Source organism: Suncus etruscus, chromosome 6 (genome assembly GCF_024139225.1).
Source record: "Suncus etruscus isolate mSunEtr1 chromosome 6, mSunEtr1.pri.cur, whole genome shotgun sequence".
Lineage (NCBI taxonomy): Eukaryota > Metazoa > Chordata > Mammalia > Eulipotyphla > Soricidae > Suncus > Suncus etruscus.
Window position 1 is genome coordinate 110,513,085 of NC_064853.1, and position 72,089 is coordinate 110,585,173.

Genomic DNA, 72,089 nt, shown 5'->3' on the forward strand with positions numbered 1-72,089 from the left:
CATTTTCCTTGCATGCACTAGCTTAGGATAGACTGCAATTCAATCCCCTGGTGTCCCATATAGTCCCCCAAGCCAGGAGCTGTTTCTGAGTGCATATCCAGGAGTAACTCCTGACCATCACCGGGAGTGGCCCAAAAAGAAAAAAAAAAGACAACATAAAATAACAGACAGATAAGATATATATAGTAATGAGAAGAAATAATCCAAATTCTATACAAACCTATAACTGCTTTTGATATACAAAATAATAGACTGGATATGGCAAAAAGTCACTGAACTTGAGAATATATGATTAGAAATCTCTCAGTTCACATTGCTGTCAAGCAGTTATAATTACACGCAAACCAGTAAAACTAAATTAAAATTCCATATATGTTCTAAAGTATTAATTTAATAAACTATGTTTAGAAAATAAAGAATTGAACAGCACAAACATAAAGGAGAAAGAAAGATGAAAGATAGAAAGGAAGAAAGAAAGAAAGAAAGAAAGAAAGAAAGAAAAGAAAGAAAGAAAGAAAGAAAGAAAGAAAAAGAAAGAAAGAAAGAAAGAAAGAAAGAAAGAAAGAAAGAAAAAGAAAGAAAGAAAGAAAGAAAGAATGAAAGAAAGGAAGGAAGGAAGGAAGGAAGGAAGGAAGGAAGGAGGAAGGGAAGGAAGGAAGGAGGAAGGAAGAAAAAGGAAGAAAGAAGAGAGAAAGAAAGAAAGAAAGAAAGAAAGAAAGAAAGAAAGAAAGAAAGAAAGAAAGAAAGAAAGAAAGAAAGAAAGAAAGAAAGAAAGAAAGAAAGAAAGAAAGAAAGAGAGAGAAGGAAGGAAGAAAGAAAGAAAGAAAGAAAGAGAGAGAAAGAAGGAAAGAAAGAAAGAAAGAAAGAAAGAAAGAAAGAAAGAAAGAAAGAAAGAAAGAAAGAAAGAAAGAAAGAAAGAAAGAAAGAAAGAAAGATAGAAAGAGAAAGGAAGGAAGGAAGGAAGGAAGAAATGAAGGAAGAAAAAGAAAAGGATGAAGAAACCCTAAATATGAAAAAAGGACAGAAACTGGTGGTTCTCTGCGTCAACACCTAAAGGTGAGCTGAAATGAAAAGACGCTCCTTGACATCCTGAATTTGACATAGGATCTGTGCAACAAACAAGAGCTCTAATTACAGAAGCCTGACTACAACAACCGTCATTGAAGAGAACTTTACTGGGATCATAAAGAATGTCTTTGGGATCAGACAACTTAGTATACCCGGAGCCTGTAGTTGGTTTTATAGCATGATGCTTCATGGATAGGGATGCCCTGTTTTTAGGCTAAAGTTTTTTCCTTTCTATTTTTCCCAACTCTTGCTGTATCTATGCAAAAAATTTTCACCTCTCATTTTTTTCTATCATTTTAATAGGGACTCCAACTCTTTCATAGAACTCTGGACATGGATTATTTTGTTTTGCCATCACTCCAGCTCCACACAAGCTTTAGACATAGAAAAGTTATAAGGCAAAACACTCTAGGACATTGAGACTACAGACATCTTCAAGGAGGAAACTGCACTCTCCAAGCAAGTGAAAGCAGAGATTAACAGATGGGAATATATTAAGCTGAGAAGCTTCTGCATCTCAAAGGAAATAGCGCCCAGGATACAAGAGCCACCCACTGAGTGGGAGAAACTATTCACCCAATACCCATCAGATATGGGGTTAATCTCCAAAATATAAAAGGCACTGACAGAAATTTACAAGGAAAAATAACATCTAATCCCATCAAAAAATGGGAAGAAAAAATGGACAGACTTTGACAAAGAAGAAATACAAATAGCCAAAAGACACATGAAAAAATGCTCCACATCACTAATCATCAGGGAGATGCAAATCAAAACAACTATGAGGTACCACCCCACACCACAGAGATTGGCACATATCACAAAGAATGAACAAGCAGTGTTGGCGGGGATGTGGAGAGAAAGGAACTCTTACCCACTGCTGGTGGGAATGCCGTCTAGTTCAACCTTTATGGAAAGCGATATGGAGATTCCTCCAAAAACTGGAAATCGAGTTCCCATATGATACCACTCCTAGGAATATACCTTAGGAACACAAAAATACAATACAAAATCCCTTCCTTACACCTATATTCATTGCAGCACTATTTGCCATAGCAAGACTCTGGAAACAACCAAGATACCCTTCAACAGATGAATGGCTAAAGAAACTGTGATACATATACATGATGGAATATTATGCAGCTGTCAGGAGAGATAAAGTCATGAAATTTTCCTATACACGGATGTACATGGAATCTAATATGCTGAGTGAAATAAGTCAGAGAGAGAAAGAGAGAGAGAAACACAGAATGGTCTCACTCATCTATGGATTTTAAGAAAAATGAAAGACATTCTTGTAAAAATAATTTTCAGACACAAAAGAGAGGAGGGCTTCACCTTATGAAGCTCACCACAAACAGGGATGATATTAGTTAGAGAAATAACTACATTGTGAAATATCCTAACAATGAGAATGTATGAGGGAAATAGAAAGCCTGTCTAGAGTACAGGCGGGGGTTGGGTGGGAAGGAGGGAGATGTGGGACATTAGTGATGGGAATGTTGCACTGGTGATGGGTGGTATTCTTTACATGACTGAAACCCAAACACAATCATGTATGTAATCAAGGTGTTTAAATAAAACATATAAAAAAGAAATATCAACAAAATGAACCAAAGAAAAGGCATATGGGGTAAGCAGCGGTGGCACAGTTGTGTGTTTGCCTAGCATGACCTAACACAGAATCCCAGCATCCCATATAGTCTACCAAGCCAGGAGCGATTTCTGAGCATGTAACCAGAAGTAACCCCTGAGCATCACTGGGTGTGGCCCCAAGACAAACAAACAAAAAAGGCAGATGGAGGAAATAATACAGTTTAGAGCAGATTAATGAATTGAAAATTAAAATACAATGTGAAAGATCAATAAAAATAAGAATTGCTTCTTTGAAGAAATAAACAAAGTTGATAAAACATTAGAAAATCTCACAAAATGAGAAACTTAATAAACCAAATTAGAAATTAAAAGGGGATGTTACTACAGACAATACAGAAATTCGAAAGAAAATCAAAGTGTAATTTGGGAAACTATACAACCCAGCAAGAGAATCTGGAAGAAAGGGACATATCCTTGAACTCCTATAACCTTCCAAGTTTCAACCAAGATTATCTGGAATATCTGAACAGAAGTATTATGAATTAGGAAGTTAAAATGATAATTAAAATTTATCATTTATAATTAAAAGTCTTCCCAGAAACAAAAAAACAGGTCATATAGATTCACTAGTGAATCATTGCTTACCTTTCAAGATGACATACTGCCAATCCTTTTCAGATTATTCCAGGATACAGAAACACTCCATAACAGATTTTTTCCAAAACTGTCATAGCCATGATATCAAAGCAGACTGAGATACCACAAAAAAGAAAACTACAGACTAATATCCCTAAACACAGATGAAAAGATCCTCAGTAAATTTCTAGCAAAATAGGATCCATGTCTCATAAGAATGTCAAAACATGACCAAGTAGAATTAATTCCAGAGATGCAAATATGCATTAACTTACACAATTCTATCAATGTAATACACCATATTAACAAAGGAAAGATATAATCCTATGATCATATCAATAGATACAGGGAAAATGCATTTGGGAAGGTCCAACACCCATTCATGATAAAAAAAAAAAACCTCAATAAGATGGGAATGGAACAAACTTCTTAATATAGTCAAGGCCATCTACCCCAAGCCAATGGCAAATATTATACTAAATGGGGAAAACCTGAGGAAAGCTTCCCTCTAAATCTGGCACAAGACAAGACGGCCCTCGCTTGTCACTTCTATTCAACATAGTGCTGGAAGTACTTACCATAGCAATCAGGCAAAAAAAAAAAAAAAAAATATATATATATATATATATATATATATATATATATATATATATCGAGTTTCCAAAGAGAAATGAAAGAAGGAAAAATTTCATTGCTTGCAGAAGACAATATTGTATATCTAGAAAATTTGAAAGATTCTACAAAATACCTACTAGAAATAATAGATTTTTATAATAAATTTTCAGGCTATAAAATTAAAGTGCAAAAATGTATGACTTTTATATATACAGATAAAGAAAAGAAAGAATTATTAAATAATATCACTTACAATTATGCGTCAAAGTCAATGTAACTAATAAGGTAAAAACCCTATACAATGACAATTACAAAACACTGTTCCAAGAAATTAAAGAGAACACAAGAAAATAAATTCATATACCTTGATCCTGGACCAGGATGATTAACATAATTAAAATTGCAATAATCTCCAAAACACTGTACTAGATTTGATGCAATCCTCTAAGAATACCCTTGACATTTTTGGATCAAACACTCCTGAAATTCACTTGGAACAATAAATGCTTACAAATAGCTGAAGCAATTCTTAGGAAAAAGAAGGTGAAAGTCATAACTTTCCTCAATTTTAAAATGTACTACAAAGAAATAGTCATTAAAACAATGTGGTATGGACAAAAGGCAGACCCACAGATTAACAAAATAGCCTTGAGTATTTAGAGAATGACCTCCAGACACACAATAAATTAATCTTTGAGAAGGAGGCAATAAACACAAAGTGGAACATAGATAGCTCTTCAACAATTGATGTTAGGATAACTGATCAGTCACATGCAAAAAAGAGAACTCAGACAGACCCCCTTTTAACACTATGCAAAAAAATCAAATAAAATGCATTAAAATATTAATAACAGACCTAAAACTATAATGTGTATAGAAAAAACCATAGATTAAAAACTCCATAATATTGAGGCTAAAGTCACCTTGAAGGAGGAAACTCCACTGCCCAAGCAAGTAGAAGCAAAGATAAACAAGTGGGAGTACATTAAATTGAGAAGTTTCAGAACTTCAGAGTAAACAGTGACTAGGATACAAAAGCTACCCATGGAATGGAAGAAACTATTTAATCAATATAATCTAATAAGGGGATAATATCTAAGATATACAAGGTACTGACCAAAATTATTAAAAATAATATAATGCCATTAAAAATGGAGAGAAAAATGAACAGATATTTACTCAAAGAAGAAATACAGATGGCCAAAAGTCACATGACCAATAATCAAGAAGATGCAAATCAAAACAACAGTGAGGTATAATCTCATATCACATCACAGAGACTGACACACATTACAAAGAACAAGAAGAACCAGTGCTGACATAGATGTGTGGAGAAAGAAATGAACTCATTCACTGCTGGTGGGAATGCCCTCTAGTCCAGCCTTTCTGGAAAACAATATGAATATTCCTTAAAAATTAGTAATTGAGCTCTCATATGATCCAGACACACCACTCCTAAAGATATATCCCTGAAATATAAAAACACAAGAATGCCCTCTATACTCTTATGTTCAGCACAACACTATTTACAAGAGCTAGAATCTGTAAATAACCCAGATGGCCAACAACAGATGAGTGACTAAAGAAAATGTGGTATATCTGCATAATGTAATATTTTGCAGCTGTTAGCAAAAATGAAGTCATGAAATTTGTCTATACTTGGATAGATATGGAGACTATTTGGCTGAGTGAAATAAGACAGAGGTAGAGAGATACCTAGACAGTTTCACTCATCTGTGGATACAAGAAAAATAAAAGACAGTATGGTAATAATATACAAAGACAATAGAAATTAGAGCCTGAAGAACCAGCCCACAATATAAAACTTGCCACAAAAAGTGGTGAATGCACTTACAACTACCATAATAATTATAGTGAAAGAGAGCGAGAGAGAGAAAAAAAAAAGAGAGAGAGGCTGAATGCTTGTCCCAGAGATAGGCAATAGATGTGGGTTGGGGAGGGAAATGGGGGATATTGGTGGAGAAAAATGTCATTAGTGAAGGGTAATGTACATTCTATGACTGAAACCCAACTACAACATTTTTATTATCATGGTGCTTAAATAAATAAATTATTCCTATTAAAGTAATGATTTATTTAAAAAAATCTCAAGAACACTTTCAAATGTCAAAACCTATACATAACCTTTACACTAGAATTAACATCAACTACTTTGGGATGACCTTAATAGCTTATATCTTTGGAAGTTTTTCAAAAATTATGAAATCAATGAAAAAGAAACAAATTTTACCAATAAAATAAGAATATATGTTAATAACTTTTGTCCACAACCATATCTGATTTTCTTTAAACTAGTGATCTAAGAAAACCCAACAGTGAGTGTCTGAGGCTTTCATCTTCATAATTAAGTTTTGCTACAAAAAGCATCGGGGTATTAATTTGTTTCTATCTTTATTGTACCATTCTGATATGTATGGAATTCTTATTTATTTTAGTTTTGCCTTCTCAAATTTACAAGAGTAAATTATCAAGAGTAAAGTAAGTTTCACACTGAATACCTTGTGTAAATCTTCCTTAAGCATCTTTGACCACTTTAATGACACAACCAGACATTTCAGAAGGAAACAAGTATAATAGCCATTATAAATGGCTACTAGATATTAAATAACTAGCCACTATATATTATATAAACTTATTCTGCATTTAAGTCCCCAGTCTAGACTCAAAATACAATGTTTTGAAGGTTTTCTAATACCTTAGTACAATTAAAATAATGTTTTCCTGTTTGTGAGGCCGCTTTAGTGGTGCTCATGGTTCATTCATGGTACAGAGCTCATGCATAACTTCTAGTCGTGCTCAAGGGACCAAATGAGATGCTAGAGATTAAATCTGGGTCAGACACTGCAAGGCAAATGCCTTACCCACTATCCAATTAGTCAGGATCATTAAAATGATGTTTTAAGAATTGTTGAAAGTGGCTTTTGGGGTGCCAAGACTGGTGCAAAAACAAGAAAATAGTGAAATACTTCACACAAAAGTGGCAGAGTTCCTTGAGAAAATAAGAGAAAGAGTAGGTTAATGTCTTAGCATAACATGTATGTTTAAGGTAAAGAAAACAAGCAATTTCTGTGTCTTATGCAAATCGAACATGTTCTCTATGAGGACACATTAAGAAGAACAATTCAAAAAGCTTTAGTGAGTACTTTTTGAATTTTAAAATACGATGAAATTAAGTTTATGGACTACTTTATATTTTAAAAAGTTGAGAACCAATTTGTAAAAGAGAAATGAAGCGAGTCAGGAGCTAAATAATGAAAGCCTCCTCTCTCTCTCTCTCCCCTTTAGTCTCCTCCCTCCCCAAGGCAATGAGTTCTTAGGACTTAATGAAACCAAGAGATAGGACTTGAAGAACTAGCTCAATGACTGTCAGGATCAACCTTGTGGATACAGGAACTAAGATTAGGACTTTCAACTGGAACCAGAGCAGACCCAGAAAAGGCTGAATCCACTTGAGAGAAATTCCAGCATGAGCAAATGCTAGAAATGGAATATCAAAGATCATCAGATGTTTGTTCCCAATTCTTCCCCTTGGCAAAAACCCTAGCAATTCATTCTTACCTAGGTAGAAATACTCACATGAGGCATGTTGTAAAAACCTCATAAAAGCCAACTTGAAACAAAGTAAACATGCACATGTATTGACAACACATATATGTAATCTCAGTACTTATGTGTTGTCCATATATTTTTTCTTGAAAGCTACATTTTCTTATTTAATATTGAGATATGTATTGGGACTCTTCATCTTTGCAGAGGCCTGGTTCTCTTTTGAGCATGTTACACACTGTCTCTTTCTCTCTCTCTCTCTCTCTCTCCCTCTACTTTCTTGAAATTTCTAAATAAAACCTGTTTTTACTTTGCTGCTCATCTCCTCTTGAAATTCTTTTCTGTGAGGAAAAAGTGACACCTGAAAGACCTGGGTAAGATCTAGGGTTGACTTTCCTGTTCTGCAAAAAGAAATTCCTAGGTCCTGACTCAGTACATGGTTCCCCCAAGAAATTAAGTTGAAGGGGTCAACCTTCAGACTGAACAGAATATGTGATTGTCCGATACAGATTAATGGCTGCTTAATGAGGTTGGGGGGATGTGATGTTCATACTGTACAGAGGCTCACTGCAAATTTCATCAGATTATCCCAAATTTCCCCAATTATTGAAAAGGTAGATGGAGAGAAAGTGGCAGATTCCTTTCTAGAGACTGCAACCACTCTCCTACCACTTCATTTAAATCAACTGGGAACCCTCACTATTAGAAGATATGCATGTTATGAAAAATTAAACAAATCAAAAATAATCATACATTATGATACATATAAAAGTATCCAGTAGTTATTCTTTTTTAATAAATATTTATTTAAGCACCATGATTACAAGCATGTTTGTTGTTGGGTTTCAGTCATAAGCAGAATACCTTCCCTCACCAGTACAACATTCCCACCACCAATGCCCCCACATGCCCCACCCTTGCCTGTATTTGAAACAGGCACTCTACTTCTGTCATTATTTAACATTGTCATGCTAGTTGTTAGTATAGTTATTTTCCTAACACCATATACCACTCTTTATGGTGAGTTTTAAATTGTGAGCCGGTCCTTCCGACCCTTCCAGCCCTTAACTCTACTGTCTCTGGGCCTTAACCCATACATGAGTGATACTATTCTGAGTCTATCTCTCTCCCTCTGACTTATTTCACTGAGCATAATAGATTCTATGTAAATCCATGTATAGGAATATTTCATGACTTCATCTCTCCTGACAGCTGCATAATTTTCCATTGTGTATATTCTTTTTTTTTCTTTTTTTTTTCTTTTGCTTTTTGGGTCACACCCAGCAGCACTCAGGGGTTACTCCTGGCCTTATTCTCAGAAATCACTCTTGGCAGTCTAGGGGGACCATATGGGATGCTGAAATTCTAACCACCCTTCCTCTGCATGCAAGGCAAATGCCCTACCTCCATGCCATCTCTCTGGCCCTGTGTATATTCTTGAAGGACACCAACAACAATGTGAAGGATTAATGGGAAGAGGAGCATTTGAAAATGGAGATTTTAAAAAGATCCCTTTGCAGTATTTTAGTTATGAAATGAACATATCATAACTAGATAGTCAATGGGAAAAGAGTAAATACTACATATTGATCATAGGCTCATAAAATAGTTCTCTACTTCAGTTTTTATTTACAATTGAAGATTAATAATCTATTTAATATAGCTATTAGATACTAAAAGCAGAAATGTTAAATAATATATATGAATAGTCAGAAACTAAACCTTTCAGGTAAAAAACTAACCTCACTATTTTCTAGCTGAGTATCCCTGTGCTTATTACTAAATGTCTTTTTTACATATTGAAAAATTTATTTAAAGAACATATATCACATAGTTGATCATAATTCATTTGTTTTCAGATAAATGAAAGCAATTATTAAAAACAAAAGAAAGAAATAAAAATTTTAAAAAAAGAAGAAAGTTATAAAAAGGAAAATAAAAGTACAGTTGCAAGCTCATTTGTCAAAATTATTGTATCTCCAATGAAGTTTTAGTACAATGGCTGAAGATTTAGTAATCTCTTATGGTTTGTTGTCCATTCTGTTAAATCAATGTTTTCCTACAGGGATGACAGCATCAAACAAATGAGGTTGTCCAGAAATTCAAAGCACAATTACTGATACTGCAAATTTTAGAGGGATGTAGTCAGCTACCAGGGCTTCTGGACAAAAGAAGATATGGGGATAGGATGCTTGTACTCGACCCAAAAAGCATTGGTGATATCAACCCCCAAACTCGCGTAACTGAAGTTTGGTCAGATTGGTGTCCCTGAAGGGAGCCATAGAAGGTTGATGATGTAGGGTCATTGAGAAAATGATGATTCTTGGAGATTGAGGTTGGTTCAAGTTGGCCTGGTTCAAATAAAAAGACTACTTTTGTGAGCAATGTTATGGTTGCCAGGCTGCCAGGAAGAAGGAAGATATGCGAGGAGGGTGCCCAGGCTTACTCCAAAAAAGCTTTGGTGTTGTCCCAAAACTGGCATACCTGAAGTTTGGACAGATTGGTGTCCCTAAAAGAAGTCATAGAGAAGTGATGAAGTCAGCCCATCAGGGAAATTGTGATTCTTGGTGATGGAGCCAGCAGGCAGGCTTTGGCCGGGCAGGGTTTGCCCTGCTCTCACTTCTCAAGATGGCCAGCTTTCAATTGTCTGGCCTGGTGTACCTTTGATCATTCATGGCTTAGTTTACATCCCATTTGAGAAAAAAAGTGAGTCTATGGAACTCTCTTGGATCAAACATGTCTATTACATTTGTAGGTGTTGTTATAGCCACTAGGCTTCCCAGATAAAGCTAAATGTCATGTATTAGTTTTTCTCATCTGTAAAATAAAATTTTAAACAATGCTTACTTCATAGATTTATGAAATGTATATATAATGAACCCTTTGGTGCATAATAAATATTTAACAAGTTCCGGTTTTAATTAAATCTTTAGAGTTCCTTGCTTGGTATTTAACACAATGCACAATAAATAAAGAGGTATATCTTTTAAAGATGTAATAATTGAGGGGCTTGAGATAATATAGGAATAAAGGCATTTGACCTCCACATGGCTGACACTGGTTCATCTTTTGTACTCTATATGATCTTTTGAGCACTCCCAGGAGATATCCGTAGGCACAAAACCAGGATTAAGTCCTGAATGCTACTAAGTCTTCCTTACCTCAAAACAAAAATAAAATAATAGAACAACAACAAAAATTATGTTTCATAGGTAAGTACATAAGGACCATTTAACTCAATTTTTTCCTACAACTCAGCATCTAAGGTTTCATCTGCAAGATCCTTGTCCTATACACATCAGCTTCTACTTGAACAAATGTCTCAAAAAGACATTTGATAGAATGTACCAAGACTTCAGATAACATTTGTTCTTTGCCTCAGTCTTTCTGGTTTCTGGAGAATAACTGTGTTGTTACTAAGATTTATTTTTATAGTAAGGATCATAAAACCAAAAAATGCAGCAAACGAGATCTCTGCTACTATGGTTGTAGCCCTATTTTATGAGCCTGCTTTTGGATGTTTAACATTTGCATTTTCTTTCTTGTGCTAGTATCTTGGAACACCTTTGGACTGTCTTTTATCTACTCTTGTGTACGTTGGGCAGCTCCCTAATGTAGTAATTGAATAGTTAATATAAACAATAAATATTGATAGTTAAAAATAATTCAATAAATAATTACTAAGCATAGAGTAGATTTTAGACACTAAATCAGATGATACTAAAATAAATCAGTTATCTATATTTAGTTTGATAGCTTCAAATATAGTAAAAAAACACATTCATAAATAAATAAATAAATATAGAAATTCCAGATGTGTTACCATACTTAGATATATCACTTCTAAGCTTCCCCTCCCCTCTGTAATACTAGGCCTCTTACACTACTTCAATAATGGTTATTCAAATCCTGTAATAGGCAAATACTGAATGGTTTCAAATTTAACTATGAATATTTTTGCAATATTGGAAATATAATTAGACGCCATTTTCAGGGAGGGACTTCAGAGCATAAAAACCGGCTATCCTTTGCAAAAGCTGGCTCCCTGTGTGTGACACCAGGCGGGGAAAATCCGCGAAAGTACACCGGCCCAGTGGGGCTCAGCTGTGAAAGACTGTGAGTGTGACCTGTCTATGTCTGTCTACTGTCCTCTTGCGTGAAACTCTTGCGAGTGGGGCAAAAAGAGGCTCAGAGGAGCACGGCCGCTCCGCTTCGCTACGCGGCCGTGCACTCTTTCTAAGGAAAGAACTCCATTGCAACAAGAAGGAAAAATCACACTAAGAACGGCGCTATATCACAGAAGCAAACATTTCTCTCTGGACTGTCTTCTCTGTTACATGCTCGGGCCTAAGATTTGACCCAGTGTGAGGCTTCATCCACGGAGACTCCCCTCCCTTAGAGGCAAGTCAGCCCATCCAGAAAGGGAGGAGCCAGAGGAGTGTGCTGCCTACATCATATAGACAATGAATACCACTACAACACGTAGAAAAACCCACAATACAAATGTGACAATGGGGAAACAGCGCAGGCCAGCATCAGACATAGAGAATGAAGATGACAATTCTGAGGACCAGATAATGACTGAACAACTAATCAACCTCTCAGATAAGGACTTTAGACTAGCAATATGGAAGGTGCTCAACAGACTCCAAGAAACCATGGATCGAGTTGAACAGAACACTAATAAGAACCAAGAAAATATGAAGGCAGAAATGACAAAACTCCAAACTGAAATAACATGTCAACTAACAGGCCTGAAAAACTCAGTAAACGAAGTGAATGACAAAATGGATAAGCTCTGGGACAGGGTATCAGAAGCTGAGAATAGACTTGGTGCTGTGGAAGATGAGATACATAACAATTCCATACAGCAGGAGAGATTGGACAAAAAACTTAAAGCAAATGAGCAGACAATGGAAAAATTAGTCAAAGAATGGGAACAGACGAAAATAGAAGTCTATGATAAGATCAACAGAAACAACTTAAGAATCATTGGAGTCCCAGAGACCCAGGAAGAAAATTTCCAGGAAGAATCAATGGTCAAGAACATCATTAAAGGAAATATAATTATAGGGTTAGGTAAATAGCTCAGTGGTTAGGAGCACATGACTTGTATGCACATGGACCCAAATTTGATCACAAGACTATATGGTCTCCAAAGTAGTGCCAAGTCTGACTGTGGTGCACCCTAAACCTGAGAAGTTGGCTTTATTCAACTTCCAACACCCCCAGAGTGAATAGTATATCACTGTTCCGCCTGAGCATTATAACTTGGAGTGAACCTAAGAGTTCCTAGCAATGATTTGAGAGCTCCCATCTTCCAAAATAAAAAGTTTGTAAGAATTTAAGAGAGTTTGTAGAAGAAAGAGAAACCTGTAAATTAGTTAATCAACAACGAACCCACCAACTCATTGATTAAATAGAAAAAGACTAGAGAAGAATATTGTAATGGAATATTAGAGCTGTTAGTTTCAACAGAAATAGTAAAAAATTCCATCATTTTAATGGATCAGAGAATGTGTTGACTGAAAAACCATCCAAATGAGCTCCCTAATAAAGAAAATAAATATGAAATATCAGAAAGATAATGATTGCAGAAACCAGAATTCAAGATACTAACTGTAGGGCTTGAGGTTTTCTGGTCATGTGACCAAGTGGTGTCCTCTACCTATTAGTAGCGTAACTGAGAAGACTTCAGTGGTGCCCTTGGCTCATGTCCATATGCCAAGAAGACTCTGGCTCAAAGAAAAAAATTAACATTTTATAGTGTTTGATGCACTTCAAAGCTTGCCTACAAAATTATATGCCATATATATGGTTTTTGAGTCACACCCGGCAGCGCTCAGGGGTTACTCCTAGTTCTATGCTCAGAAATCGCTCCTGGCAGGCTCAGAGGACCATATGAGATGCTGGGATTCGAACCACCGCCCTTCTGCATGCAAGACAAACACCTTCCATGCTATCTCTCCGGCCCTATCCACATATATTTTAAAAAGATTCATGAACATTTATAAAACATTCAATAAGTTTAATTTACCTTTCTTTCTTAGAAATTTTCCATATGTATGTATTTTCAATCACCAACTGGCTGTATTTACTAGACCTGGAATATATCAAATCTATGCTATTACGTTTCATATTGTAAGCCGGTCCTCTGGCCCTCATCTATCTGGCACTATTACAATAATGTCTTTTATTTTTCTTAAAACCCATAGATGATTGAGACTATTCAGTTTATCTCTCTCCCTCAGACTTATTTAACTCAGCATAATAGTTTCCATGTCCATCTATATATAGGAAAATTTCATGACTACATCTCCTGATGGCTGCATAATATTCCATTCTGTATATGTACCACAGTTTCTTTAACCATTCATGTCTTGAAGGACATCTGTGTTGTTTCACGATTCTGGCTATTACAAATAGTGCTGCAATGAACTTATGTGTACAGAAGGCATTTTTGTTTTGTGCTTTTGTGTTCCAAGATTATATTAATAGGAGTGGTATAGCTGAATTATATTTGAGACCAATGCTATTTTGTGCTAATAACAACACAGCATTAAGTAAAACATACCCCCTGTCACATGGAGAATAGCTGCATAAGATACAACTGTCCAATGAATTTCTCTGTAAATAAAGGAATTTTGTGAGCACTTAAGATGAAGTCAAACTTGGTTAAAGTTTGTCAATAGAAATTATATTTTCCTCAAAGCAATGAAGAAACATTTTCTCCCTCTTTTCTCTCCTTCTCTGTCAACATTTAGTTGTATTATATTGTGGGTGGCAAGTGTTGTTCCTGTATAGATGCAAAGACGTCATTTTAGGGATCTGTTCCTGATTCTCCTGACTTGCCAGTTAATGAGCCATCTGATTCATGGTGCCACAGGTATTATTGCTCAACAAACCAGGTGTGATGGCTCTGGGAGATCCAAATCCCACAGTCATAATGAAGGCTAGAATTTTCATTTAGTAAACAACTTGGTCTGTAATTTTGGTTTTGTTTTCTCACTTAATTAAGCTGTTCCTAATATACAAAAAAAAAAATATATATATATGCTTTTAAAATGCATGGCTTAAATTTATTTCTAGAATGTATACAGCTTAACTACAAAATTTGGAAAGATATTTTCTTTTCTATTTCCTTGAATGTCTAATTAGACGCCTAATGTTTCTTCAGATCTCCAAGCATCTGCCTAATAGCAAGCCTTAAAAATGATCTAACGGAGGCTTCTTCTCTGGTTCTTAAATAATCTCTTTATCATGCTTTTCATGTGCCATGTGACTATTCCACCTTCCTCATCACTCAACCCTAAGAGACATACAACTACACTTGTGATCAATATGTTATATTAGGCTTTCATTTTTGAATGGCCTATTGTATATTTTGTCGGTGTTTATTAGCAAAATTGTACCATAACAGTAATACCATTATATTAAGGTCGTACAATTTTCAAAATGCTTTCATTTATATTTCTTCTCTCTATTTATCTCTCACTCTTTACATAGCTTTTAATAAAATTTCGAGCCTTCAGCTTTCCAACTCCAAACCTGGAGTTATCAGCATCCCGCCTGTAGTGACCCATGATTCCATCTCTCTCCTATCATGACCTATTAGCAAATTTCCCTCCTAAAATTTTTACAGATAGAACTGGTCCTATAATGAACAGATCCGGAAGCAAAGACAGAGGATTCACAAGGACTAGGCTGCATATACTGCTTCATTCTATCTAAACTTTTCATACTGTTCAATCCTCCCTCATACCTATCTCAAAACTTTTATTCACACTGAGGATGATTAGAGAATCCTCAAGAAATGGCTATCATGTTTTATATTTGAGTATTTCTATTCTTTAATATAAGTAAGAATTATAAGTTGATACTATTGTGCTCCTGCATATTCTTAAGAAAATCATATAATTCTTCTAGCAAAAATAAATATATATTTTTCAAAATGTTAAATCTTTAATTAATCTATAATTAATAATTAATCTTTAATCTTTAATGAAAGGTTTATAGACAGTCATATCAAATAATGTGCCAGTGACTGTATAAAGCTGAGAAGCTTCTGCATCCCAAAGGAAATAGTGCCTAAGATACAAAAGCCACCCACAGAATGGGAGAAACTTCACCCAATATCTATCATACAAGGGACAAATTTCAAAAATATGCAAGATACTGACAGAACTTAATAATAAAAAACATATAAGCCCATCAAAAAAGAGAAGAAATGAACAGACATTTCCTCAAAGATGAAATACAAATGGCCAAAAGACACATGAAAAAATGCTCCGCATCACTAATCAACAGGCAGATACAAATCAAAACTACAGTGAGGTATCATCTCACACCACAGAGACTGGCACACATGACAAAGAATAAGAATAATCAGTGCTGGCAGGGATGTGGAGAGAAAGGAACTCTTATTTACTGCTGTTAGGAATGCCATCTAGTCCAGCCTTTATGGAAAACAATATGAAGTTTCCTCAAAAAAACTGGAACTTGAGTTCCCATTTGATCCAGCTATCCACTCCTAGGGATATACCCTAGGAACACAAAAATACAATACAAAAATCCCTTCCTCACACCTATATTCATTGCAGCACTATTTACAATAGCCAGACTCTGGAAACAACCAAGATCCCTTCAACACATGAATGGCTAAAAAAACTGTGGTACATATACACAACGGAATATTGTGTATATGTATGTGTATGTGTATGCAGCCATCAGGAAAGATGAAGTCATAAAATTTTCCTATACATGGATGTACATAGAATCTATTATGCTGAGTGAAATAAGTCAGAGGGAGAGAGATAGACACAGAATATTCTCACTCATATATGGGCTTTAAGAAAAATTAATAATAAGGCCTAGAGAAAATAGAGTTAAGGTCTGGGAGGGCCGAAGCACCAGCTCACAATTTGAAGGTCACTACAAAGAGTAGTGACCGCTGTTAAGGAGATAACTACACTAACAGCTAGCATGACAATGCTAAAGAGTGAGACAAATAGAATGCCTGTCACGATCCGGGGGGGTGGGGGGGGCAAGGGGGCATTGGTGGTAGGAATGTTGCTCTAGTGAAGGGGGCGTATTCTGTTTTAGACTAAAACTCAACTACCAACATGCTTTTAATCATGGTGCTTAAAGATTTATATTAAAAATAACTGTGACTGGCAAAAATTCCCCTTATTTACCCCCAATATTTGGACAACAAACCAGAAATCTGTTTTCCCGCAAAAATAAATAAATAACAATGCCCCAGTGATTTACAGAAATGTCTACTAACTTGATGGCAGTCTCTGATTCAATTTCTCTGTATATATCACTTCACTTAAGGAAACAGTTAATGGCAATTCTAGTCTAATGCCAATATTTTCATTTTATAGTTGAGGGCATTAAATCTGATTAATAACCTACCTAATGGTAAATAGCTAACATTTTTAGCTTTGAGATTTAATCCTAGACTCTTCTGACTTTAAATCTTATGTCTCTATTTCTCAACACATAATTTCCAGAAAAGTACTACTATTAGCCTTACCTGGAATACGTATCAATTATCAGGTGTGATGAATATTGAATGAGAATATTTGATGGTAAGATTTATGTTTCTTTATTTGAAATAAGTTTTCATTTGGAAAACAAACACAAAGGCTCAAATAATTCTACACAGTACCAACTGTTCCTAAACATCAAAATAAAGGTTAGGGAAAGGTATGGTAAAGCTTTAGGCTTCATTATATTCCATAGTTGCTACTGAATGACTATCATTGAGACCAATTTTTAATGGAGCTTACAAGCATGAAAGGAGTTATATGTGGCTATTTTGACACTACACACACAGTACGATTGGAATCAATCCTTTGACAGAACTAGGCATGGAGAAATTTTGCTATCTTTGCTCATTGTGTATAGAAAGAGTAAGGAAGATTTAAAATTTTAACATTGTAGAAGTATTGCACAAACTTCTAAATAGTGTCTTCCCTCCTTTTTTCTAATGTCTCTTCTGTATACCAGCATATTGTTCCTGCTTTCTTAAAAATTGGGACAAGGGAAATGAATGATTAGAACTTGCTGAGCAATTGATGAATTAATAACCATTTCTGAAACTAGGGCCCGGAGAGATAGCACAGCGGTGTTTGCCTTGCAAGCAGCCGATCCAGAACCTAAGGTGGTTAGTTCGAATCCTGATGTCCCATATGGTCCCCCGTGCCTGCCAGGAGCTATTTCTGAGCAGACAGCCAGAAGTAATCTCTGAGCGCCACTGGGTGTGACCCAAAAACCAAAAAAAAAAAAAAATTCTGAAATTAGGAAACAATACAAGCAAAAAATATATATTCGTGTGATCTATGAGGAAGTAGTGCACCATGAAATTTAAAAGACAATAACAATGACAAAACAAACGAATAATCAACCACCCCCTTTAAAATCTACAAAGAAAGTATTCATAGAGAGAGACATAAAAGTTATAGTGTCTTTAAGGGTTAGAAAGGATTCCAATAGTATTTGTGAACTTCTTTCTTAACTAACGTATCAGTGTGAGACCAATGTGTCAACTATGTGATATATTTCCTTTAAATAAATTTAAAAAAAAGAAAAAAAAAGTATCAGTGTGAATTTAAAGGTTAATGTAGACTTGCAAGTGTGTCCCGACTCTAGATTTAGTCTACCATCCTTAGTCGCAACTCATGTATATTCTAGTGTAATCAGATATATCAGTTTGACTGTTTTATTAGTGTTGATTATGAAAATGCAATTGTCATTTATATAAAGTAGACTTAAAGAGAAAAATCTCAATTTTCAACAGTGGGTTTTTTTACATTCCTTCGCGAAATTATTTATAACTTCGACAAAATAGTGAGTGCAAAGTTTTTTTTTTCAGTTTTATATATTTATATATGCCTGTTTTAGTCGATTATGAGAGTTGCATTGTGCAGGCAGTATTCACCTCATATAACTGAGGTGAAAACATGTCTCAAAGAAGTAAAGATAACTATACAAAGTAATAACACTGCCAAAGTCAAAACAGTAATTAAGTTACTTCAAACTGAGGACATATTTCTCTTCAAGAGAACCTCCTTGGGAAAATCTTCAGAAAGAGATAAAAAAATATAAACTATCATTGTTAATGTTGCAGATGACTGAAATTATGTCCCATATTAATTTAGCATCTTTTATTTTAAAATGCTGATTCCCATTCCATAACTACCAAGGTAATTTAAGCCACTCTTACTTCTCAATGTTTTCAAATTAGGACTAAAAAGCCTGCTTCAGGGGCTAGATATTGTTTTTATTTTTTTTTCAATGTGGGTGATCTGCTGAGATTCCCAAGACCACCACCTTAGTGGAAATGAAATACTTGATAATGGTGCACTAGGGAATTCAGAGCTGATGTTTTGCCTTCCAAAACAACAGTTAAGCTAGCCAAGCCCAGGTCACTGTTCACATTCATGCACACCCTCCCACACACACACACACACACACACACACACACACACACACACAAACCACTGAGAATGACCTCCAACTTTATCTCCACACATTCAGTCCCCTCCATCTAAAAAATTCCCTTTGTTCTTGTTTTTCCAAATCACTACAGCCATATGGAAATTTGTGCTTACACATTTCAAAACCCCAACAAGAGCATTCTAAATACATTTCTCCATTATTCCAGTTTAATCCAATGGCAGCATAAATATGAGATCAGGTAAACCAAATTTCTTAATTAATATATCTTATCTTTTATAAAAATTATCTACTCTATAAACAACTTTTGCCTTTTGGTCCTAGAGCTCTCTGTATAAATTAGGAACAATAACAAACAGTTCCGCTGCTCATAATATCTTTTTTCTTTAAGTTATTTATCATATATATACATATACATGTATATATGACATCATCAGAAAATCAGATGCATGTTTGGGATAAGCCCAATTTCTATAACTCTAATTTTTAGATTTCAATCTATTGTCTGTGTGTTTTTTTGTTTTGTTGTTTTGTTTGTTTTTGGGTCACACCCAGCGGTACTCAGGGGTTACTCATGGCTGTCTGCTCAGAAATAGCTCCTGGCAGGCATGGGGGACTATATGGGACACCAGGATTCAAAACAACCACCTTTGGCCCTGGATTGGCTGCTAGCAAGGCAAATGCCACTGTGCTATCTCTCCGGGCCCTGCGTTTTTTTTTTTTTTTAAAGATATACTGATAATCACCTATATAACTTTTAAAGCCAGTTAAAATAAATCACCTTCATGAATAAACTTCAAATATTTCTAGATAAAATTATGGGTTTATGTGTGATTAAGATTTATCACAACATTTTTAGTAAGAAATAACTTTCTAAAGATTGATGGTACTTCTGATAGTTTTAGACTAACTTTGATTTTAAAAATGCAGCTGGATGGTCTTTGTTTTTGTTTGCCTCATTGAACTTTTGTTCCAGCAGAAGTGTTCTTTCTTTGGAATCTGGCATCTACTGCTCTAACCACCTCCTCATGCTCAGACATGTTTATGAACTTTTCTCTGAATACTTTAACATTGCCTCTCTGGGATATTTTGCCAGAAGTTTTTCTTTGTGTTAAACCATTGTGAATTTATTTCTGCTTTCATAGCCATGTAGGTCTCCCCAAGCATCTAATGATGAGAATAAGGTGGTCAATTTCCACTTTTTAAAAAAACAAAAGAAACTGAAATTTTTCTGAAAAAATCCATTTTGAGATCTTGAGAATTAGAACACATTATAAGCTCATTTTGGATTCCTGACAACACACATATTCCCTCAAACACCTTCAAGGGTGATTCCAGAACAGAATGAAGAGCAATCTTTGAGCATTGCCCCCCCCAATAATGAAGCAAACAAAAATGATCTGATATGTATTTCTATCAGACTCTTCCATAAAATGCGTAGCTTGCTACTACATCAACGTATTCCAGGTTTCAGAAATTCTGGAAGAGGATAGTTGAAAAGAAAAAGATGTAAGTTGTTTTAAAAAATTATAGAAAGGAGCTAAATAAAACATATAAATATGAGAAATATGATATGACAAATATGACTGAAAGGAATATTAGGTATTGGGAGAAGGGGAGTTAGCTATAGAAATTGTCTTACACAAAAGAAAGCAAACTCATACCTGTTGAAAACTTGTGTGCCTGGGTCTGAAAATGTGGTTCAGTGGCATTGTGCTATATTTCTCATGAGTAAAACCTCAAATTCAATCCCCAGCACTAAAAAAAATGAATGCTTTGTCTTCGGAAGTATGGTATTTAGTTCGTCGGGAAAGGACTTTAAGTATCTACTTTCACTTAATTATAATTTTTTAAAGAAGGAGAATTGAGGGGCACACCCTCCATAATTTATAAGGCCAAATACTAACCCCTTAGTATCTCAGAATGTGACTTTTTATAAATTCATTTTGAGGTGTTGGAGAGGAATGGGTGAGCCATACACAGTTGTGTCCAGAGATTTTTCCTAACTCTGATCAGTAATTACTTTGCTGTTACTCTAGGGAATTAAATTATGCCAGGAATAAAACCTGTCTTGTTCAGTGCATTGCAAGCTATTTAACCTCTGTGCTCTCTCTTTCACTCTAGTTTCTGAACATTATTTTGTTGAATATATAAATAGTTTCATTAAAATAGACTACTTGAGTGGACTCCAATTCATTATAATTTACATATATTTAAAGCATTGGACTCGGAAAGCCACTTTTAGCACAAAGGCAACTTTAAATATTGTGGAAAAATTTATTTCTTGTTTGTTTGTTTTTGTTTTTGAGCCACTGTCAGTGGTACTCAGGAGTTACTCCTGGCTCGGTGCTCAGAAATTGCTCCTAGCAGGCTCAAGGAACCATATGGAATGCCGGAAACCAAACCCAGGTCAGTCCCAGGTTGGCCGCGTGCAAGGTAAGCACCTACCATTGTGATATTTCTCCGGTCCCAAAACAGTTATCTTTAACGTGAGCAATAGTCCCATTCTGTTACAGCTCTCTGAAAAACTCAAAAGTGCTAATTCTTTCAATATTTACTTCTTAGAGCCAGACTATGAGACCATAGATTTCTATTTTGCAAGTCACCAATAAGTAGTATTTTTCTATTGTATCCCTAAGCAAACTAGTATAGAAGTTGCTATGTTTATCATTTAACAAAGAGAAAATTAAGAATTGAAGAAATAACTCAGGCTTATCCTTTCATAGCAAGTAAATTGGTACTAGAACAAAGTTTTCCTGATCTTAAAATCCAGTTCTCCTTTTCAAACCTATTAGAACTTTTGTTTTGTTTTGTTTTGTTTTATTGTTTGTTTTGTTTTTTGGGCCACACTCGGTGATGCTCAGGGATTACTCCTGACAATGTGCTCAGAAATGGCTTCTGGCTTGGGGGACCATCTGGGACTCCAGGGGATCGAACCTCGGTTCATTCTAGACTAGCGCTTGCAAGACAGATGCCTTACCGTTTGCACCACTGTGCTGGCCCCATTCCTATTAGGGCTTTTTGATAAAATAAAATTCAGTCCTTATTGGGTTTTTGGGGGGTCATACTTGATGGTGATTGGGGTAATAATATGACTCTTTTTTAAGGAATAGATTAATTATGTTTTCCAATTTTTCTGGCTAGATGATGAAGAAGTTCATGGAATAAAAAAGGTCTGGAGTGATAGTACAGAGAGTAAGATGCTTTCCTGGTAGCAAAATGGGTTCCATTCCTTTCATCCTATATGTTTCTCAGAGTCCATCAGGAGTAATCCCTAAGTACGAGACTGGGGCTTCAGCACTGGTTGGCTATTGCAAACAAACCAAAAAAAAAAAAAAAAAGAGAGAGATGATCCAATTAGAACTGAGTGGATATATGATATGACCTGGTCATACGTCATTTTAATAAAAATGTTCGTAAAAGGCCTCTGAGATATTTAAACTATATGGTCTGAAACCAACTACTAGAATAGTTTATTGACATACATGAAATCCATAAAGGTACATTAAGTTACTTAAAAACATTAACTGAAAGAATAAATTAAAGCACTTCTTTCTGAGTGCATAAAAAAATTTCAAGGAGTGTAAGGCATCTCTTTCTAAAATCAGGTCAATAGATTATGGCCAAAAAAGAAAGCTCCAGGCCAACATAAATCTGAATGTTCATGGCTAGGTTTTGGGCAAGTACTTTCCTCTCTGTTTCACATCTCTAAAGACCAGGTCATCTTTTCTTTTCTTTAAAATATTTTTATTGGGGCAGGCGAGGTGGCGCTAGAGATAAGGTGTCTGCCTTGCAAGCGCTAGCCAAGGAAAGATCGCGACAGCGGTTCAATCCCCCGGTGTCCCATATGGTCCCCCTAAGCCATAGGCAATTTCTGAGCGCTTAGCCAGGAGTAATCCCTGAGCATCAAATGGGTGTGGCCCAAAAAACAACAAAAAAACATTTTTTATTAGGGCTGTAGTGGTAGCACAGCAAGCAGTAAGGCATTTGCCTTTCATGTGGCTGACCCTGGACTAACCTCGGTTCAAGTTGCTGGCATCCCATTTGTTCCCCTAAGCTAGGAGCAATTTCTTTTTTTTTTTTTTTTTTTTTTTTTTTGGTTTTTGGGTCACACCCGGCGGTGCTCAGGGGTTACTCCTGGCTGTCTGCTCAGAAATAGCTCCTGGCAGGCACGGGGGACCATATAGGAGCGATTTCTGAGTGCAGAGCCAGGAGTAACCCCTGTGTGACACCAAGTGTGGTTCAAAAAAAACAAAACAAGAAAAAATGTATTACACTATTTAAACAATATGGGTTTTGTTGTTGTTGTTGTTGTTGCTGCTGCTGTTGTTTTGGTTTGGGGGCCACACCCACAAAAACTTCACCAGTGCATGTTTCCTAACACCATTATCCCCATTTCTCTCTTACCTCCTCTCCCTTTCCTGTCTATGGGGCAGACCTACCTTTCTTTCTTTCTTTTTTTCTTTCTTTTTCTTCTTTCTTTCTTTCTTTTTCTTTCTCTTTTTTCTTTTCTTTCTTCTTTCTTTCCTTTCTTTCTTTCCTCTTTCTTCCTTCCTTTCTTTCTTCTTTCTTTCTTTTCTTTCTTCTTTCTTTCTTTCTTTTACTTTCTTTCTTTCTTTCTTTCTTCTTTTTCTTTTCTTTCTTTCTTTCTTCTTTTCTTTCTTTTTCTTTCTTTCTTTTCTTCTTTCTTTCTTTCTTCTTTCTTTCTTTCTTTCTTTCTTTCTTTCTTTCTTTCCTTCTTTCTTTCTTTTTTCTCTTCCTTTCTCTTTTTTCTTCTTTTCTTTCTTTCTTTTCTTTCTTCTTTCTTTCTTTCTTTCTCTTCTTTTCTTCTTTCTCTTTTCTTTCTTTCCTTCTTTCTTTCTTTCTTTCTTTCTTTCTTCCTTTCTCTTCCTTCCTCCTTCCTTCTTTCTTTCTTTCTTTCTTCTTCCTTCTTTCCTTCTTTCTTTCTCTTCTTCCTTCCTCTTTCTTTCTTTCTTTCTTCTTTCTTTCTTCTTCCTTCCTTCCTTCCTTCCTTCTTTCTTTCTTTCTTCTTCCTTCCTTCTTTCTTTCTTCTTCTTCTTCCTTCTTTCTTTCTTTTCTTTCTTCTTCCTTCTTCTTCCTTCTTCCTTCTTCTTTCTTCCTTCTTCCTTCTTTCTTTCTTTCTTTTCTTTTTCTTTTCTTTCTTCTTCTTTCTTCTTTCTTTCTTTTCTTTCTTCTTCTTCTTCTTTCTTCTTTCTTTCTTTTCTTTCTTTCTTTTTCTTCTTTCTTTCTTTCTTTCCTTCCTTCCTTCTTCTTTCTTTTCTTTTCTTTCTTTCTTTCTTTCTTTTTCTTCTTTCTTTCTTCTTTCTTTCTTTCTTTCTCTTTCTTTTCTTTTTTTTTTTTTTCTTTCTCTTTCTTTCTTTCTTTCTTTCTTTCTTTCCTTCTTTCTCTTCTTTTCTTTTTCTTTCTTTCTCTTCTTTCTTTCTTTCTTCCTTCTTTCTTTTCTTTCTTTCTCTCTTTTTCTTTCTTTCTTTTCTTTCTTTCTTTCTTTCTTTCTTTCTTTCTTTCTTTCTTTTCTTTCTTTCTTTTCTTCTTCCTTCCTTCCTTCCTTCCTTCCTTATTTCTTTCTTCCTTCTTTCTTTCTTCTTTCTTTTCTTTCTTCCTTTCTTCTTCCTTCCTTCCTTCCTTCCTTCTTTCTTTCTCTTTCTTCTTTCTTTCTTTCTTTCTTTCTTTCTTTCTTTCTTTCTTTCTTTCTTCCTTCTTCCTCCTTCTTCCTTCTTCTTTCTCTTTCTCTTTCTTTCTTTCTTTCTCTTTCTTTCTTTCTTTCTTTCTTCTTTCTTTCTTTCTTTCTTTCTTTTTCTTTCTTTCTTTCTTTCTTTCTTTCTTTCTTTCTTTCTTTCTTCCTTCTTCCTTCCTTCCTTCCTTCCTTCCTTCTCTTCCTTCCTTCCTTCCTTCCTTCCTTCCTTCTTTCTTTCTTTCTTTCTTTCTTTCTTTCTTTCTTTCTTTCTTTCTTTCTTTCTTTCTTTCTTTCTTTCTATCATCTTTCTTTCTTTCTTTCTCTCTTTCTCTCTAATTCTCTCTCTTATCTTTTTTGACACTGTTTGCACATAGTTGCTCATAATATAGTTGTTTCTGGCATTCAATGTTCTGATACCAATAACACCCCACCAGTGTAAAATTTCTTCCATCATTGTTCCTAGATTACCATGCACTCTAAAGCCTGCCCCCATTGGCAAGCACAAAAGCACAAAAGATTTACTTTAAATTGCTTGTTTACAACTAAATGGTAATAACATTAGTAAAAGAAAATTTGTGCAAATTATGCAATGGCCCAAATGCAAGTTGTCTTGAGTACCCTGATCCCAGAGTATAGTGTGAAGAAGGAAAGCAACAACTGAGTTGAGGAGGAAACACACACAAATATAAAAGGATAGTAGGGAACAGGGACCAATTGGTCTCAGGTGCATTGGTGGAGAAGAAAAAAAAAAAAAAAAGGACAGAACCAAATATCCAAGCCAAAGTCAAAACAATGGAATCAAGGCCCAAACTCTAACAATGCAAACTTTTTTTTTTTCAATTTTCGGGTCACACTCTGTGGCTCCCAGGGATTACTCCTGGCTCTGTACTCAGAGATGGTGCCTGACAGGCTCTGGGGCCCATATGGTATGCTGGAATAGAACCACCATCTATACTGGGTTGGTTGCATGCAAGGCAAATGCCCTACTGTTGTACTATCTCTAGCCCACAATCTTATCTTTAAATTGCCCTGTTATTTGGCTGACTGAGGAACAAAGGGTTGAGGTTGGGATAAATATTAGGAACATGGTGGAGGGAGGTAGACACTGGTGGTGGGATTGGCCCTGATCCATTGTATGCCTGAAACCCAACTATGAAGGACTTTGTAAATCACGATGGTTTTCCATAAAAGAAAATTAAATTTACAAAAAGAAAATTTTTTAAAATAGTTCTTTCTTAGAAAAGGGTCATTAAGGGGCTGGAGAGATAGCACAGTGGTAGGGTTTTGTCTTATGTTCAGCCTATCCGGGAGGGACCCAGTTCAATTCCTGGATTCCCATATAGTTTCCCAGCCTGCCAGTGCTGATTTCTGAGGGCAGAGCAAGGAGTAACACCCTGAACATGCTAGGTGTGAACCAAAAACCAGTCAATCTATCAATCAAGTCAAAAAAAAGAAAAGGATCATTAAGTAATTATCTGATGGTCAATGAAGATATTTGTTGTTATGCAATTATTCTATTATTGATTAATTTGTTAACTTTTGATGGCTTCTATGCTGCTGTGATATCTACTTTGATGTGTTAATACCGACATGTCAGTATTGAAAAATTTGGAGGTATCACAGGGCTGCATATATTGGCCACATGCTCCAGGAATTTTAGGTTTTGTGAATGAAATGGTGGCAGCTGTGGGATATGTCTGTAGCTGCCAGAGCTTCTGGAAGTATAGAAGGATTATGGGGGGAGGCTTCCCAAATTCACTCCAAGGAGATTCTCAAATTGTTAGCCCAAATACAACATATCTTGAATTTTTGTCATTTAGGCATATTTGCAGAGATTAGTAATATGAAGAGGAAACTGGGTCATTGGCATAGTGGTTTTTTATGGATTGCGGGCTTAACTGCTGAAGCTTTGCAGGCCAAGTTTCTGCCCCTTCCCTCAGTGTCCCAGTTCTCAGCTGCAAGACCAATGTAGTCATGATTTTTTGTAGTTTGGTTTACATATCTCTTGAGAGTAAAATATATCTCTGGAGTTGGCCTATGAGCAGTATTGGCTGTTGGACATAAGATCAGGTCATCTAATGTATTCTGAGTTCTTCAGAGTCCCAGAGAAATGAAAAATTATGAAATAGATGTAAAAGGTAAATTTGCAAATTATGGAACAAAGTGCTCCAACTTGATGATTTTGGTCTTGCTGAGTCCTCTAAGCATAAAAAACAGTGCACAAAGGAAGCAGCTCAGTTAAATATTGAAGAAATCAGGAAGTGTTCTTTGGGTGAAGGCCCCTAATTCTCATGCCAAGCTAGGAAGTGTTCAACTGAGCTTCAAGTCTAAGAGAATCAGCACACCATGAAATTATAAAGTATGGCCATTAACTGGACTATTCTGAACAGAGCTTCATCTTTATTCAGTTTTCTCTTTGAAGTCCATGACCTTCTATGTGTCACTGAACTCCTGACTAACTACTCTGAACCTAATCAAGTATCCAAGCTCATACTGCTGATGTAATCAGACAAGGTCTAGCCTGCACAGTCAGGGTCCATGATTAGTGTTCATTTAAACAACTCAAGCAGGGCACATATAGCTTGATAAACCATTGAAGAAGGCCTATATTCAGTCATACACCTCTGACTTCCGGAATAAGTCCAAATAACCTCTAATTTATTTTTGTTCTCTTAGTCCATTTAAAGCCCTGAGAATAACTTATTTTTCACTGGATATCCAAATAGTAAGAATCACAAGAACACCATTTCCCTGTACTAACATTGACAAGCTTCAAACACCAGAGGAGGAAGGAGACTTGTAGCTTATTTCCCTAACCCTCCCTTTTATGGTTGGAAGAGTGAGGGCCACAAGAGGGACATTGACTTTTCACGGTTTACTCAATGTGGTAGCAAGAGGGCAGTTATAGAACTCAGATTAATTATTTTTAAATTTGTATTTTATCTAGGGTCTGCCAAAAGAATTGTCATTTCTAACAGTAAAGGGATGTTGAGGAGGTAGAGAAAGTGGTATTTTTATTTGCACAATATATTTTTAGCTTTGACAATAATTTGGAAAGTGCATAATATGCTAAATTGTTTAAGTTAATGCTGGCATATACATTTTTTTATTGTAGTAGCTAAAGGTAAGTAGTGAAATAAGGCTTGGAATATAGATTTTAGGTAGTTGCACCTGTTAACAAATTAAAAATGTGTCAGGCAGTTTTATGTTATTGTATATATTTACACAACGTGATGACTTAAAAATAAATAATATTAACTAGTTAATATTTTGTTATTTTCATACTTCAGTAAATACATAGATAGAGCATCTAAAATATTTCAGGAAACCTGCATGCATTTTATAAAATCACAGATCACTATTTGTAATAAAAAGTATCGTGGTGGTACTTAGGTTCTTAGGTAGTAGTAGTAAAGGTGCAATAAATGAAGAAGTGCCATAAATATTATTATTGTGAATATGTTACCTCAAACAAAAAATAATGACTTCAATATATATTTATACTTATTAAAAAATCTCTTTAGTATCAGTTTCATTTTTAATACTTGGAAATTGAAAAGTAACATTTTATTCTGTTCTCATACTTGTTGCAGAACTTGAGATAGATTAGTTATGTAATACATAACAAATCCTGCTAAAATGTAAATTTTAGCGTTGTTTTGTGAAAATAAATAATAATAAATTTTAGCATTGTTTTCTGAAGTGATATAAGCCAGCACTTATAAATAATTAAGTTGTATATAACCATTTAAGTGTCCCTACAGACTAGACTTTAGAGATTAGAAAGTATGATACTATGGCAAGAATCTATTTTTTGTGTGTGTGGAATCTGCTATTCCATGATATAATTTTCCTCTGTAATTTGGTCCAATAAAATTTTTAATATTCATCAATATTTTGAGAACCATTTTCAATTCAAGATTTTTTCCCTCCAACTGGAACATAATCCCTCCTTGTTTGCATCATAGATAAATATATTGACACAGATAGGTTTTGTTTTAATTTGGGGGGAAAACTACCAGCAGTGAGGGGTTACTCCTGATTCTGAGCTCAGAAATTATTCCTGGCAGGCTCAGGGAACAGTATTGGGTAGAAGCCAGGTTGGCTGCTTGCGAGGTAAATGCCCTACCTACTGTGCTTCATCCTGGTTCCAGACACAGGTAGGCTTTTGAACAACATCTCTCAGTGCTTATTAAATCACAAGTGAGTACATCATATGTAACGTATGAAGTCCAATATTTGTGCTCTGTTTCTGGCCCATTTCAGTTTTAATTAGATTCTTATAAGTAATCTGAGGGTCTGGAGCAATTTCATAGCAAGTAGGGCATTTGCCTTGTTCTTCACCTACCTGAGTATGATCCCTGGCATCCCATATGGTTCCTCCAATCTGCGAGAAGTAACTTCTGAGTGCAAATCTACAAGTAATCCTTTAGTACTGCAGAGTATGGCCCCAAAACCAAAAATTAATAATAAAGTAATGCTATTAATAATAAATAATAAGGTAAACTGAGCCTTTTAAAATATATAAGTAATTAAATATATATTTATAGCTTTCACTGTTTCATGAAACAATAACCTGAAAGGTTCTGAAAGCAAAAAACTTCTAATAAATTATTATAGTCAGTGACCAATACAAGGTGATCATATATACATTATATTGTGAACTTTTCAAGAGTCCTTTTAATTATTTATAAAATGTTTTTATCACTTTTCTTGCCTATATATTTTGTGGTGGTGATATTTTGTGTGTGTGTGTGTGTGTCTGTGTGTGTCTGTGTGTATAAGGTGGGGGTTTTATACATTTCCCTGGAGAGCTTACATGCACAGTACATATTTTATTATTAAAAATCCCTGAAAATCAGAGAAGTGAAATAATTACAATACAACATATATAACTTACAGAAATCCATGAACTCAAATTCTGATAAAGGAACAATTTAATAGGAAATCGTGAAAAATGAGAGGACTCAAAATAAGACAATTTGATGAATATTATCAAGCCTTCTTATATTTAAGAAAAGCACAGAAATGCATGTAAAGTTCTTGTATAAATTTATGCTTATAAAACTTTGTGAATTTTATATAAAATATGTAGCTTGACTACTTGTTTACAACTTTTATATAGACTAATACATTTTTGGTTACCTGTTATACTTCTATTAGGAGAAAATTTGTTTAGAAAAAATTGTGCTTAGTAAAATCCTCTCCTGTGTGAAAAAATTACTTAAGTCAACTTTTCTAAACTTAAAGCACAATTTTGATTTCTAACAAACAACTGTAATTTAATTAAAATATGACCTATTATTTACCTCTGTTTCCTACAAATTGAGATTTTTCTAGATCTTGCAAAGGAGACCATCTTTCCCAAAAATGTAAAACAACTAGTATTGGTATGTGGTAAAAATATAAACACTCTTTAATTGTCAGTAATGCTGACAATTTTTGTTTTTTTGGCTTTTGGGTCACACAAATCTTGGCCTTTGATTGCAGAACTGAGATTAACAAGGAGTGGGGAGAGAGCGTACGTGGTGGGAGTTGAGGATAGTCTTGAAGTGACATCAGAAAAGTGGTGTCTCGAAGTGACTCATTAACATTTCTCGTCAAAATTGTAAATATTGGCAGCACTGTAGCCATCTTACCTAAACTTCAAAAAATGTTAAGAAACAAGCAAAACAATTTCATCCTTCATTGCATAGCCAAGTTTGGAATTAAACAAACTGCTTAAGGTTTGTTTATATATTTTTGCATGTTACACTTGATTGCACTTTCTTTGTTTCTGCTACGAAGAATTTTATATAAAATGTTTTCTCTCAGAGCCAGAGCAATAGTTAAATAAGTAAGGTCCTTGCTATGCACCTGACCTATCTAGAGTTGATCCCTGGCATCCCATATTGTTCCCCAAGTTTCCCAAGAGTAATTCCTGAGTACAAAGTGGGAAGCAACCCCCCAAGCATTGCCAGGTATGGCCCCCAAACCAAATTTTTTTTGCTTTAAGTTTGTTTAATTTTGATCTTAGAACTCTTATTTTCCATTGGCTTTTAATAGAAATAATTTTTACTACTTAAATATCAACAATAAAATATTTTCATAAGTTGTCTCTGCATTTTAAGTTGTTGCTCCTTATTTACAGATAGTCTAAATTACATTTGGGGAAAGATTTTGCTTATAAAATACTGGTTACTATAATAGTGTCTAATAAAATGGTGTCTGAGGATATTTACCACATTATTTATCTAGGAAGTACCTTAATCTAAACCTCTCATTTAGCAAAGGAGGCAGGCAAAACATAGAGAGAACAAACACTATTCAAAAGTACAGAACTCACTGGATTTTATTCCCATTCCAGAAATCACTCCACTTTTTATACTGCTATTGTATTTTTTCTTTATGCTTCCATATATTTTACTATAAAAATTCAAAACAAGTGAGAAAGGGAGAATAGTGTGATTAGCATTTTATGTGCATAATATAAACAGAACAATTGATAAAAACATTTATGTTGATATAAATTTTTGTTATGCATCTGAAAAAAACAGAAAAGTTTCTTATGTAACTATATATTAATGAAATACAAGTTCTTAACATCTAATGTCATACTTATCAATGTATAAATCATACTTGTATTTTTAAAAATAGGTTTTATTTATATTTGCTGCATCTACCCTTATTAAAGTAAGATCACCAAATTGCTTTTAGTATTAGATTCATTAAAAAACTAGGGGCCAGAGTAGTGGTGTAGTGGTAGGGCATTTGCCTTGCATGCAACTGACCTAGGACGAACCTGGGTTCGATACCCAGAATCCCATATGGTTTCTTGAGCCAGGAACGATTTCTGAGCGTGTAGCTAGGAGTAACCCCTGAGCATCAAGGAGTGTGGCCAAAAAACAAACAAACAAAATTCTTTCTATATCAACTCATACCTGTGAGAATGACAATTATCTAAAAAAACAAGACAAGAAACATTAGTGCTGCAGAGAATTTGGAAAGGGGTAATCCTCTTTTTGCATTGTTGTCAAGAACATAAATTGGCAAAATTATTATGGAAATAAGTGTAGAGAGTCCCCCAACATGAAAAGAAATAGAAATTACATATGAACAGCAATTTCACTTTTGGATATTTTCTTTAAAAATATAAAACATGGGGCCGGAGGTAAGGCATTTGCCTTGCATACAGAAGGACAGTGGTTCGAATTCTGGCATCCCATATGGTCCCCTGAGCCTGCCAGGTGCAATTTCTGAGAGTAGAGCCAGGAGGAACCCCTGAGTGCTGCCAGGTGTAACCCATAAAACCAAATATATATAAGATTTGTATAATATAAATATAATATATATATTAAACACTGGGGCTAGGGCAATGGAGCAGCAATAGGGTGTTTTCCTTGCACGTGTTGACCTAGGACGGATCTCGGTTCAATACCCAGGTGCCCCATATGGTCCCCCAAGCCAGGAGCAATTTTTGAGCACATAGCCAGGAGTAGCCCCTGAACGTCACTAGGTGTGGCCCATAAAACAAATATATATACACAAACACAATATAAAACACTAATTTAATAAAACATTTACTTTCTTTTTTAATTTTGCAGTAGTATTTAAAATAGTAAATATCTGTAAACAGCCTAACTTCCTACTGATAGATGAGTAAATAAATAAGATGTGCTTATCTATCCCAGTGAAATTTAGTTAATATTAAGAAAAGATGAAATTCTGTGCTTTGAAACACAGCAGATTGTCTAGTGTGTTATACTTAGTAATGTAAGCCAAATGGTAAAAGAAAATTATGAATTCAATCAGTTGTGACATGATTTATACATACAAACATACATAAAATAAGTAAAACAAAAAATAAGTAAAGCAATAATAAAATATTTGGACTATAAAACTAATTAATGTTTACCAGAAGGAAGATAAAGCATCAGTGGGAAGGGAGCACATATATTATTTTTCAATGATGTACACTTGAGCCAATTTGAAATTATAATAGAATGAAAACATTCAAAATTAGTCATGTGATAATCTCTCTTACTGTCTTAACTTGTCATATTATTTAATTTAATTTTTTGTTTTAATATTGATTTGCTGAAGATAGACAAATTATTTCATAAATTGTCCACACAATATCTTTTATTTTCTGTTTTTGGGGGGTGGGGGCACACCTGCTGACGCACAGGGGTTACTCCTGGTTATGCTATGAGCTCAGAAATCGCTCCTCGCTTGGGGGACCATTTGGGAAGCCGGAGGATCGAACCGTGGTCCATCCTAGGCTAGCGCTTGCAAAACAGAAAGAAGCCTTACCTCTAGTGCCACTGCACAGCTCCCTATATCTTTATGTGTTTTTCTGTTCCATTATTCCCTTCTATTTCCTATAAACTGAAAACCAAATCTAAAAGTTTGATAATATCAGTTTCAAAATACTCACTTTTCAAGAAAAAAAATATGAAGTCTGTAATTAATATACAAAACTACAAAATTTATTGAATGTTGAAGGACTTAAAAGTAATGGAAAACATTGGACTGAAAAGATAATAAATTGGGTAAGGTGACCTTGCATGCAAATGACCCAAGAATCCCCAAGGCCCATCTCTAGTGATCTTTGAACATAGAGACAGGAGTTAACCCTGAGCACAGCTGGATTAATATTCACCACTGTAAAGCACCCTCAGAAAACCCTAAAAATAAGTGATAAAAAGTACAATACAGGAATTGTATAGCAATAGTTTGAGGAGAAAACTAATATAGTTATACATCTGCATTTATGATATGGTATAAGTACACTTGAGTGTATTTAAAGAAATGCAGAAATAAAATTAAATATAAACCATAAATGGATTTTATAATTTGTTATGAAAATAAAAAGATAAAATTAACTATAATGTTATGCTTGGTATGTATGATTTTCTCATACAAACCTGTGTTTTCCCAACTTTGATGCTTATTAGAATCATCTTGTATACTTTATAAAATACCACCCCAGAGATCCCAAAGTAATTGGTCTGAGTGTGGTCTGAGCATTGGCATTTTTTAAAAGTTCCCCAGGTGGTTAAAAAATGCTACCAAAGCAGAAAATGTTGTTGTGGTTAACTATAAAACTGAAACCATCTTGTCATCTGTACATTATTTTGGAAACACAAGTCTATAAGTTAAGTGATACTGGAGATAGGAAGAAAGTAAATAATGTGAAAGTTTAAGCTAGTCAGTGATGTTCAAATATTTGTGCATTCAAAATTCATAGTGGTATGCTAAATCCTTGCCTTCCACTACTCATATCTCTCCTGTTCTCTTTAAGAGTATGTAAAAATACAGGCAAGGGATTGGAGAGGAAGGAAATAAGAGACATTGTTGGCAGGAAAGTTGCACTGGTGAAGGGGGTGGTGAGCACTTTATGCAGAAACTCAATTATGAACATTTTTAACCATAGTGCTTAAATAAAGAAATCTTTTTCTAAAGAAACTCCCCAAATGAAAAAATAGAGTATGAATAAATTAATCAAGAATATAGAGAAACCATTATTATTTTAAATCACATTTAAAACCACAAAGCCATAATAAAAGAACTTGAGGGTACTTCTAGATACCACCTTAATATGTAACAAAGGTGTAGGTATTGTAGTAGTCCATGATCTTTATACTAAAAATTACTAGTTGTTTCTATGACAGATGATATGAATGTCATTCCCAAACTAGCTGTGATGAACTTCAAAATATGTTAAAATACATGATTAAAATAAAAATTATATTATTAAAAATATTTTAAAAAATACACAGTTCTGGATTTAATTATTAGAGGTTTTTTTTTTTTTTATTTGGTAGGTTAGGGTACAGTTTACTACTGACAATCTCTAAGTTAGAAATATTTATCCATGGAGATTTTGCCTTTTGAGAATATTTGGAAATACCTGGAAATTTTGTTTTACTATTCCCTTCCTCCTTGCCATTCCCTTTACTGTTGATGTTGTTGCGAAGACAGGGGTTGTACACATTCCTGGCTGTGGTGTTCTTACATTTTTAACTGTGGTGATGACCAGCAATCACATATCAGTTCTTACTGTTTACCTACTGAATTTCAATGCTAACCAAAGCTTTATCTTAATATCTAAAGGTATTTTTTGCCACTTTTAAACCAGTTTTGGTACATAGGAAAATTAGGAGAAAGGTACAGAATTTTCCACATACCCTACCTCCCACGTAATTACAGTCTCTCCTATTATCAAAATATTCTACCAGAAATAGTTTGACATTTAAATTTCCTCTTTTGTTCACCTGCCTATTAAATCTCAAAATACTGAAAAGTCTCCACAAAAATCATTCCTCATTCTTTTTCATTGGATTTCTTTACTGAATGTTTAAAGGTTGTGAATATTGTTTTTTAGATTCCTACCTTTCCAAATCATCTTACTTGTAAATCTTTATCATGGAATAACTATTTCTTCTTTTCACATTCTTTGAAGTGTTTTTATTTATATATTAAAATAGTTTAAAAACCTTTAAAATAATCAAAGGAAATAATGAAACTTAATATAAAATGTTATTTTATCTTTTACAAACACAGACACACACAAATTTTGTAAACCACAGTAGCACTTTCTTAAAGATCAAACGAACATTTTCTTAAAAGTCTTGTGCACATTTCCATGTTATATTAGAGTGGTTTATTAGGTTTATGAAATGAGTAAGGGTGGAACCTTTCTTTAAGAGCTGTTTTCACAGAAGCTGGAGAACAAGTCCTGCAGGTTTGAATTCAGATTCTGGGATTCACAGGAAACCTCAAAAGATGACTTTGTTGGATAGACTTGAGTATTCAGAGAATGTGACCCAGATATACAACAAATTAATCTTCATCTATGGATTTTAAGAAAAATAAAAGACATTATTTTAATAATGCCCAGAGATGAGGGTCGGAAGGACCAGCTCACAATATGAAGCTCACCTCAAGGAGGGGAGAGTGCGGGCCCGGAGAGATAGCACGGTGGCCTTTGCCTTGCAAGCAGCCGATCCAGGACCAAAGGTGGTTGGTTCGGATCCCGGTGTCCCATATGGTCCCCTGTGCCTGCCAGGAGCTATTTCTGAGAAGACAGCCAGGAGTAACCCCTGAGCACCTATGGGTGTGGCCCAAAAACCAAAAAAAAAAAAAAAAAAAAGGAGGGGAGAGTGCAGTTAGAACACTAACAACTACCATGACAATGTTAAGGAGTGAGAGAAGTAGAATGCTTCTGTAGAATACAGGCAGGGGGTGTGGGTGGAGGGATATAGGGTGAATTGGTGATGGGAATGTTGCAGTGGTGACTACAGTCATGTTTGTAATCATGGTGTTTAAATAAAGATTTAAAAAATATTTTTAAAAATAAAAAAAAATTTTTAAAAAGATAACTGGTTGGAGGGTTCAAATAATGACTTACCTTCTCCAAACTGCAAAAGCAAGCCATGCATTTCTTTCTTACCTTTAAGAAATAGGCTATTCAAATTATATATTCTGATTGTATCCATATGTTTCAGAGTGAATAAGAACTAAATATCGGGCCGGGCGGTGGCGCTGGAGGTAAGGTGCCTGCCTTGCCTGCGCTAGCCTAGGACGGACCGCGGTTCGATCCCCCGGCGTCCCATATGGTCCCCCAAGAAGCCAGGAGCAACTTCTGAGTGCATAGCCAGGAGTAACCCCTGAGCGTCACAGGGTGTGGCCCAAAAACAAAACAAAAAAAAAAAAAAAAAGAACTAAATATCATAAAGAGCTGATGAAATCACATACACAAGGAATAATATAGTAAAACGGGGGCTGGAAAGATGATAGTTCAGGTAGAACACTTGCTTGCACACCCACCAACTGAGTTTTGATCCCATATTTCATACAATCCCACAGACACTATCAGAAGTGATTTCTGAGTGCAGAGACAGTAACTACCTATGTGTGTTGCTGGTTGTTCCCCAAATATGAAATTAATAAAACATATTAATACATGACTAGTGTAGTAGAGACTAATAATTATAAATTTCAAGAAAACTTTAAAGGGGCTGGAGCGGTGGCACAAGTGCCTTGCATGCACTGACCTAGGATGAACCTCAGTTCTCCAAGATAGGAGCATTTTCTGAGTGCATAGCCATGACTAACCCCTGAGTGTCACTGGATGTGCCCCCCACCCCCAAAAAACAAACAAATTTAAAAAGAAAACTTTAAAGTAGGCAAAATACCGACATACACTGGAAGAGATACAAACTGTAAATCAAGGATGTTCATGTGACTACAGTGTAGACTTCAGAAAAGAATAGCATTGAATGTTGTCTAAAATTGGACAAGATGCACTGTATAGTATAAGCAAAAATTTTGCATATTTCTGTACATGATAAAAGAGTTACTTGTATCTTTGGGAGCTTTGGGATTCAAATGAAAAGTAGGAAGACTGGTTAAATTCTCATTGGCATGAGTTGAATAGAAAATGACACCTGAATATTTCTTTTCAATTTGAAAAGGACTTGAGTTTAGCTGTATATTGAGGAGTTTCATGAGTCTCAAATTAAAACTCTGTAGAGCCTACTGTGTATAGCAACCTACTATGTTGCCTCCTATGACACACAGAAAATAAATGACACTTCCATGTAACATCTCTCAAGAAAGCCAATCAAGCTCACTTATAGAGAATATGATAAAAAGCATTATTGCTGTATAGGCCACTGTTGATATACATGTTAGTCCTGAAAGTTCAAGAGCACCACACTAATCTTTATTACTTCTTTGAATTTTCCTTTTCCTTTAAAAAGCTGTTCATATAGGTATATTTCTTTTCTCTTTTTTCTTTTGTTATTTTGTTTTGTTTTGGGGATACACCCCTTGACACTCAGGGGTCACTCCTGGCTCTGTGTTCAGAAATCTCTCCTTACAGGCTCGGGGGACCATATGGGACACCAGAAATAGAATCAGCGTGGTTCTGTGGAAGGTGAAAGCCCTACCAGCTGTGCTATCACTCCGGCCCAAATAGGTATATTAAGTAGAATATGCCTACTACCTGTTTACAGTTGTAAATACATACATTTTCAAACCATCATTCATTGACTGCCATCTCAAGCTTACATTCTGTAATCAGGTTGGAAACCTGTTAAGAAAGAGAAAGCTGGAGGACATCCAGCTCAAATTGCAAGTACCTGGAATAAGCTATTGAAATATTCTTTCTTTCCTTCCCTATACAACATAAGCACTGTCTTGAGCTGCAAGTGCAAGTGGCCATCTTTAGAGGCTCTTGAAAAAGCCCAGTCAGCCCACGGGACAGGGTAATTCTCAGGGAGGCTCCCTGTAATAGTGGTATCCTGATGATGAAATCAGTTGAGAATTAATTTCCAAAAGGATCTCAGAAAGTCTGACGTCATTGAAGACTTCAATTATTCAAGATGAGGAAGAATGTGAAATGAGATTTCCCTGTCATCACCTTGACTCAAACTCCAATAGTCTGAGTAACAGAAAGAAGTCGTTCTTCCTCTATTTCTGGAATGTTTCCTCCATCGTGGGGTGATTTCACATGATAGCAATACCTTAGATAATAAATTAATGAACCTTTCACTGGTCATAGATGACTGGAAATCAGTCCTAGTTAGTTTCATGACAGATGCTCAAATTGGATAAGAGAGGAGAGATAGAACAGAACTTAGCTGGGAGATTCACAGCCTTTGAAGTCAGCAAGTCTCTGTTTAAATACTTCATTTACCACACCTCTCAATGCCACTTTGTCTGAACATCTCTGAGGAATGTGGAGTATGTGAAAGGTCACTTATTTATACTATTTTTAACAAAATAATCTCTAGTATCTAGTGAAATTGTGTACCTGAAAGTGCCCTATCATCTAGTGAGTCTTTAAAATCAATGAGTACAAATAATTCAATATCTTGTTAAAATGCAAATTCATACTGAAAGACAAAGGAAAAGTTGTATTTCCAGTAAATTCTCAGGCCATGTTTCATGTGACTTGTCCATACAGCATATTTTGAATAGTATGGTGGTTGAGAATTAAAGTGTCAAAAGAAGGTTATTATTAGCAATAGTTACCTAGAGAGAAGGACATTCTTTAGTTGTCACATTTAATTTCCCCCTTCCTTCAAAAACTTCTGACAGCAACTCACATATGCCTGAAAATTATCCTAAGTTTGCATTTAACATATTGCTCATGTAAAACTTTTTAAAAATGCCCACCAATAATTTCACTGGAATAAGCTATAAAAAAATTATTTATTGGGTATTATGCAGAGAATTTATAATATTCTTTGTACATAAGATTATAATAAAAAATTACTCAGGGGCCGGGCGGTGTCGCTGGAGGTAAGGTGCCTGACTTGCCTGCGCTAGCCTAGGACGGACCGCGGTTCGATCCCCCGGCGTCCCATATGGTCCCCCAAGAAGCCAGGAGCAACTTCTGAGCGCATAGCCAGGAGTAACCCCTGAGCATCACAGGGTGTGGCCCAAAAACCAAAAAAAAAAAAAATTACTCAAATTTTAAATGGTACTTTAAATTTTATAAAATGGATTACATGGATTCATTGCTTTTGGAAAGCAGTATATATTTGTATATTAGATTTATTTGTACAATTTGTCTATTTGTATGATACTTTCTAAAATGGTCTACTAGTTTCAGAACATTTTTACATATTGTCACTATTTTTTCTTTACAAAAGGTTATTCCAGCCAGGTATCACTTTGCTATTTCACAGATGTCAAATCTGGAACATGAAAAGAAGAGGTAGGATGCTCACAGTCATACTCACACAGTTGCTACAACACTAAGAGAAAATCCAGTTCTTATAAAATAATTTTCTGAAAATCTAGGAAAATTCCAGCACTTTCTATAGTGTTGTCTTCTTGTTTAAAATGTCTGCTACACATATATTTTAAAAAAACGGTATTTGTCTTGTTGAATTCTAGTTACGTGAAAAGTAGAATGTCAAAGGTGGCAGACATCAGAGACTTGGTTATTGTGGGTACACTGTGAGCAGGAAGCCCTAGAACTTGAATATCTCTCATCCTAATCAGATGAAAATCTTTGCCAACCATAAATTTTCAGATGATTCATTTGTTTATTCATTTCCAGCCAAGAATCTGATGGCCTATTCCTTTTGGAATGTTTACAGATGAGAGTTGGAGCCTGGGGGTGGAGGACAGCTTGATTATTACAATCATCTCAAATGGTTGTCTGATCTTCTACTCTCTAAAAATATTCCTCTCAGCACCTCTATGCTATATCCCTAGTAACTTAAACTCAAAATGATCTCAACTCTCAACTCTCTCTCGCTGGTCCTAGGAACTGCCTGTATGTAACAATTAGAAAGCTCTTAGAGTCAAATGTGTGTGTGTGTGTGTGTGTGTGTGTGTGTGTTTCTGCCAAATGAAATTGGGAATTGTTTGAGGACAGGGTCAAACATGTTTCATCTTGTATTAAATGATGAAAGTAGAAAATGAAAGGTCTGGAGAGATAGTGCTATAGGGAAGACACTTGCTTTGCACATGGCGAACTTAGAATTAGTCCAAGCTCCACCAGGAGTGATCCCTGAGAAGAGGGCCAGTAATAAGCTCCTGAGCACTACTTTTGGGGTGTGTGTGTGTGTGTGGCCAAGAGGGAGGAAGGGAAAGAAGAAAGAAAGAAAGAAAGAAAGAAAGAAAGAAAGAAAGAAAGAAAGAAAGAAAGAAAGAAAGAAAGAAAGAAAGAAAGAAAGAAAGAAAGAAAGAAAGAAAGAAAGAAGAAAGAAAGAAAGAAAGAAAGAAAGAAAGAAAGAAAGAAAGAGAAAGAGAGAAAGAAAGAAAGAAAGAAAGAAAGAAAGAAAGAAAGAAAGAAAGAAAGAAAGAAAGAAAGAAAGAAAGAGAAAGAAAGAAAGAAACAAAGAAACAAAGAAACAAAGAAACAAAGAAAAAAGAAAAAGGGAAAGAAAGCAAACATGCAAATGAAAATGAAGGCATTAAATAAATTAAATTTGAAATCATAGTATTTGAATCAACTATGCATTAGCAATGTGATAACTGCCAAGACCTTGAATGAGCTCTTGACACTTCATCCAAAAAATAAAAAATAAATATGTATTATTTTATTATTATGTTATTATTATGTTGTAATATTCTTTTCATATAAAGTAAATGGGCTAATATGTTATCAAATAATTTTCAAACTACAGTTATGAAATAATGTGCTAGTATATACTTTAATACTAATATATATAAATGATAAAAGTCTGCTAGTAACACCAAACACAAATTACTTAACTTAGAAATACTTTGCATTTTATGTACTTTTTTATAAGAAAATATAACCATGTGGAAATAATATTATTAATTTGATTTTGCTAAAGTGGAAAAAGCAAAAAGATCCATAATTCAAGGTTAGCTAATAATGCAATGCTAAAAATATTCATGATCAACTATCAATATTGTAGTTTCATGAAATCCAGATATTGGAAGATAATTTTTTTCTTAAGAAATTTTGGGCAGGAGAGATAGCATGGAGGTAAGGCGTTTGCCTTTCATGCAGAAGGGAAGGTGGTTCAAATCCTGGCATCCCATATGGTCCCCTGTGCCTGCCAGAGCGTAGAGCCAGGAGTAACCCCTAAGCGCTGCTAGGTGTGACCCAAAAACCAAAAACCAAAAAAATAAAATTAAAAAAAAAAAGAAATTCCATTTTAGGTAAAGAAGCAAACATCTCTAAGTGAAGGAATTTGAAATCTCAGTAATAAAATAAAATGACTGGATTACAGGCTGGAGTGTGGGTGAGGGGAAAGAAAGAAGAAAGAAGTAAATTAAGAAGGAAGCGTGATAGAGCACTGGCTGTGCATTAAAAAAAAAGGAGACACCCAGGCGAGGGGACACCCAGTCAAACCCACACCTCGTCTCCTGCAAGGAAAGACAGCCAACTCCCCTGCGGACTCATGCTGCGCGGCCCTCCCTACCAACTCCCCCTAACGTGGACTGTTTCTTGAAACCGGACCTAGGTCCAAAAGTATGCCCAATGCAAGAACTCTTCCAAGACCTCCCTGCCGCAAATTTTTACCAATCTGAAGAAGGTCAGGGGGTGTGATAGAAAGATGCCTGGGAACCCACACACCACAAGAAAAACCCAAAAGACAATGGGAAAACCTGTACTTCCAACATAAGCATAAGACCTGTAATACACCACCTCTTTACCTGCTTTCCCCCAAATGGAAGGTAGTCTTTTGCATCACTTTGGTCCTTTAAAAACTTCACTAACTCATTTTATTTCTTTCTTTTTTTTATTTTTATTTTTTTTAAATGTCTGTCCTACATATACACATGTGAGCACATACATTTTTTTTAATTTTTATTTTGATCATAGTGGTTTACATAGTGTTGACAATAATATTTTAGGTACATATTTACATAAAATCAGGGGGGATTCCCATCACCAAATTGTCCTCCCTACACCTCCGTTTCTGTCCTACCTCCCATTTCCTCTTCCCTCTTCCCTCACGCCAGGTCGGCTAGAATATGTGGTCCCCTCTGTATCTAACCCACAACTTAGTAGTCTTGCACCTGTTTGGTCTTGATGCCTCCCTTAGTTCCCCCTCTAACTGGAGGCAGGACTAGCTAGTTCAAGTTGCGTGGTTTTGTTTGAAAAAGAGAAAAGTAATAAACTGGGGTAAGGGTCTAATACACCGAAACTGGGCGGAATCCTTCTAGAGGCTCTCATCATCGATTTGAGAGATGGAGAAAAAGAAGGTGAAACACTCCACCAGTACCAAAAGAAGTGTCAAATATCCAGTGAGGGCTCAAGCTATATCGATAAGCACCACAAAAAAAAAACAAAAAAACAGGAGCACATACATTTTTATTCCCTTTTTTTTAGGTTTCTTCCTTTCTTTCTTTCTTTTTCTTTCTTTCTTTCTTTTTCTTTCTTTCTTTCTTTCTTTCCTTTCTTTCTTTCCTTTCTTTCTTTCTTTCTTTCTTCTTTCTTTCTTTCTTCTTTCTTTCTTTCTTTCTTTCTTTCTTTCTTTCTTTCTTTCTTTCTTTCTTTCTTTCTTTCTTTCTTTCTTTTTTCTTTTTATCGTTCTTGGGTATGTGACCTGTTTCTCTTATCCCCTCTGTCCACCCCCAAATGCACCGACAATATAGTGTAGCACCATTTCTCCCTGCAAAGGCACACTAAAAAAAGGGGAAATCTTACATATAAAAAAGAACTCTTATCTACTAGAGTTAGGAACTCATAATTGTTTACAATACAGGGATATCTCCTACCTTGAAAATATGTCATGTGGAATCAACTTAGACCTCAGGTGATTAGATATCATTCATCCAGCCTTGAACCCTGGATCCCAGACATAGAAACGGCACAGTTCTTCACAACAGCTGCAGGAAACAAATCCCATCCGGGACAGCCTTAATACTGCAGGGTCAACAACAAGGGCTAGCTCTAACATGATATCCTGACAATGAAAAAAATGTGAACAACTCGACCTTAGAACAGATTAGCCTACCTTACCAGCTAACGACAAGACAAAACCAGAAGACTTGTCACCCTTTGGTAGGTCCAAAAGCCAAGATCGCGATTTACAGATGACTGGCTGCTAGAACCATGACCAGACTGTATATATCTTGGGTCCAATAAAAAAAGCCCTAGTTTAGGGTTTGAACTATGACCTGCACAATAAACATGATCCCCAGTTCCAAAGGTCTGGCAGAGACAATTGTAACCGAATGGGGCTTCTGGAAGCACAAAGAAAGATGCTATCCTAGGTGCCATCCTAGGTTCAGCGCAAAGACCAAGATCACCAACCACAGAAGATGGATTAAAATGACTCTGAGGGAACAGAACCTCTAGAACCACAAAGACTGACTTCATCATAAGTCCCACCTCAGGATCTGTGCAGATACTGAGACCTCCAGACAGAGGTCTGATTGTATCACCCAGGACAGAGCAGAAGTCTTCCACACACCACAAAAGCACCACCGGGAGAGTAAATGATCCTGAACAGAGTCTAGAGTTGATCCCATGACAATATACTCCAAGGACGAAGAAACCCCATATTTCTTAGGCCAAGTGAATTCCTTTTCGAATGACCCCAATATTTACTATGCCAGGGCAGGAGGGAAAAAACAAAAATACAAAAAGCACAAAACCTTGGTTATTTTTTATATATTATTTTTTATCTTCATTTATTATTATTATTTTTTTTATTTACCTATCTATTTTTGGTCGATTTCTCTGTTTGGGTGTGATTATTGAAATTGTTGTCCCCAGTTATACTTATTTTTTTCTCTTCCTTTCTTTTCTTTCTTTATGTGCTATGCCATGTTTCTTATTTCAAGACGATGGCGTGTTTTTTGTTTGTTTGTGTTTGTTTGTTTGTTTTTCTTTGTTTTGTTTTGTTTTTGTTTGTTTGTTTTTCTTTGTTTTTTGTTTGTTTGTTTTTTGTGGTGCTTATCAATATAGCTGGAGTCCTCACTGGATATCTGACACTTCTTTAGTACTGGTGGAGTGTTTCACCTTCTTTTTCTCCTTCATCTCTCAAATCGTTGATGAGAGCCCCTAGAAGGATTCTGCCCATTTTAGGCGTATTAGACTCTTACCCCAGTTTATTACTTTTCTCTTTTTCAAACAAAACCATGCATCTTGAACTAGCTAGTCCTGCCTCCAGTTAGAGAGGGAAATAAGGGAGACATCAAGACCAAACAGGTGCAAGACTACTAAGTAGTAGGTCAGATACAGAGGGGACCACATATTCTAGCCGCCCTGGGGGTGAGGGAAGAGGAAATGGGAGGGAGGACAAAAATGGAGGTGTAGGGAGGACAATTTGGTGATGGGAATCCCCCCTGATTTTATGTAAATATGTACCTAAAATAATATTGTCAACAATATGTAAGCCACTATGATCAAAATAAAAATTATATTTAAAAAAAAGGAGAAAAAAAAGAGTGTCTCTTGGCAGTGGGAAATGCATACTGGTAAAGGTGGTTTTACATTGTATGACCAACTCAATCCTGAACAACTTTATCTATGGAAAAAAAACTGCAGTATGAACAATCTTGTAACCTATGTGTTTAAATAAAAAATTTAAAAAAAAAGAAATTTCATTTTGAATTCTCAGATCTTTATAGCAATATGAAGTAAAATAGCATAATTACCAAAACCTCTATGGGGGAAAAATAATTCACTGAATGAAATAACAATGTTAACATAAACAGAATATACACCTTCCAGTTCCTCTGATAGTGATTCTGAAAAAAATTTAAACCATATATTTCCTTCCTAGATATTCAATTTCTGTTGACACCACATTATTTTGTGTTTTGTTTCTAGCCCAGATGTCATTTCATACCTTCTCTCTCATCTGTCTTACCACAGCACACATGTGATAATACTGAATAAGTGCTTTGTGTTTACCCACATTTACTACTAGGTGTTAGAAACATTGATGACCCCCATGATTTGGAAGTTTTAAACACATTTTCCAAGAGTGTTTTGTTGTCGTTCCCATGTTCTTAAATATATTTCTTACACTCGTTCTGTGACTCAGGTAGGGCCAAATTTCAAACTAGAATCCCTGCAATATGTTGCCCTTATTTTCAGGAAAAGATAATATTGTACAATATTAACCTTTAAATATTTTCCTATATATATCACGTTAATAATATAAACTATTGAATATTTCTGATTTTTGAATTTGACTATATATTTCTCAGATAAAATAGTGAAAATATAGAATGTCCTTCAGACAAAAGTCTGAAAAAAGCAGTAATATTAGGTAAGTCTATGAGTAAGTATGAAAAGCACAGAGAATTTTATTTTCATGACCAGCTATCAATATTCTAGTTTCATGAAACCCAGATACTGGAAGATAATTTGTTTTCTGAAATATTTTTCTCATACATAAACAAATTTTCAAATAAAATGCACGTTTAGTGGAGGAAAATATACTATTATGAAGTAATAATTGTTCATACTGTTTTTATGTTGTTCCTGTAATAGTGGGTAATGCTCTTCTCTAGATTTCAGATTTACCATTTGTGACATAAGAAAGTTCTCTAAAAGGAAGGGTACCAGGTCCAACCAGATATATGATCACTAAGTAGCAAGCTAGACACAGAGGAGACCACTTATTCTAGCAGCCCGGGGGAGAGGGGGATATGGGATGCAGGATGGAAACAGGGGTGGAGGGAGAACAAATTTGGTGATGGGACTTCCTCTGATTCAATGTTAATATGTACCTAAAATACTACTGTGAAAGATATGTAAGCTATATGTATATGTAAGCCAATATGGTCAAAATAAAAATTATATAAAAAATAAAGTTCTCTAGAATGTATTATTTATAAATGGGCCACTATATTGGTGTCAAAGTTTTCTAGACTTATCTTTCTCCTTTAAACACATGTTTGTCGGGGCCGGAGAGATAGCATGGAGGATAAGGCGTTTGCCTTTCATGCAGAAGGTCATCGGTTCAAATCCCGATCCCGGCGTCCCATATGGTCCCCCGAGCCTGCAAGGAGCAATTTCTGAGCATGAAGCCAAGAGTAACCCCTGGGCGCTGCCGGGTGTGACCCAAAAACCCCCCCAAAAAAAAAAACACACACACACAAAAAAACACATGTTTGTCATATTTTTCTTACTGAAATTATTCTAGTTTGGCAAGTAATATATTGTTCATGTATTATGCTTTGTAATAGTCTGCCAACAAATATTTATATAATTTTTACTTTAATGTTTTCCTCCAAAATAATTTATAAAATTTTAGCTCATTCTACCAAATATCTATGAACTCATAAATTTAGATTTATTTTCTAACTGTAAAATAGAGAAAAGCACATTCATTGAGTAGTAACAAAAAGAAAAATCCATCAATAATATACCCAAGCTAAATTTTAGTGAGACATTATTATTTATACCTGAAATTCAACTATGAAGGACTTTGTAGATCACAATGGTTTTGATAAAATAAAATTTAAAACCACACAAATGGCATTTCTTAATAGTGTTTTGGGATCCTTAACCTAGATTCCAAAAAGCTAAATTGCTGAGTTATATAAATGTCCATCTCTTAGTCTGTTATATTTTATAATATTCACAAAATATATGTAACTGAAAAGAAAGATTTTTTTTTATTTTTGACCATACCACCAGGAATGTTCAAGGTTTACTTCTGGTTTTTAAAACAGGTATCACTCCTGGATGATCTTGGGTGACCATTTGGAGTTTGGCGATTGAAATCTTTTATATCCTAAAAAATTATTTAACCTTATACACCTAAAATCTTGTAGCATATCAATTGTAAAGAAATAATATTTTGGGACTCTTAAATTTTCCCATGACTATTTGGAATCGATTAGTAATCCTATCTTAGTAAATGAGAAGACAAAAGCAAATGACAGTGTGCCAGCTGAGCTGATCCCGTAGTTTTCTTCTGGTCCAATTCGCCATGTCCACTCAAGGCATCCAGAAACTGCTTCTATATCACTTCAACTTTTCTATATCTATTTCAACTTTCTGAGTCTTTTTGTCTTATGTGTAGAAAACTTCCAAACCATCATCAAAACTGTAAAAGAGAGAAAAGCACATTCATTGAGTAGCAACAAAAAGAAAAACCCATCAATAATAGACCCAAGCTAAAATCATAAAGAAGGAACAGTATTGATTGATGCAAAGATTCTTCTTCACATCATAAAAATATGAAATAAAATTTCTAAGCATGATTCTAGAAGCTATTTTGGCTTTAAGTCTTTGAGTATTCTGATGTTCAAAAACGCCTCATATTCTCTCTGAATAAACTTTTTATAGAAAACACAGACAATTGCGTATCAGACTAAACTAGCCTATACTCCTATATCTAATATTTTTGGCCACAATTTGTCATAAATAACTGCATGAATTTCTCTATGGTTCAGTTAATTTAGAAACAATACTGGAAATTACAAATAAATGTAGTTTAAAGAAAAATTTAAAGGGCCAGAGTGGTAGCACAGTGGTAGGGTGTTTGTCTTGCAAGCGGCTGACCCAGGACAGATGCGAGTTCGATGTCCCAGCATCCCATATGGTCTTCCGAGCCAGGAGCTATTTTGAGTGCAGAGCCAGGAGTGACCTGAGTGCTGCCAGGTGTGCCCCCCCCACCCAAAAAAAATGATTTAAGGTAAAATGCTCAGCACTTGGCAGTTCTTAAATCAAGTGGGGCTTTCCAATAGAACATCTGAGACATAGCTACACTCTGAATATTATTGCTGAACAATATTATTATCGTTTTTGTTGTTGTTGTTGTTTTGTTTTGTTTTGTTTTGGGGTCACACCAGCAGCGCTCAGGGGTTACTCCTGACTCTATACTTAGAAATCGCTCCTGGCAGGCTAGGGGGACCACATGGAACACTGGGACTCGGCTGCGCGCACAAGACTATCTTGTGCGCTGTGCTATCTCTCTGGCCTCTACTCTTCCAGAGTACTTGGCTTCATTTGGGGGGTGGGGTGTACTAAGGGACTCAGCTAGTGGTTCTCAGGTCATACTCCAGGCTATAAACTCAGAATTTATTCCTTGCAGGCCCAGGGAATCATATAAGATGCCAGACATAGAATCAGGTTTGGCTGTATGCAAGACAAGCACATCACCCACTATACTAGTACGCTTTCTTTGCTTCTTTAGTTATATATAATTCAGCTCTATTGCTAAGAACCATAAAAGTATCTCTCTATGTCAGCTCTTATGAAAAGAGTTTCAGATCCAATATATGACTCTTAGGAACTTCTCATTTTAGTCCTAATCTTAATATATAATATTATTCAGAATATATTATAAAATACATAATAATATATTATTGAATAAAAGCTGAATTAAAAACTCTTATTTGGCTTACATTAAAAGCTTATTCACCTGGTTTGAAAAGTTCTGATTCCCCTCTGATAACTTATTTAAGTACACGGAACCACCCAAAGTAGACAAACTATTTCATAAGTTTTCACATGTTCCACATCAAAAACACCCATTTAGGTACTTTGTAAAATATTGACATTTATCAACAAGAATCTATTAAGCACATAGACCTGCCTCTATGATTATGAGATAGTTTGAAAATTTCACCACACCCCCCAAGGGGCCAGAGAGATAGTATGGAGTTAAGGCATTTGCCTTGCATGCAGAAGGGCAGATGTTCGAATCCCAGCATTCCATATGCTCCCCAGAGCCTGCCAGGAACAATTTCTGAGCATGGAGCCAGGAGTAACCACTGAGCGCTGCTGGGTGTGACCCAAAAATCCAACCCTCCCAAAAAAATTTCTCCCAGTAAAATACAAAGAGATGCTTTCTTTTTTAGGTTTGTAAATTACCCCTCAAGGCACATTAAAACTATTAATTTTGCCTGGAGGGACACTGTAGGTACTTGTCTTTCATAGGAAATCTCTGGGATTGATCATTGACACAACTATGATTTCTACGAAAACCTGAGTGATTCATGAGCACAGAGACAGAAAGAAGTAAACCCTGAGTATCACTTAGTGTGGTCTGAACCCCAAAATAAATAACATAACAAAAAGCAAACACCCTTTTTACTTCTATTTATCTATTACTACCTCTAAATATCATGTTTTACCTCAACTCATATTCTTTATTTTGACCAGAAAATAAGACAACAGATTTATCTGCAACATTAACACTTCCCTTTTGCATGTCATGCCACCTATTTCCTGTCCAGGTACTCAAATAACTTCTTGCATAAAGACTATTAAGGACTTTCTTCCATAAAAAATTGTAGCTAAATACAAATAGTTAAATTTCTTTCCATGCTGTCACCATTGTATTAGGATGTGTGCCCGGTTTCTGTGGCAGACTTTGAGTTCTCTATTTTTCCGATTCTGTTAGTTCCACCTTTGCTTTAGTTTTAACTTCCTCAAGAACAGAAGTGATGTTTTCCCTTCCCTAATTTTCCACAAAACCAAACCATATTCTTATGTCAGTCCTCAAGACATGTGATTTCAGAAATTTAATTTTTTGCATACATACCTGATGAACTAAAAGCTTCTATAGAAAACCAAGAATAACATTTCACATAATTAAGGCCAGGACATAAGTGATGTTAAGGGTCCAGTGTCTACATTGCTTATAAGATAAAGTACTTTTTCCTCACTTCAACCTTTTATCAGGTATGGGTTTTAGATTTTCATTCTCATTCATTTTCCTTATAAAGTCATCATTTCCTTTATTGTGTTTCTTTCTCAGCAAAGTTACAGCTACTTTTGTACCTCTTAGCAGAGAAATAGAATTACCTCACTTAAAATGATATTATCTTGAAGGTACTTAAAAAGAAGTTGTTGAACAAAGAATTAAATTTCCACCACTTAAGGCAAAATCATTTTTCTTCCTTTAAGAAAAAGATTGTAAATGGTTTTGAGTAGTAGAGCTATGTTTAGTGTGTTGAGTATAAAGAAAAATACCCTCTTGAGAAAGCAGAAAAAATGTCACAGATTGACTGTTTTATTTTATTATTATTTTTGTTAGTGTTTTGAGATCATACATGAATGTGCTTACTCCTGGCTCTTTGTTTAAGTATAACGCACTCAGGGGAACATATGTGGTGCGTGGTATCAAACCTGGGTCAGCCATAAGCAAGGCAAACAGCTTAACCACTGGATGAGTTTTAGCCCTAGATTTATTTATTTATTTATTTATTATTTATTTATTTATTTATTTATTTAGGGGCCAACCCAAAAACACTCAGGGATTACTCCTGACTATGCATTCAGATATCTCTCCTGACTCGGGGGACCATATTGGACACCAGGGGTTCAAAATGTGGTCAGTGCTAGATCAGCTGCTTGCAAGACAAATGCCCTACTGCTGCACCACTGCTCCGGCACCAGATTTATTTATTTTTAATTCTATGTTCATTTCATTGCAAATATACATAAAAGATCATGTGTTTCTTTATCCTAAGACACATTGTAAAGGAAAGAAAAAGCCATGCTCAAGGCTCCTTCTCTATACTAAATCAATTAAAGAAACAAAATTTCTGATGAATTCTTAAATTACTTAAATGTCAGTCCTAAAATCATAAACAGAAAAACAGTACTCAAATATTATCATGGGTCCCATCAAGTGTAAAATTATGAAAATAACATTTTAGTGTAATAAGCATACTCATATGTTTCTGCAATTTTCCTTTTTATTGTGAAGAGAGTAAAAAAGAAAGAGATTGAAGGAGTAGAGAAATAGAACAGGAGGAGGGGGCTTGTCTTGCATGCAACTATTCGGGTTTGAGACCAGTTTTCATCTTTCACCGTCATCCAACCCTGCCAGGAGTGATCCCTAAGCAAAGAGCCAGAGTAAGCCTTGATCACTATAGGCATGACTCAAATAAACAAAAGGGAACAACAGCAACAACAACAACAACAACAAAAAAAAAAACCTAGGGAGAGGAAGATATAACAAGAAATTATTTTTATTGTAAAAAAAAGAGAAGAAAAAAGAATGGAAGGAGAGAGATAGATCTATTTGAGTACTAGTTTAATTATTTTTTTTTTAAATATGTTCAAGTAGCTCCACCTACAGGGGACATTTTTTAAAAAAATATGTTCATGTGGCTCCTCCTACAGGTGAAAAATTTATCTTGAAGATCACCAGTCACCAAAGCCTTTTAAACATTTCCCAAGTGACAGTTCTAGCCATATTTCACAGATAAGAGGGTTCTATTTTTCCAGAAAAATGTATCCCACTTTGCTAAACTAATAAGATGAACTATTTTATAAGAACTGGAGACCTGTAAGATCACTATGTATCTTATTTTTAATAGCTACATTAGTTTGTTTTATTTAGACATGCCAATAAAAATTTAATAAGATCAAATACTCTAGAGGCCATAATAAAATATAATTTTGTTATTATAGTTTTGAATCTGGTTTTAGCTATGTTAAAAACAAGCAATAAGTATTAATATCTATAAATATATAATATCTTTTACAGAATAAAGCTAAGTCTTAAGAAATCATGTTTTTATTAAGTATTCTAATAGGAGAGAACAAAAATATGTTCATCTTTTCAGTACATGTATTTCAAAATCGGGACACAAAAAAATGACCATTTCACAGGGCAGACAAGATAATACAGAGTTTACGGCTCTTGCATGGGATTAACTGGGTTCAATTCCCAGCACTTCAGTATACCATATACTTTCTTGAATACTGACAGAAGGAATCCCTGATTGCAGAATCAGGAGTAAAACCTAAGCTTATTTTTTGGCTCCGAACTCAGGGATCATTTCTGGCAAGACTCTGAGGACCATATGGGATACCAAAAATTGAATTTGGGGGCAGCTGCATACAAGTCAAAAAGTTTTAAAATATCTCTCCAGTCCATACACATAGTAATTTAATAGTGTATTTTGATATTTAGATGCTACCACAAATTAAATTAAAATCTGAAAATGTAGAAAAATTGAAGAGGAAGAAGACATAAGGTAAACATTAAAAATAATCAAACAGCTACAGTTTTATGTGGAAATTAGTATAAATTCAGAATTAAATATCAGAAACCATACTGTAAAATTAGTAGTATAGAGGTTACTTGTCTTGCATGCAGTCACCTCTGGTTTAATTCTCACAAGTTCTCTTGAGCACTCACTACCAGGAGTGAATCCCATAGCACAAAGCCAGGAATAGCTTCTGAGCATTGCTGGTGTTGCCCAATATCACCCTCTATCCCTCCAAATCAGAAAACAAAACAACAACAGAAAGACACTGAACTTAAACATTATTTTTTTAAATTACCAAATGGTGCAAATTTTCAATAGGGAGATATTAATAGTATATGCCTCATTTGACTTTGTAGAGACTTCGCATTAAAATGTTTGAAATGCTTATAGCAGTGTCTATTTTGGACTAAGCACTATATGCATTTTCTATGGCAATATTGATGAAAATGAGCCTAATGGTAGTAGCATGATGATAATGATGACTATTAGTATAAACATATGTAAAAAGAGATAAAGCTTTCAATTAATAAATTAGGCTAGAATATGAAAATCATGGAGAGCTTTATGCCTTTTGCTAGCCTAAGCCTGAGAGGAGTTGGGACACCTGAATAAAGAAAGAGAAGAAATTGTTTTAGTGTCAAAGATTACAAGTAATATGCTCACCTTCACTCATGTTTTCTAGGAAGAAGATACTAAGAATATACTTTAGAATTGGTATCTGAAAAAAAAAGTTAGATAGACTTGAAATTAACCCAGGTTATTTTTTCAGAAAGAATATTGAATCAAACACTTGTAATCACTTAAAATTAAGTACTCTTAAACAGTGTTTCCTATGCAACTAGAGATGGTATAGGCATGAAATAAACTGGGAAGTATGTGTTTAAGGATGCAAGTGTGTTTGTGTGTTTGTGTGTGTGTCTGTGTGTGTGTGAGAAAGAGAGAGAGAGAGAGAGAGAGAGAGAGAGAGAGAGAGAGAGAGAGAAATACAGAGAGACAGAGAAACAGACAGAAAGAAATTCCAAATGGAAACAAATATAAAGAAAATAAAAGAAGAGATAAAGAGAAGAAAGTTTGGAGGAGAGAGAGAAAGAGAGAGAGAGAGAGAAAATGCCACAGAGATAGGCAAGTGGAGCAGGAGAGAAACTGGGGACATTACTTGCAGGAAATGTGCTCTGGTGAAGAATGCATTGTATGGCTGAACTCAATCATGAATAGTTCTATAAATGTGGGGAAAATATATTATGAAAATTGTTATAAACCATCACTTTATTGAATAAAGTAACTAAAATAAAATATAGATCCAAATATTCAGAAATAGAAAACAGCTCTTTCTAAATTTGTTTATAGTTTGTTAACTACTGTCATTATATTCTATTACTGATTTTATTTAAGCTTTCATTTAAAATCTTGGTTTTTCAGTTCATATGTTATTAATACTATTTAACCACATATATCTTCTAATATATCTTCTAATTTCTTTTGGCCACACCCTGTGGTGTTCAGGGATTACTCCTGGCTATGTGCTCAGAAATCACTCCTGATATGGCCATATCGGACGCCCGGGATCAAACCAAGTTCTATCCTAGATAGGCCGCATGCTAGGCAAATGCCCTATTGCTGTGCTATGGCTCCAGCCCCATATATTTTCAATTTTTATGGCATTATATACCTGAAATTACTCAGACCTTCTAGCACTGCCTATCGCAGATGATACCAGGGTCAGGAGGCCATGCAGTGAGAAAGATGCAGCTCATGAACTCACACCTGCTACCTGAAGTATCTTGCTGATCTTATTCTTTAAATGCTTTATGAAAAAGTATTACTGTATATATCCACTATTCACAATACTGTTAAACAATTTTAATATTTCACAATTTAAAATCTTATAATTGATTAGCAAACTTCTCTACTTGACATACTGACCACAACTATATGACTGCTTTCTGTACTGGTTTGTTTCTTATATTTTTAAAGATATTTTGTAGAATCAGAGAGATTAGACAAAAGCTAAAGTGCTAGCCTTGTATGTGGCTTTAAACACAGTATCACAGATAGTCATTTAGATCCACCAGTAATGGTCACTAAACACACAGCCAAGAGTAAACCCTAAGTTTAACCCAACTTGTTGTAGCCCCAAGACGAAGACAAACAAAAAAAGAACAAGGGTCCAGGATGATAGTACAACTGGCAAGGCAATTGTGTTACATGCAGCTGACCAAAGTTTGATCACTGAAATTCCATATGACCCCCATCCCCGAATTACCAGGAATGATTTGTGAGCACAGAGTAAGGGAGTAAGTCCTTAGTATTACTAGTGTGGCCCCCAAATGAAAACAAAAACATTACAAAGAATAGATTACTGATAGAAAAATAGAAAGATAAATAGCTAGCCAGATAGCTAGATATTCAGTCATCTGGATATTTTCATCTATCATGGCATCTTTATTTAATAATATGTGTATTTACACAATAGAATACTGCTCAACTCTAAGAACTATTTATATGTGTATATATGTGATATATATTATATACCACAGCATATTTATACAGCTAAATCTAGTCATCAATTCTTGGGCACATTTTGTATATAATATATATATAAAATATACATGTATGTACACACAATAAAATATTATTCACTATAAGAATAATTTATGCATTTTTCCACCTCTTGTGGATGGACCAGAGAGTATCATGTTAAGAAAATCTTTTATGAGAAAAAACAGATATAATTTAGTTTATTATGTGGTATAAAAAAAATAAATGAACAGAGGCATCTAAACCTGAGATCTGAACTTGCCAAGAACTGAGCTTGCCAAGTGTGTGTGATGTGAGGAGGAAGGAGGAAATAGAGGGGACTATGATGGATGAAAATGTGCACTTTGGAGTAAGGGGTGATGTTGGAATGTTGTATGCGTCAAATCCTATCTTTAGTATAAATCACAGTGCTTCAAAACAAAACAAATATTGTAATGTTTACTAAACTTTTATCTTTAGTTAAATTGAAATTTTATTTGTTTAATTTATAATTAATTTAGTAATTGTGTCTTCCTCTTATTTTCAATTTGAGATAACTTATTTTTAAAATATAAGTATTTTGTATGTATGTTACATTTGCCTCATGTCTGTTAGATATTAAATATGCCTAATCTTGAGCATGTTTTTATTTGGCTTGGCTTTTATATTATCTATATAAATTTGATCCAAATATTTTAATTTTTAATCCAATATTTTAAATGCTTATTCAAATATATCTTTTTACTTGTGAATTTATATTCCTTGTTAGCAGTTTATCATTTTTTATTGTGGTTACTAAGACAATTATAATTACTTTTCATTCTATTTAGAGCTATATTACGGCCACCTTTGTTTTTTATAAGTTCTTCTTGTGGTTGCATTTGTTGTTTCTGTAAGAATGTATGTTTTAATCAACACTCTTGTGTGATAATTAGTTGTGCCCAGGACAATTCTCTCCATTTCCTTTGGTGGGGATTTCTGCCAGTGAAATGGCTTCATAACAATGCAGCTTATTTTTAAAAAGTATTTTATTTTCGGCACCGTGATTTACTAACAGTGATAGGCTTTTATGCATAAAACATTCCAGTACCCCACCCTCTTCCAAAGTGTCGATTTCCCTCTGCCATTGTCCCAGTGTCCACCACACCCTAGTCCTATTTATCCTCATTCCCTCTGCAGTGATAAGCTTCCTATTAAAGACCAGGTCTCAGTTTTAGTTGCCTTTGAACATTTGTTATTTCCTTACTGTATTTCTTATATCCCAGATTCCCAGAGAAGAGAAAGAGAGAGATCATCTTATAACGTTTCCTCATTCTGAATGTTTTCTCAGTCCATACTAACCCTTGTATATGACAAAGGTTTAAGCCTGTGAAATGAGTAGAAAACTCAGAATTTGTTTTGAAGCAATTCACCTTTGGCTAGTTAACCTGCAGACTTTACTGCTATGTTCAATTTAACCTTTTCCCTTTTATTTACACCTTGGTTAAAAATTGTTTATGGTTCAGTTTCAGTTTTACAATGTATACACCCTTTCATCCATTAACATTTTCCACCACCCAATGTCCCCAGTTTTCATGCCACCCTCCCTCCACCTCCCTCTGGGGCAGGCTTTTTTTTTTTTTTTTTTGGTTTTTGGGCCACACCCAGCGGTGCTCAGGGGTTACTCCTGGCTGTCTGCTCAGAAATAGCTCCTGGCAGGCACGGGCATCATATGGGACACTGGGATTCGAATCAACCACCTTAGGTCCTGGATTGGCTGCTTGCAAGGCAAACACCACTGTGCTATCTCTCCGGACAGGCATTTTAATCTTCCATCTCTTTCTTTCTCTTTTTCTCCCCCTTCTTTTCCTTTTAGACAATGTGATTTGCACTATTATTAAGGAAGGGGTATGTGCATAGCATATCACTTAATCTTTTTCCAACACACTTTTTTTTTTGTCCAACACACTTTTATAGACTGTAGTGATCAGTTCCAACTCTCATTGTTGTCATAGTTTCTTCTCTACCATAACAGTAATGATTGGAAGCTTTCCTCAAATAGTGGAGCAGTCAATTTGCTTTTTTTATTTTTTTAGATATATCTTTCCAGTTCTGATTTCCAAAACATCCTTTAATTTTTCTGCATTAAATCTGACCTGAACTTTTTCATTTAAAAATTTTATCATATTAATGATCTGTTTGAAGAGGGGAGCTATTTTGTCATCATTTTTATCTGCTATTTTGAAATTTTAAAAGGTCACATGATTTTAGTTATCTAATGAATTTGATCAGAAATGAAAATTTTTATATTTGACATAACAATTAAGGTAAATATTATAACTGTATTTTCTGTTCTATTGATATGATTTGTCTCACCAGTTATCTCCAAGGAGAACAATGAAAACTTCAGCTGCTTTCTATTCCTTTCTAATTTTTATTTGTTTCCATTTTAGGTGTTACTATTTGTGTAGTGCTAAGGAGCAAATCAGGACCTTACAGCATACAAGGCATATACTCAATCTCTGAATTACATGCCTCACATCTTTTCATTATGTTACAAAATTTAGACTTAAAAAAGTTATGAGACAAAGATAGACATTTTGTAATAATCAAGAGATATGAACAACAGGAAGAAATCACACTCCTAAACATATATGAACACAATGAGGGACTAGCAAAATATTTAAAATAATTGTTGACAAATCTGAAATAAGACATCAATAGCAACAAAATGATAGTGGGAGACCTTAACATCTCTTTGTCACTCCTTGATATATAAACCAGGTTGACAACTAAGAAGAATATACTAGCTTTGAAAGAAGAAATGGAAGAAAGTGGCTTTGTGGATAGATAGATAGATAGATAGATAGATAGATAGATAGATAGATAGATAGATAGATAGATAGCTTTCCACCCTCAGAAAACTGGATAAACATTCTTCTCCAAAGTACATGAATCACCCTTCAGGATAGACCACATGCTGGCCCATAAAATATACCTTCATAAAATCAAGAGGATAGAAATTTTTTGAACTACCTTCTCAGATCACAGTGTAGAAGTGAACTACAAAGAGACACAGAGGAAAAACTTTAATACCTGGAAATTAAACAGCTCAGTACTGAATAACCAGTTGAACAAACAGTGGATCAAAGAGGAAATCAAAAGATTCATAGAAACAAATGCAAATAAAGACACAAATTGTCATTATTTGTAGGGCACAGCAAAAGTGGTGGTAAGAGAACAATTTATAGTTTTGCAAGCACATATCAGGAAGGAATAATGGGTCTACATAAATAACTTAAGGACACAACTTAGAAAGTGATTAAAAAAGTGAACCAAATATAGGTAGAGAGAAGAAATTTCTGCTTAGAGTAGAAGTTAATGAAGTAGAAATATAAAAGAAATCCAAAAGATCAATGAAAGCAAAAGTTGGTTTTTTGAAAAGATAAACAAGACCAATAAACCACTAGTAAAACTCACAAGGTTAGAGAGAGAGAGGAAGAGAGGAAGAGAGAGAGAGAGAGAGAGAGAGAGAGGAAGAGAGGAAGAGAGGAAGAGAGAAACTTAATCAACTGGATTAGAAATGTAAAGGGGGAGATCACTACAGATACTACAGAGATTCAATGGGTAAACAGAACCTACTTTGAGAAATTTTATGCACAAAACAAGAGAACCTGAAAAAAAAATGGATAAATTTTTGGACTCATAATCTTCCACAATTGAACCAGGATGATCTAGCATATCTAAACAGACCCATCACTATTTAGGAAAATAAATGGTACTCAGAATCTTCTCAAAAACAAAAGCCCAGAACCAAATAAATTCACTAATGAATTCTTTCAAGCCTTTCAAGAGGAAGTATTACCAAAACTTTTTAGGATCCTCCAGGAAATTGACAAAATAGAAATACTACTAGTTTTTAAAAAGCTACAATCAAACAGATACCAAAAACAAGACATAGATGCAGCAAAGAAAACTACAGACCAATATCCATGATGAACACAGATGCAAAGATCCTCAGTAAAATCCTAACAAATAGGATCCAACGCTTCATCAGGAAGGTCATACACCATTTCCAAGATGCAAATACGGTTTAACATATGCAAATCAATCAACACAAAACACCATATCAACAAGAGAAAAATAAAAACCATATGATCATATCAATAGATGCATAGAAAGCATTTGTTAAGATTCAATACCTGTTCATGATAAAAAAAAAAAAAAAAAAAAAAAAAAAAAAAAAAAAAAAAAAAAAAACCTCTCAAGAAGATAGGAATGGAGGAATTTTTCTCCAGAGTCAAGGCCATTTACCACAAGCCCATGGCAAATATATACTCAATGGAGATAAACTAAAAGCCTTTACTCTAAAATCTGGTACAAGAAGAGGCTTCCTGTCAAAGACTGATTAGTCCTGACACTAAGGAATCTTCTGGGGTCCCTTGAAAGGTGCAAAGATTAAGCTATAGGAGACAGAGGCCAAAGACTCAAGTTGGGTTCAAGCTCTGTTCCATGTATTCAAGCAAAAGGTGGAATATTTATACTTAATTTCTTGTCAAGTCATAATTTTCAGACAAAACTAATTTACAACAACAACAAAAAAAGGCAAATTGTTCAAAGTATATTTAGATGCAGGGAAGTTTCACTTTTGAAGCAGCTTTTTGCTAATTTGAGGTCCCGAGCAGCAAGGTCAGTTTCCCAGTGACTAATATTATTTTGGTACTATTATAGTTTATACATTCTGAACTGGGGCTTGAAGTATTAACCCTTGATATGACTGCACATAGGCTAACAGCAAAACTAGATTTAGAGACAGTAATTATTTTGTAAGATTAAATAAAAAATACTTGAATCTGCTTAAATATTCTTCATAAGGTGTGTTTATAAATCTGAGTAATTTTTAGGAGTGGGTCTAAGAAAAGTGAGTAATAAATATTCTTCAAGACTAGATAAAGAAGATTTAAATCCACATAAAATTAAATCTGAGTAATCTTTAAAATTTTAGCTAAATTTATGTCTCAATTAATTTTTATGCTATATCCCCTTTATTTCTGAATGCCTCCTAGATAGGCAACCAAGGTTTTTCAAGGCCCTAATGCCTGTGAGTACAGGTAACTTTCCAAGCATATATACCTATAATACTTATAAGATAAGATATAAGATATATAATACCTATAAGATAAGATAAGGGACTTAATATATATATATACACTAAGATATACAAGATATTGATAGACTTAATAAAAAAAACTAACAGTCAAAAAGAAGGAGGGGGGAAGAAATGAAAAGACATTTCCTCAAAGAATAAATAAAGATGACAATAAGAACATGAAAGATGCTTCACATCACTAATTGTCAGGGAGATGCATATCAAAACAATTATAAGGTACCATCTCATTCCACAGAGACTGGCACACATCACAAAGCACAAGAAAAATCAGTGCTGGCGGGAATGTAGGGAGAAATGAACTCTCATTCACTGCTTATGTGAATATTGTCTAGTCCAGCCTTTATGGAAAACAATGTGAAGATTTTCAAAAACCTGGAAATTTATTTCCCATGTGATCAGCAATACCACTCCTAGGGAGGGGTACACCCTAGGAACACAAAAAACACAATATAACAATGCCCTCTGCACACCTATGTTTATCGCAGGTCTCTTTCCAATAGCCAGAAACTGAAAACAACCTAGATGCCCTTCAACAGAGGAGTGGCTAAAGAAACTGTGGTACATGTGCACAATGGAAAACTATGCAGCCCATCAGGAAAAATGAAGTCATGAAATTTTCCTATACATGGATGGACATGAAAATTACTATGCTGAGCGAAATGAGTTAGAGGGAGAGAGACACAGAATAGTTTCACTCATCCATGGGATTTTAGAAAAATAAAAGACAGTATGGAAATAATATTTAGAGACAATAAAGATGAGGGCTAGAAAGACCAGCCCATGATAGAAAGCTTACCATAAAGATTTACCAGTTAGAGAAATAACTACACCAATATTTATTATGACAGTGGTAGTGGGTATAGAAATAGAATGTCTGGGCCCGGAGAGATAGCACAGCGGCGTTTGCCTTTCAAGCAGCCGATCCAGGACCAAAGGTGGTTGGTTCGAATCCCGGTGTCCCATATGGTCCCCCGTGCCTGCCATGAGTTATTTCTGAGCAGACAGCCAGGAGTAACCCCTGAGCACTGCCGAGTGTGGCCCAAAAACCAAAAAAAAAAAAAAAAAAAAAAAGAAATAGAATGCCTGTATCAAAGATTAGTAGGGCATGGAGGAGGAGGAGGAGGATGGTGGGCATTGGTGGCAGGAAGGTTGCACTGGTGAAGGGGTTGTACTCTTTATGTCTGCAACCCAACTACAAACATGTTTGAAACGATGGTGCTTAAATACAGATATTAAAAAATAGTTTAAAATATTTTTCTCTACCCAACAGAATATTTTTCTCTACTTAAAGAAGTGCATCTTGTTTTTACTTTGGCAAATACATACACTTAATAATGTCATAAAGTGAACATTTTTTGTTCTAATAGAAGGAAAGTCCCATTTCAAACCTAAAATATCTCCTTTAATATCACATAGCAATTTTCTAATAGAAAACTATACTCTAGCTCTTAATATTACCTACAGGCTTTACTGCTTTCAGTGTTTTAAGATGAAAAATTTATGTGTTTTGGGTTGAATATTTAGAAAACTGTTTTCTGTGTATGGGCTCTTAATTCTTTTTTTTTCTGGTTTGGGGTTATACCTGGTGGTGTTCAGGGGTTACTCCTGTTTCTGCATTCAGAAATTACTCAGGAGACCATACTAGTTCGTTAATCCCTACCCACTATGCTATCACTCCATCCTAGGACTTGTAATTCATTATGTATAAGTTGAGTACATTTTCTACCCCTGTTTCTTTTACCACAAAAATGGGGAGAAATAAGATAATGTCTATAAAATAAGAGAATATCTTTGAAGGTGATAAATGTCATGCATTAAAAATAAAAATGAGGGGCCAGAGAAATAGCATGGAGGTAGCGCATTTGCCTTGCATGCAGAAGGGCTGTGGTTCGAATCCCGGCATCCCATATGGTCCCCAGAGCCTGCCAGAAGCGATTTCTGAGCATGGAGCCAGGAGGAACCCCTGAGCGCTGTCGGGTGTGACCCAAAAACCAAATAAATAAATAAAAATAAAAATGTAAAATGTCACATATTTACTCCCTAGTAATTAAAATACCATCAGTTCCTCAAAATAAAATTAAAGACATTTGATTTCAAATCAGTGAGACAAGGGTGAAGCATAAATTAGATCATTGATATTTCATTTAATAAGTCATTAATATATGCAATATGTTATTTAGAGTAAAGCCACAATTTTTTTTTAAATTTTGTTCCACACTTAGCAATGTTTAGGGGTTACATCTATCTCTGAATTCATGAATCACTCCTGGTGATGCTGGGGGGAACAAATGGGATGCACTGGCTCAAACCTGGTTGTTTGAATGCAAAGCATGTGCCCCACTGCAACACTATCTCTCTGGCTCTAAAATAACTCTTTAAGAAATAATTTTTAAAGATTATATCAGCAGTAAAATAGCAGAGTCTTCGTTTAATAATAATTTAAATATATAAAATTATTTTAGCAAAATGTGAACCTTTATTGCAACTGTGTATGCATTCGTGTGTAACATATGGGTTATATAGAGATTGAATCACATTCTATATCTGAGCCATCTGTCCTAACTAAAGTCTTGTTTGTTTATTTATTTTCATGTTTCTTAACTACTACTTCATTCCACTTCAGAATTTCCCACAACTTAAGAATTTGTAGGGGCCGGGAAGGTGGCGCTAGAGGTAAGGTGTCTGACGCCTTGCAAGCGCTAGTGTAGGACAGACCGAGGTTTGATCCCCCGGTGTCCCATATGGTCCCCCCAAGCCAGGGGCGATTTCTGAGCACATAGCCAGGAGTAACCCCTGAGTGTCAAATGGGTGTGGCCCAAAATCCAAAAAAAAAAAAAAAAAGAATTTGTATGTATTCTTAAAATCCTCTTCTTTAAATTATATTTTAATCTGCATGATAACAAAATTATTTCAATATGCATTTTAAATTAAAACCTAAATAGAAAGCATTGCTATACACATTAATTTTTAATTAAAATTATTTATTGATAATTTTTGCATTAATCCATATAGATGTTTCTCATTTGTATGCTACTATTACATCTAATTCTAAAATGAAATTTATTTTGGAAATCAGCTATGAGTGCTTAACTATCCAGACTTGCTCAAAAACTCTCTAGAATTATATGAGAATTTGTATAAAATTGATCGTCAGATGTTCAATTTCCAAATTGATCTACCTCAGCATTGTATCACTGGTATCATTTACTCTCTCTAGTTCTCATTAAAACCTGACTTTAGGGGCCGGCGAGATTGCATGGAGTTAAGGCTTTTGCCTTGCGTGCAGAAGGTTGGTGGTTCGAATCCCGGCATCCCATAAGCTCCCCCGAGCCTGCCAGTAGCAATTTCTGAGCATAGAGCCAGGAGTAACCCCTGAGTGCTGCCGGGTGTAACCCCAAAACAAAAAAATAAAAAAAAATCTGACTTTAGTATTAAAAATACACCATACTGATTGGAAGAAAAGTTTCACATTTTAAAGGGGTCTATATCTAAGATATTTTAGCTCTACAAATATCAGATATCAAAGCTCTACAATAAACTTAAATAACTACATCAAAAAGTAAAGAGAGGAGGTAAACAGAAAAGTCCTCAAATATGGCATAAAGATGGCCAACAGGCATAAAAAATTTCAAACCCAAATGACAAAGGAATGTCACCTTACACCAACTAAAATGGTCTTTAAAAGAAAGTCTGAAAATAATGAGTATCGGTGAGATGTGGCAAAAAAAAAAACAAAAAAAAAAAACATACTGTTCATTGCTTGCAGGGTTATTACTTAATTCAACCTTTTGAAAAATTGAAGACTCCAAAAAAAAAAAAAAAACGGTAAGAATAGAGCTTTCATTTGTCTCTAAAATTCTCCTGGGCATCTACATGTACTCTAAAATACAAAAGTATTAATCAAAAGAAACATACTTACACTATATTTATTACCTCATTACTTATAGTAGCCAAGACATGAAATAACCTAAGTGCTCTAATATTTAAAATGATGCAATTTCTTTAAGATATAAGAGGTCTGGGTTGCAAGTTTCAAAGTAGAGAATGGATAGCTTTTAGGGAATGAGGTCAGTAACAGCAAGACAGATTTTTTTTAACATATTGAGATATATTGACTTTTTCTAGTTAATTGGTATAGCTTTGAGTTCAAATTTGGAAATAATATGGTTGCCACCAACACAGGTATTTGATATTTTTAATGGAAGAACTCATAGTGGAGCTAAAGGTTAAAGAGGATAGCTACTTCTTTCAATCCTGGTTATGATCACTTCTAACAGTTTGGTGTTAGAGTCAGCGCTCAATGCCACCAGAAACAATACCCAGTGTTTCTGGGAGAATAAGCTTGCAGTGTCCAGTAGAAACAAAAGATTTGCACAAACTAATATAATAATGTGTTCTAGAACTGACTTATGTCCCTGGTCCCTAAATGTTGATGTGAATTAAAAAAATAAATCAACAGATATTTGGATTAGAAATATAATTTGGATTATATTTGTATTTGGTAGATGTGATGCATTACTTTTTTGTTACTTTTGGTTTGGGTCCACACTTGATGGTGTTGAGGGTTTACTCCTGTATCAGTGTTTAGGGTGAGGCTTGGGAAATCATACATGGTGGCTACTCTAGTGGGTAGCATGCAAGACAGACTGCTGTACTATCTCTCTAGCCCAGATCTATAAATTATTGGCACTTATATTTGAATTAAATTCTATTCATAGTATATACAAATATTAAAAGTATAATTATAATATTTTATAATGAAACATAATGACTAAAATAAGCCTTCTTAATGTTTTATCACACCTGATGATAGAAACTGCCTCAAGCTTGGTGTTAAAAAAAACAATGTATAATTGAGGATAGAACTCACACTTCCTGAATAAAGAGTATGCACTTCAGCCCACTGAACTAGCTCTCTGGTCCCTGGTCCCTCAACATTTTTTGATGAATATGTAAACAAAAATTTAGAGGCTGGTCTTTAGATGATAAACCACTGATAAACATTTATTAGTCATTTATTAAGCAATTATTGCACCCCTTTTGTGTGCAGATAATTTTTTTTGGTTTTTGGATCACACCTGGCAGTGCTCAGGGGTTACTCTTGGCTCTATGCTCAGAAATCACACCTGGCAGGCACGGGGACCATATGGGATGCCGGGATTCTAACCACTGTCCTTCTGCATGAAAGGCAAACGCCTTACCTCCATGCTATTTCTCCGGCCCCCAGATGATTATTTTTAAAGCTAGAAGTATATTAATAAAAATAATAAACAAACCCATCCAATTAACCAACAAAAAACACCCAATCTAGAAACAATTCAGTTGAGTGAAAACATAAAATACATAAAAGTTTATGTGCATTGATGCAATTATAATGCATTTTATAATGTATAACTTGCATAAAAAACACAAAATTTTATGCTAACTTTAAGCTAATTTTAACTTTTATGCTAATTTTAAGTATGGCATTTTCAATAAGATGGTCAGAAAATTCATAATAAAAATAAGACATTTGAGTAGTGGATTGAATTACAAGAGAGAATCAGCGACAAAATCAAGGAATTAATGTACATGGGCTCTATAACAAACTTATGTCTGAGAAGACTAAAGATTTCACAAAGACAAAGTTATTGAGGATAAAGTATATGAATTCGGTGATCCAAGAGAGAATGCTGCCTGGAAAGTGAGGAAAGATACTGGATAATGGAATTAGGAGGGAAAAGGAGAAGTTTGAAAATTCTTGTTCTAAAGTTTATACATCATCATAAAAATAATTGACTTTCACTGAATGAGAAATTCTAAGCAGAAGAGGGACTTGGCCAGGACTTTAATTTTAAAAGACACACTTTAAGAAGCACACCACAAAGAGTGGAGAGTGCAGTTAGAGAAATGACTACATTAATAACTATCATGACCATGTTAATGAGTGAGAGAAGTAGAATGGCTGTTTCAAATACTGGCAGGGGGTGGTGGAGGAGGGAGACAGGGAGCTAGGTGGTGGGAATGTTGCGCAGGTGAAGGGGGGTGTTCTTTTTATGACTGAGATCTAACTACAAACGTGTTTGTAATTATGGTGCTTAAATAAAGATACTATTAAAAAAAAGAAAAGGAAGTACAAATTGTAACTGGGAGACCATTTAGGAAGCTGTGTATCTATTTAGATAAGAGAGGATTGTGACTGTGACCAGATAAGTACAACTAGAAGAGGGGCTATTGCCATAACACAGCAGATAGCTCGCTTGCCTTGCATTTGGCAGACTTGGGTTTGATTCCCAGAGTCTTATATTGTCCCCAGAAACAACATGAGCTAGTTCGGAGTGCTGACTCAGGAGTAATCCTGGAAAAGATTATTGTATTGAACTTCAATTACTTAACTGTAAGAATTGCTGATAAATTGAATAGATAGTTTCTGATCTCCAAGATTTTGGCCTGAGCTATGTATGTGCAGGATTGATGGGGTTTCTATTTACTATGATGAAAACAGCTTTGGTGGGAAGATCAAGAGTTTGATTTCAAACTGTGTACAAAAAATATCTTACTTAGATAAGGAAAAGGAACTGTCAACACTCATTTCTCAGGATCAGAAGGAAAAATCTCAATTAGAACTACATATTTTCCTGTGAACAGTAGTAGACGGTCAATCAGAAACAAGAAGCCAAAGGAAGTTATCAAGGAAGAAAATATAGATGAACAAAACATAATAGGCTGGTATATTGGGAAACTGGAACATGAACAGATGAAGAACCGAAAGAAAGAATCAGTCTCAATGACCATTGATGAAGGAAGAAGCTAGCAGTATGTTGTTTGAAAAGCCAGAAAGGAAATTTGGTTTTTGTGCGTTTCAAATTTCTATTTTTGCACATATGTTAGTATTTATTTTTGATTTTTTCCAAAAGTAGAATTGTACTGTTAAATCATGTATACTTACAATGTTTATATTATGACAATATGCCTGCCAAAACGGCTTCTCCAATTTATCACTTTTCAAGAGTGTTTGAGAGTGACTGCTTCCCCATATTTGATATTACCATACTTAAAAATAAAAATAGAAATACTAAGTTTTCATTTGAATGAACATTTGATAATAGAGCTCATTTTAATTTTACCATTAAAGCTCATTGGATTTTATTATTGAAGCTCATTTTAATTTTATCAGTTTATTAGTATTTGTTCAGTGATTCCTGGTCCTATTTGTTCATGACTTGCTTTATATTCTGAATATAAAATCAATGTGTCATTCGTTGTCTGACTATTTATATTATTTTTCATCACAGAAAATTTGAAAATTTTATGTAATTAAGGTGTCAAAATTTTCTTTATGGTTTTGGACTTGTTTTATGCTTATTTTTTTCCCCACCATTTGGTAGTAAAAGTTATCCTGCACTTCTTAACACTTTTATACTTTTGTTTTTTACATTTATTTCTCTAAGCCATATGAAATTAATGACAGTAAATAGCTTGAAGCTGAAAATAACTATTTTAACTGCTCACATATTTCATAATGTCTTGCACTAAATACCTTCTCTTTCATTTCTCCTTTAATTTGAAATGCAACTATGGTCAACTACATTCTAATATTTTGGTGATTCTGTTCTGAATTCTTTTTTTGTTTGTTTGTTTGTTTTTTGTTTTTTGGGCGATACTCAATGACATTCAGGGGTTACTCAATATAGTCAAGGTCATCTACCACAAGCCAATGGCAAATATTATCATCAATGGAGATAAACTGAAAGCCTTTCCCCTAAAATCTGGTACAAGACAAGGCTTTCCTCTCTCATCACTCCTATTCAACATAGTGTGGAAAGTGCTTGCAATAGAAATTAGCAAGAAAAAAATATCAATGGCATCCAGATAGAAAAGGAAGAAGTAGAACTCTCTCTGTAATCAGATGACATGATAATATATTTAGAAAACCCTAAAGACTTTACCAAAAAGCTTCTAGAAACAATAATTCATATAGCAAAGTGGCAGGATACAAAATTAACAAGCAAGTCAATGGCCTTCTTAAACACTAATAATGGTAGAGATGAAATGGACATTAAAAGACAATCCCATTCACTTAGTGCCCCACAAACTCAAATATCTTGGGTCAACTTAACCAAAGAGATGAAGTACCTATACAAAAAACTACAAAAGCTTGCTTAAAGAAATAAGAGTTGAAACAAGGAAATGGAGACACATACCTACTCATGGAATGGCAAGATTGATATTATTAAAATGCCAACATCCTGAAAGCATTGTACAGATTTAAAGCAATACCTCTAAAGATACTCATGCCATTTTTTAAAGAAGTAGATCAAACACTTCTGAAATTCATTTAGAATACTAAACACCCATTAATAGCTAAAGCTATACTTTAAGAAAAGAATATGAGAGCATTACTTTCCACAATTTTAAACTGTACTACAAAGCAACAATTATCAAAACAGCATGGTATTGGAATAAAGACAGGTTTTTATATCAATGGAATAGACTTGAGTATTCAGAGAATGTTCTCCAGACATACAAACAACTAATCTTTGATAAAGGGGCAAGAAATACAAAATGAAGTAAGGAAAGATTCTTCAACAAGTGGTGTTGGCACAACTGGTTAGCCATTTGCAAAAAAGCAAACACAGACCCCCATCTAACACCATGCACAAAGATCAAATCCAAATCAATTAAAGACCTTGCTTGATATCAGGCCTGAAACCATAAGGTATATAGAACAACACGTAGGTAAAAACACTATATGACATTGAGACTAAAGGCATCTTTAAAGAGACAACAGCACTCTCCAAACAAGTGGAAGCAGAGGTAAACAGATGGGACAATATTAAACTGAGAAGCTTCTCCACCTCAAAGGAAAGAGTGCCTAAGATACAAAAGCCACCCACAGAATGGGAGAAACTATTTACCCAATAGCCATCAGACAAGGGACTAATATCAGAAATATACAAGATGCTGACAGAACTTAATAAGAAAAAAAATTAACCCCATCAAAAAATGGGGAGAAGAAATGAACAGACATTTCCTCAAAGAAGAAATACAAATGGCCAAAAGACACATGAAAAAATGTTCCACATCACTAATCATCAGGAAGATGCAAATCAAAACTACAATGAGGTACCATAACAATATTAAAGAATGAGAGAAATAGAATACCTGTCGCGATACAGGCAGGGGCAGGGGATGTGAGGGTGCATTGGTGGTGGGAATGTTGCACTAGTGAAGGCGGGGTGTATTCCATTTGTGATTGAAACCCAACTACAAACATGCTTGTAATCATGGTGCTTAAATATTTATATTAAATAAATAAATAATAATTTAAAAAAAACACTGAGGGAGAGCATTTTCCTATCTGGCCCTCTCCCTCAGACTGTCTTCACTTAACATGATACTCTTTAGTCCCATCCACAGAGAGAATTGAATAATTTTGCTTTTCTTATAGCCAAGTAGTGTTCTGCTGTGTATATACAATTTCTTTATCCAGTCCTTTCTTTTTGAACACCAAGAAAATTTCAGTATTTTGTTTTTGTGATTGTGTAGCTTTTAATACCTGAAGCAAACCTATATATTATTTTTTGTTAAATGTGTCAGCTGCTATTCTCTTTAAATATGGGAATCAATTTTAATGTTGCAATATGCAGATTAAAACAATCTTGGAACTGTAGGAAATATTACTTGATTTCTTGATTTCTAGCTAAATTTGGGAAGATTTTAAATATTTATGATATTTGTTTTAAATTACAGTTTATATTCTAATTCTGTATTCTTTATTGTAGATTCTCTGACTTGTTCATTTCATGTCTCATTTCATTTTAATGTTAGTCAACTTGATTTTTTCTAAAATTTTATAACAACCAATGTATTTGAAGAATAGCCTAATCTTAATATTTTAAAGAAAAACATTTAAGTATTTATATTTATAAGTTAATTGGCTGACTTATAATAGTTACATAACATATTTTATAACTAAAATGCCTTTGAGTAAATTTTGATTGTAGCCCAGTACCAGAAAACTTCCAGCTGCTAGGGTAACAAAATCGACCACTAGATGGCAGAAAAAGATGCCATTCTTTGTGTAAATGTGGATTTAAAGTACCACTAAAAATAATTTTAAAAAATTATTTAACTAAAAACTAGTTCAATGTACAAGCTTATACAAAGAATAATGTTTAAGTAGATCAATTATACTCAACTCTACAATTAGTTTCCATCAATTATACTGTGTAGTTACATGTTTTATTCTTTATTTCTTCTTTCTTATTTTGTAAAATAATTGGGGATATTTTGCATAGTTTATATTTTTACATTTATGTTCCTTTTTTCTCCCTTCCTTTCTTTTCTTTTTTCTTCCTTCCTTCCTTCTGGCCTGGGGAGTTGCTTGTGATGAAATACTTTAAATCTTAAGGTTGCTTCTTGCTAAGTAATTTCATTTTATGGTCTTGTTGATTACACTATTCAATCTCAAGCTATGTTTTTTTTTTATCATTGTGATTAGAATGTGTCTTGGGGTGCATCTTTTAGCTGATACTCCTAGGATGTTCAGAATGTTGGTGCACACACTCTTCATCTCTGAGAATTTCTTAGCACTGTTAATTCTTCATAGGGGGTTTCTTCCTGAGTCTTTGGGACACTAATAATTCTTATGCTGTTTCTGTTTAATTTATCTCAAAATTATTTGAGGATTATTACCATCTTCTGTTGTTGTCTGTAAGTATTCTGCATCTCATTTTATAGCTCAGTCCTATACTCAGAAGCTACTTACTATTCTACTGGTAAGGCCTTCCAGTAATTTATTTTTTATTTTGCTTACCAAGTTTTTCAGTTGTGACATTTCTGTTTGCATTATTTTTTATTTTTGCTCTCATGACTTCCTGTATTTTATTGGCAGTTTGTTCCATTGTTTGTTAGTGCTTGTTGAACATCCTATGGATTTCTACTCTAAACTCTAATTCAGACAGGTTTTATAGGGGATTAGTATTTCTTGAGTCTGCACAATTTTAGTCTTCACCTAGCAGGCATGTGGGGTTTGGGGTTGCATTCCTATAGTTCCTTCTGTAGTCTCAATGTTCTTTCTTATGTCATTGTCAATCTTCCCCATTATCAGTGTAGTCTCAGAAATCAACCTACTGATGAACTGCATTCTTTTAAAGATGAAGAGACTGTGGCATGAAAGAGAATATTTTCTCAGTTCTTAGAGTAAATTAATGGCCACAGTATACCGGTGTTTTATATATTTAACAAAACTTTTCTTTCTCCCATTGTGTTTCTATAGTTCTCTTCTTTTGTTTTCTTTGCCTCTTTCCTTGTTTCTGTGTCTGCCTCTATCTATCTGTTTTTCTCTGTCCCTGTCTTTCTCATATTTTTTTCTTCCTTGATCTCATAATTAGATTATTAATGTTTCAAATGATCTCCAAAAGAAATGTAGAAGTAACACAGAAGAAAAAGTTAAGACACAACATCTGTTAATGCTTTATCCTCATATAAAACATCCAAAGTGACTTAGTATAAGTGCTCTGGGGTGGCCAGGATTGTACTGTTCATGTGTAACACATGCTGCCATTCTGACATTTGAGCTAGAATGAAATACAGCAACTAGCAGTTAAGCAAAGCATGTATTGCATTAGGAATGAAAAATCAAGTAAGTCTTCTAAAAAATTAAGCTGTGGAATCTGGTTCCAGTTCTCAATTTCATTGTGAACTCAACAAATTCATTGTATTGATTAGTATTTAGATCATAAGTTAGCTTTTTTTTTTTACCTAATTACTTTTATTACTTTTGTTATTTTAACTATGTTTTCCAAATTCTTACATTAAAATTTTCAGGGTTTTTGGGGGGACATATTCAACTGCTCAGAACTCACTTTGGCTTTGCACTCAAAGATCACTCCTGGTAGCACTTAAGGGATTGCATTGGGTATTGGTAATTGAACCTTGGTTGACTATGCAAGGCAAACACTATATCATTTTTTTCAATCTCTCTGTTCCTTCCTCAAAAAATATTTTTGGTTGGTTTTGGGCCACACCTGGTGATGCTCAGGGATTACTCCTGATTATGCGCTCAGAAATCACCCCTGTCTTGGGAGACCATAAGGAATGCCAGGGGATCAAACTATGGTCTGTCCTATGTTAGCATGTGCAAGACAAATGCCTTATCGCTTGTGTTTCTGGTCCGGCCACCTCAAGAAAAAATTTTACAAATAAAAATTGTACTAGGAAATAACTCTGTTCAGTTAGAAATACAGTTTTCTTGTAATTGCATTGATAGTTCAAGTAAAATATATTTTATATACTTAACCTGTTCACTTCTTTGAATTTTTCATAAAATTTTTGCATGTTTTATAAGGGTATTTGTAAAACTTTAAAACAGTATGTAATAAGATGATTGTC